Below are 70,312 nucleotides of genomic sequence, written 5' to 3'. Positions count from 1 at the left end.
ACCAAATTGTCTCAACATAAACCAACCAAACTAAAAAAATCTAAACAACCTAAAATGACCAAGTTAAACCAACCAAACTAAACTAGCATAAACCAAGCAGCCTAACAACCTAAACCGACCAGCATTAAACAGCTGAAATGAAACAACAGGAATGAAACAACCTAAGCCAACCTAAGCCAACCTAAACCAGCCTAAGCTGATCAGCATAAAAAACCTAAACCAACCAACTTTAAATGTCCCAGGGCACCCCTGGGATTTTGGGGTGCACCTGGGGTGTTCTTAGGGTGCTCATGGGTGCTCAGGGAGGGTTGGGGTGCCCTTGGGGTTTTGGGGTGCTCATGGGACCCTTGCGGTGCCCATGGGGTTGTTGGGGTGTTGCAGGTGTTCTTGGGCACCCAGGAGAAATTTTGGGGTGCCCCTGGGTTCCCCATGGGTGCACTTGGGTGCCCCATCTCCCCGCAAAAATAGGCCCAAAATTGGGTGCTACCCCTTGCAAAATGAGCCCGAAAATTGTTTTTTTCCCCAAACAAAATTGGGTGTTACCCCCAAACAATGGGTGCACAAACTAAAAAATGCCCCCCAAAATGGGTGTTTTCCCCCCCAAAAAATAGGCCTAAAATTGTTTTTTTTTCCCAAAAAACTGTGTGTTTCCTCAAAAAAAAAGGTATTAAAAATTGTTTTTCCCTCAAATTGAGTACTTTGCCTTAAAAAATGGGCCCAAAAATGTTTTTTCCCCAAAAAATGGACCTCAAATACTGTTTTTTTCCCAAAAAAATGTGTATTCCCTCCAAAAAAATGGTCTTTTTCCCTCAAAAATGGGTGCTACCCCACAAAAAAAGGGACTAAAACTGGGTGTTTCGTTCCAAAAATGTGTCCAAAAAATGGTGTTTCCCTGCAAAATGTGGGCCAAAAAATTGTTTTTTCCCACCAAAATTGAGTGTTTTCCTCCAAAATAATGTGTGCACCCCACAAAAATGGGTCCAAAAATGGGTGTTTCTCCCCAAATATGGCCCCAAAATTGAGGTTTTCCCCCCAAAATTGCACTTTTCTCTCTCAAAAAAAATGTGTTTCCCCCCAAAAAATGAGTCCTGCCCCACAAAACTGGGTCAAAAAATCAGTGTTTCCCCCAAAAAGGTTGTAAGGGTTTTTGCGAGGTTTGCCAAGTTTGGGCAAAGTTACCAATTTTCTTGTCAAGATTTGGGGGCAAAATTGCAAAGGTTTGGGGCAAGATTTGCAATTTTGGGGGGGCAATTAGTATTTTGAGGCAAGATTTGCACTTTTTTTGTCAAATTACAAATTTATTTGCAAGATTTTGGAAGATTTGCGATTTCTTTTTGGCAAAATTACAAAGTTTTGGGGCATTATTGTGCAAGATCATGACAGGTTCTCCTGCCCCTCTAGTCTGCCCTGGTGAGGCCACATCTGGAATATTGTGTCCAGTTCTGGGCCCCTCAGCTCCAGCAGGACAGGGAACTGCTGCAGAGAGTCCAGCGCAGCCACGAAGATGCTGAAGGGAGTGGAGCATCTCCCATGTGAGGAAAGGCTGAGGAGCTGGGGCTCTGGAGCTGGAGAAGAGGAGACTGAGGGGTGACTCGTTCATGGGGACCAATATGGAAAGGGGGAGTGTCAGGAGGACGGAGTGTGTGTCTGTGTGATGCTGGTGTGTCTGTGCTGAGCTGAAAACTCAATGTTCTTGGCGTTAAAACTACACTCGCCAAAAGGTATTATATCAAAAATATTTTAAAATATGTATATAATATTTATATATTTAATATTTCTATAATAAGTATACAAACTTTCTTCCACTAATTTTCATTTGGAGTTAATATATTTTGATAATTGATCTTTAAATAATATTTGATTAATATTTGAGCATTATATTTAATATTTATACATTAACTATATAGACTTTTTACGACAAATTTTGTCTGGAGCTAATATATTTTAACATTAGATCATTAGATCATATTTGATTAGTATTTGATCTTAATATCATATTTGAGCTTTCTATAATATTTAATGTGTATGCAATAAGAATATAAACTTTTTCCCACAATTTTTTTCTGGATAATATATTTTCTAATTTGATCTTTATATCCTGTTTAGTCTTTATATAATATTTATTATTTCTATCAAAGTACATAAACTTCTGCACTATTTTTTGTCTGGAGTCAATATATTTTAATTTTTTATCTTTATAGCATATTTGATTAATATTTGAGCTTTATATAATATTTAATATTTATATAACAATATAGAAACTTTATCCCACTAGTTTTTGTCTGGAGTTAAACTATTTTATTATTTGATCTTTATATCAGATTTAATCTTTATATCACATTTGCTATTTATGTAATAAGTATATAAATTTCCCCCATGATTTTTTGTCTGGAGTGAATATATTTTGATATTTGATCTCTGTATCATATTTAATCTTTCCATAATCTTATATAAACTTTTTCACACTTTTTTTCTGGATTTAATGTATTTTCTTATTTGATATTTGTATCATATTTAATCTTTATATATTTGCTATTTCTATAATAAATATATAAATGCTTTCCACTGATGATTTTGTCTGGGGTTAGTCTGTTTCAGTCTCTTATTGTTCATCCCCTCCTGGCAGCCGTGGTTTGTTATCCCCCCTCACCCCACTGCTCTCGCTGTCGCTCTCCCCATCCCTTGCACCATTTTACCTGTTGGACTCTTCCAGCTCCCACAGCTCCTCTTCGCTGCCCCCATCTGAGCTGCGTTCCCTTCAGCTGCCCCTTCAGCCCCCCCTTCCCCCAGCCCCGTTTTACTCTTCACCCCCAGCTCCACTTTTGGGCAGGTCGGGGTCAATTCCTGCCAGTGGGGCTGAGGAAGCTGCTGTGTCCTCAGGGGCTGGAAGGGCTGCCCGAGTCAACCCGTCTCTCCAACACGACCCATCGACCCCTGGAGGGGCAGCAGCTCATCCCCAGCCGTCCCGGGCCCGTCACAGCTGCAGGAGCTCGGGGAGAGCTGCAGGCAAACGGCAGCGAGGCAAAAGCCGCCCCAGTGCCTCAGGCACACACATCAACCTGCCCTTGCTGTGGAACAGGTTCTGCTCTTTAAGCTTTCCGTTTCAGGATTTCTCTTGTAACTGGGCCACTTAGACACAGATTTTACAACTACTTCTTCATGCAATCCTTCTCTCTTGGGTCACTGATTTCTGCAGCAATTTAACACAAAAGAAAACGGTTGCGAGTGTTTCCATCTTTTCGTCGTTGTCTCTCGGCATTTTTTCCTCCTGGCCTCACAACCGGTACCTGGTTGAGTTTTTTCAAGCCCTTGCACACAACAAACGTGTTTGGAGTTCTCGTCACAGCAAACTCCCTTTGAGCACAGCCCCTCCTGCCCTCGGAGGAGCTGCCAGTTCACAAGTCACTTCAGCCCTGGGGCAGAGTCCTGAACCTGCCCAAAGTCACAGCGTGAGTCCCTGAGCCCCTGGAGACATCCCAGGCCAGGCTGGACGGGGCTCTGAGCAACCTGAGCTGGTGCAGATGTCCCTGCTCAGGGCAGGGGGGCACTGGGGGAGCTGGGAAGGGCCCTTCAACCCAAACTGTTCTGTGATTCTGTGATCTAAAATAAATATATACGCACATAGATATATGGTTGCCACCACCAACATGGGTATATTTGGTTTAGGGTGATTTGCTCCTTAGATATAGGTTGCTGAGTTTGTTCGAGGCTGGTTATTTTAGGTCGGTTCTTTTTGGGAGGTGGTTCAGGTAGGTTGGTGCATGTACATGTTTTTAGATAGGCTGGTCTAGGGAGGTTTGGGTTACACTGTTTCAGTTGGTTTAAGTGTTTCTGTTTAGGTTGCTTTAGGTTGGTTGGTGTAGGTTGGTTTAGTTGTTTTTAGGTTGTTTTATGTAATGTTTTTAGGTTTTCTTTTTTAAGATGGATTGGGTCGGTTTAGGTTTCTGGTTTAGTTTGGTTTAGGGTTGTTTAGGTGGTTTGTTATAGGAAGGTTGGCTTTAGGTTCTTTGGTTTGGGCAGGGTTTTTTGTTTGACGTTGGTTGTTTTGTTTTAGGCAGGTTGTGCGGGGCACGAGGGCCCTTCGTGGAGCAGGAGCAGCAGCCGGCAGCCAAAACAGCCCAAAGCAGCCCTGGCAAGGGGCCGTGCTTGGTGCTGCTGAGGAAGCCAAAACCCCCAGAGACACTTGCTGGCCCACATGGGGGACAAAAGCCTTCCTGCCCCAGCTGCAGGGCCCGAGAGGCCATCTCGGTGGTGCTGGAGCAGCAGGCAGGAACCGAGCCCAGAGGGACCAGAGGAGCCCTGACAAGCGGTCCTGCTCAGTGCTGCAGAGGAAGGAAAAAAGCCCCCAGGGACCAGCGCCAATCTGCCCTGGGGGAAAATTCCTTCCTGATCCCAGCGCTGGCCATCGGCTATTGACTGTTCGCTGAGCATGTGAGCAAGACCTGGCTCCTCGTCCTACCAGCTGGTCATGCCTCCCAGGAGATTCCCAAGCTCTATTCTCCCTTGACCTGGAGCCATCTCAGGGGCTTCCAAGAGTGCCCATGGCCTGATCAACCTTCTGGGCAAGACTCCTTCCCAGGCCTGTGAGGACCCCGGGGGCACCAGAGCACTGGGACCCCTTGCAACATCTCTGCATCCTATTGCTTATGGCTGCTGCCACGGGCTCTGCAGTGGATGAAGACAGCGAGCTCTGCAGCGCTCCTCAAGAAGTCATTGCCCTGGTCCTGCCTCTGCTGTCCAGCTGAAAAGGGCTTCCATCCGTGAGATGAGCCTCGCAACAGAGAAGTTCCAGCAGCCTGCTCCAGCCTCTGCCCTTGGTCCTTTGGCCCCACCAAGTGATGCCACTGGCTCCTCCAGGGCTTCTCTGGGATGTCCTGGGGCTGCCCCAGGCCAGCTCTGGCTGTGGGCATGGGAGGACGCTGCAGTTTCTCCTGTCCCGGGGCCTTGTGACTGCTGTGATGCCGGGTGGTGGCCCTGTGACGTGGGGGTGACAGGGCCCCCAGGTGCAGCCCCCCCACCTCCCTGCTCCCCAGCACCCTTTGGAGGAGCCCCTGGGGTGCTGTCCCCACGGGTCCCTGGGCCTCCTGGGCACTGTCCCTGCCCTTGGTGGCCAGGCGCTGGGCACAGCTGCTGAGTGTCCCTGACGCCTCCTTTGCCATTCGCATTATTGGTAAGTTCTTTGTAGATTGTTTCACATTGGTTGGTTTAGTTTGGTTGGTTCACATTGGCTCTTTCAGGTTGGTTGGTTCCAACTGCTTTGGTTTAGGTTGGTTGAGGTTATTTGTTTGAGGTTGGCTTAGGTCAATTGGTTTAGGTTGTCTGAGGCTGGTTGGTTGCTTGAGGTCCATTGTTTAGAGTCAGTTGGTTTTGGATGCTTTTTTTATGCTTTTTTAGGTTGTTTGTAAGTAGTTTGTTTCTAGCTTCTTTGGTTCTGGCTTCTTTGTATCTTCTTAGTTTGTAGCTGCTTTGTTTCTACTTTCTTTTGAGTCAGCTTTTGTGTTTCTACCTTCTTTATTTCTACACTGTTTGAATGTTCATTTCAGTTGTTTGTTTTAGCTCAGTATATATTAGTTGTTTTCAGGTGGGTTTTTCTTTAGGCTGGTTGTTTGAGGGGTGAATTTTCAGTTGTTTGTTTCATGCTGAATTTGTTTATAGGTGATTTCTATGTTGTTTGTAGGGTGTGTGTTTGTAGGTCATCTAAGGTTGGTTGGTTTCTGTTGTTGAAGGTTGGTGATGTTTGGTCTAGGTTACTTTTCTTAGGCTGGTTGGTTTAGGTGATACAGGGAATTAACTAACACTTAAAGAACTAACACTTAAAGAGCTAAGGAGCTAACACTTAGAGAGCTAACCCTTAACCCACATCACAATTGCCTAGCCTTGCTTAGCTTTGTGTAACCTATCGTATGAGAAACGGGAGGTTGCTGACGACTTCACAGGCCTTGCAAAGATAAAAAACCTTGGGTGCATCCTTGGTGCATCTTTGGGTGAACTAGATAACAGAAGTTTGGGCACAGGACAGGAGATACGCCAGTTCTAACCAACTCATCAGTTTGAGTCCCAGACAGCTCAGCACACCAAGCCAGAGGTGAACGTGTACAGCAAAGAAGATCCCGGTTCACGAAGAAGACCCCGGTTCACGAAGAAGACCCGGGTTCACGACCACTGCGCAAGCGCAACCAGGAGGGGCCGGAGGTGGAGACTATGGAAATGATTTCCTGGAACTCATTGTAATAAGAACCGCCTTCTCGGGGACAGGTTATGAATATGTATAGGCATTCCTAGAACTTTCATGAATATGTAACACTTTACAGCATTTATCCAAGCTCACAGCTACTGGAAATTTACACAGGTCTTAGGCGGAATTATTCCCCCATGTGTCCAGCATTCTAAATAAACATATCTCTTCACAACCTCGCAGGTTGTAAGGTCATTTCCGTGCCTCATAGGTTTGTTGGGTTAGCTCGGTTTAGGTTCCTTAGTTTAGGTTGCTGGCTTTAGGCTGTTTTATGTCATTTTGTGAAGGTTGATTTGTGTTGTTTTGTGTAGGCTGTTTTTTCTTTTTTTTTCTTAGGTTGTTTGGTCTATGCTGTTTAAGGAAGGTTCTTTCGGTTTGGTTAGTTAGCATGTTAGTTTGGTTTAGGTTTTTGGTTTAGATAGGTTCAGGTTGTTCAGGTTGTTTCAGATTGTTTTTCTGAAGGTTTTTTGACTGTGGTTGTTATGAAGTCATTAGCACTTAAAAGAATGAATCCTGGTAGCAATTCCTAACCCAAGGATATGTAAATAGGTGGAAGAGTTTCTGGTCAGTCTAGTCTTTTAAGAAAGAGAAGAACGATTTGAAGAACCCTTGGTCAGGAGTTCTTGCAGCTTATACCTTCTGGCACGTGCAGTTAGTTGAGTCTTCTTTAACATCTATCTTGAGACTGATGTGTACAGCGTCCTTTAGCAGAACTTTGCTCATTATACACTCATTATTATACTAAACATGACACCCCCAGGAGGGAAGAGCCAGGCCCAGCCTGAGACCCCTCCTCAGGGAGCCTGCCTAGTGCTAAAATGGTTGTGTCACCGATATGCAAATGTGTCGCCAATTGGCTCTTTAGGACTGGCCTGAGGGTGTGAATGTAGTGATGAGATTTTGTCTATAATGGCTGTTCCTCTTCCTGCTGGCGTGCCGGCTTTGTTCCAGCATGCAGACGTGCACGACTCTGCAATGAAGGACATCTCGTCTTTGTGTGTAAAACTGGGCTCAGTCGCACCCCGGGAAAGACCCCTGGGTTTGGGACAACACGGGGCCTTCCCCGCTGCCCCAGGGCCGGGCCCGGCACCGCCGGGGGGAAACGCGTTCGGCCGCGGCCGAGGGACGGTCCCCGCGCCCGCCCGGCCCCGCGGGAGGTGCCCGGGGCGGGGGAGGCGGAGGCGGGACCCGCCGGACCCGCCACCAACCGCACCGCGCCGGGTCGCCCCGTCCGGGCGGACTGCGCGGGACCCCCCGCTCACCCGTTTGCCTTTCCCGGTTTCACGGCCTCTTGAGCGCTCTCTTCGAAGTCCTTCTCAGCTTTCCCTTGCGGTCCGTGTTGGCGATCGGTCCCGTGCCGGTATTCAGCCCTTGCTGGAGTTTACCGCCCGCTCTGGGCTGCGTTCCCAAGCAACCCGACGGCGGACGGGGGGACGGGGAGGGAAGGACGAGGGGGCGACGCGGATGAGCCGGTGCCACCCGCATCGAGCCGCCCGAGACTTTCATGCTCCGCCCGGCTTCACGGCCTCCGGCCCCCGGGCTCGCCGACGGAGGGGCCGCGGAAGTGCGGACGCGGGGTACCTGGCCCTGGGGCGACGGAAACGACCCGCGGGCCTCCCGGAGGCGCCTCTCCCACTGCCGCCCTCGGAAGAGCCTCCGCCCGCGGGCCCGCGCCCGAACACCCGCCGCCACCAGCCGGGGTTTCCCTCAGCAGCCCGGCACCGAACCCGCGAGCAGAGCCGGGCCGGCCGCGGTCCCTCGGGGGCAGCTGCGGGGGGAGCGGAGCCGCCGCCGCGCACCAGCCCCGAACGCCCGGAGCCCTTTCCGTGCGCGGCTGCTCTGCCGAGCGAGCTGCTCCGCGACAGCAAAGAGGTGCCGGGTGGGTCCCTCGGGGGAGCCGCCCCCCCGTGTCCGGAGGCCTCTGCTCTCGCCGCTCGCACCTGCCGCCCCGTCGCGGCTGCTCACGGCTTCCTCCTCCGGGCTGAGCGGCCTCGGCCGGCGGGGGTCGGTCCCACCGCTGCCGCCAGCGCTGCCCGAGGACGCTTCTTTGCCTCGGGATCGCGCCGTCCTCGTCCGCCCTCCCCGTCGGTGACAGCGGACCGCCGTGGGGGCGGGCGCAGTGCGGGGAGAGGCGGGTGGTGGCGGCGGGGACGCGGCGGTCCCGGCACCGGACAGCGCGTCCGGCCGAGAGAAGCGGCGGAGGCGGCGACCTCGGGCGGGGCGGGGGGGACGCGGCGCTGCCGGGGCCGCCCGCGGGGTCCCCTCGCGGTGCCCGGGGGCAGCGACGGTGGCGGGAGCGGGGCGGAGCGGCCAGCACTTGTTTTTTACTGCCCTGCGTTTTCGAGATTGAAGCGAATCTGATCCGAGGGCCGCCCTGTCCCGCTTCTCCTGGCCGGGGGGTGGGTGATTTATTTTCACTCCCTGCTTTAGTTTAAAACCTCTTTTCAAGATGACATGCCTAATGCCTTACAAAGATTGGAACCTTCTCTATGGGTTTTGTCTAAATAGCATCTACTTGGAGCCTAAATGCAGAGCAGCTGCTAAGACTTGAGTAACAATGAAATTTTGTTTAGGTCTTGAGAATGAGTCGACCAAAGAAACATGCGAGATGCCACAAGGATGAGAAGCTCTCTCATCAGCTCAAAATGTGACTGGAGTTTGATAACAGCAGTCTTACAGCTACTTGGAGGATATCCGGGATATTTCTTGAAACATCACCAAGACTGGTCAGCAGAATGATGTCCTGAGATGACTCAATACTGAGTATGGACAATGGGAGTCAGGGGCTTTCACCCCCAAACCACCACCAGAGACCAGAGACTTAGCGCCTGCACAGAAATAACAACGGGACACAGGGAAGTTACAGTGCGTGCTTCAGCACGATGTTGTGAATACACGTTAGGGAGGTGAAGCTTTGTATGAGATGAGTTTTGGTTCCTTCTGACATCTAAGAATCCCCGGCAAATTCCTTTTGGGTGTGCTGGTTTAATCCAGCATCCAGACTTGCTCAACTCTGTGAGAAAACAATATCTCATCTGTGAGCGCTATTTGGTGGTTTTTGCACTCCGGTAATGGACTCGCAGCTTTAGCGACAACATTTCTGAGATTTCAGAGTGTAAATGTTCCGTCTCGTGCAAGAGTTCCTTTATTCTCGTTGGTTTCGACAGGAAGAAAGGGAGAACAATTTTCTGTCGGGGTTTGTTTTTCCATCCCAAACGCCCTCACGCGCACACACGTCTGTGCCGCGACCTGGTGGCCGCCCCGGCCCCCCTGCCCCGGCCCCCCCGCCGGCTCCGCCGCCCGGGGGTTGTTCCCCCGGCTGGTGGGGACCGTGTGGAGGCGGCGGCCCCAGCGCCACCCGCCCGGCTCCTGGTACGAGTTCGCGGCCCCAGAGGCTTTGGGCCCAGGCGGCCTCGCTGGGTCTGGGTGCTCGACGGCTCCTGGGATTGCAGTGCAGGGGGGCGTTTGGGGTTTGGGGTGGTTTTTGGTACTTTGAGGGGTGGGAGTGCGGGCTCGAGGCAGTGAGCAAAAGAGATAAAAAAGGTAAATGAAAAGAAGGACAAAGAATACGAATAAATGAATCGAGAGCTAAAGACACCGTAGTAAGAAAGAAAGGGGGCGCAGGTGGGGCGGGTGTTTCACGGAACTCTCGGGGGGCCATGCTCAGGATGACTGTTAATCTGTGGCTCTGTGTTAATTGTTGGCAGAACGATGAGCACATACACCAACCCACGGATAAGGCATATGAGGAATCATTTCAGAACCTGTAATTAGGATACAAATGGATAATTGGCAGCAGAGTCATACAGATTAATTTTCACTGGCATTAATTAACATCTACGGGGTAAAGGTTTTGCATTCAGATAATTAATTTAGCAGAAGTTCAGCGAGGTGGCTGGTCAAATAACCTGAGGTCAGCACTAGAAGCCTAATTGTGCTCAACGGCCAGTCTGGCGCACCGATTCACAAATAGTATAATATCTACTATAGGTCTGGGCACATTAACATTGATTTCGCACAATTAGAGCAGGCCAGTCATGATCATTGAATCTTCATGCTGCACAGATCCACAAATAGCATAATATATACTATAGGTGTGGTCACAATCAATGAGAAATTCTCACGACTAGATCTACAGATAATGAGGTTTATTAAAGCAACAGGTGCAAGTTCTTTGAGATGCTGTTAAATACACTGTCTGCAAAAACACACTTGAGATGCAAAAATACGCTTTAGTTGAAATCAGATGTTAGTTGCAAGAAATAAGTATTGGTACCATACATATATATATAAATTCTGAGATGACTATAAAATGCTGTTAATGTGATTCCAAAATACAAGCTCGAAGTCCAAACTTGGTATAACTAAGTGCACAAATCTTACCCAAGAGCATCCTCCTGAGGGCAGGGAAGATGGGCTCGGCCTATCCGATCCCAGGCTCAGCCTATCAACTGCTCCCACAAGTTCTTTATGCTGTTCCCTTAACTTCTCTGTGATGGTGCCTTCCCCCACCCTTCCTCTATTCTTAGGGAATTTTATACTATTTGCTACGTTTAGGTGGAGCTTGAGTGACTCAAGACATACATACCTTTGTTATGGATTGGTTTAGAAATCCTCGCTTCCATTGTTAAGGTAAAAACCTCCCTGCACATGCTTCAAGGTGGGTTGGGGGTGGGTACGCTTGGAGATGGAGATGTGTGTTGGGATTATAATGAGATTATAATGAGCAACCTTTATCCATCGGACAAATTTCTGGTTCAGTAACTAGCATTTTCAGACAGAAATTAACAGTTATCCTTTTTAATGGACAGCAGCTGTACCTCATCTGCAAACCTGACAGCAGCTCCACCATCTGGTGACAGCACCCGTGCGTTGTTACAACAGGCCCAGCCACGACACCTTCACCTCACTCCGACCCCCATGTCTTTTATCTGATCCCACACTGAGCTTCCTCAGGCGCCACCAATGGAGAACGCAGGCCGGGGCTGTGGGGTGGAATCACAGAGAACAGATTTCTTCAACCCTGCACAGCTGCCTTTGATGCTGAAGGTGTGGATGTAGCTTTGTTCTCAGTAAGTGTATCCTTGGTATTTAGTTCCAATAACTCGCCCTCTCAGTAATTCTTCCACAGAAGGTCACATTAATAAACACTTACTTACCTGAGAACAAGCTCCAGGTGGGGAACAGAACCATCCTATTGAACGTGTGCATGATGAACAGTAATTAACTAAGACTTCCCTCTCGACTGAGAACAAAGAATTAGAGTAGTAAACAACGGTGACGATAAACGAAAACAATCAACAACGTGGGAAGATGGATTAATTGGATAAGAATAACATCAGTGCAGGGAATTGTGAAATGCTACGGAATGAAATAATCGAACCTCACCGAGCGAAAGTTAATATCAGATCTAACAATCCAAAGGCAATTAATTACTGACGATGCCGGCACCGGTTCGGTCACCGCAAGCGCCGCGGGGGGTCACGGTGCGCTCGGCAGCCGGGTGCCTGCCCAGGGGTGCCCGGGCCAGCTCAGGCCGCAGCCCGGCCCCGCTCCCCAGGGCTGTGCTGGGCCCTCGCGGGGGCCCCGGCCCACGGACACGGCGGCGCCGGGGCCGGTCCCGGGTTCCTCAGGGCGGCCGAACCGGCGCTGCCGCCGGGCTCAAAGCAGCGCCCGCGGCCCGCCCCGCGGCCCAGCGCCGGCCAATGAGCGCCGGCAGCGGCGCAGGCCCTCGGCGGGGATTGGTCAGCGCCGCTGCAGGGCTCGGCCTGTCAGGGAGCGGCCGGAATCGGCCCCTCAGCCCCGGGCCGGGAAGCGGCGGCCCATGGAGAGCACGGGGAGGGGGCGGCGTGGGCCGGAGCGGCTCCGCTCCCCGCGCCGGGCCCGGGCCGTGCGGCCCGCCGGTCCCCGGGCCCCGCTCCCCGGTGCCCCACCCCGCGCTGCCCCCCCCGGGCCAGGGTGCGTGTCCGTGTCCCGGCCTGGCCCCCCGGGCAGCGCCCCCCGGCAGTGGCTTCGTGCAGCACCGGGCGCCCCCGGCCGACACGAGCGACTCGGCCCCGCCCTCGCCGCAGCCTCGAGTGGGCGCCGGAGCAGGACGGGGGCGTTGGGGGGCGGCCCCCAGAGCCCCCCCAGCCGGGCCCTGCGGCCCTTCCCGGCCCAGCCCGAGGGCCCCGGGCCGGGGCAGCCGGGGCCAAGGCCGGCGGGGCAGCGGGCAGGGCCGCAGCCGGGCAGAGGCCCCGGGAGGGGACAGCGCCGGGGACACGGGTGTCCGCACAGCGGCCGCAGCCGGTGCCGCTGCCGTGGGGCACGCACACAAACCAGCCCAGGCAGGTGGCGCCTGCACGGGGACTGCCGTGTCCTCTTCCAGCCTGATCGGAGGCACAAACATCTTTTAGAAACCCCTAAGCACAGCGTAACAAGGGATATATAATATATTCTATTGTAATATATATAATATAACAGAAACCTCAGAGAGCTCTACAGAGACCGGGCACGAGGCAAAGCGGGGTGTCCTTGGCTTGCAAGCTGGGAAAGCGGAATGTTCCACTAGATGAAGAAAGAGCTGCGGGACTTTTGCTGAGTAGCAGCACAAAATAACAAAATGCACGCTCAAGAAATTAAGTCAAGAAGCCGACACCGGGAGCACCAGAGACCACAGATGGACTGCCGGCAAAGGGCGGGGTTATGGAAATAGTTTATGTATCATGCATTGACTAAGTGGTAGAAACAAACGAACATGCAATAGGTATATGTAATAAATACCAAGAAGTGTGAATCACACATGCTCAAAGCGGCAAAAGGGGGGGCTTTGTCCCCCCCGCCACAGCGATAGTGCTGTTAGAGCTGTCACACTGCATGAAGGAGACTGAGGGAATCTAAAGGCATCGCCAGTGGATCCATAGTTCTAATGAAGCTGGGAAATTAAACCACAATTTTTTTTAATAGACTTATCCTGTAGTAACGAGTTGTAAGAGACTTCTTAGTAAATTTACCGTGCTAGTTTTCGAGGTCATGGGAGAGAAAGAAAGGAAGGCCGTTTTTTGAAACCAGTGGAATGCCAAATTTGGAACAAAGTTTTAATAACTGAATTCTCGTATTTGCCAGAAAGCCCTATACCTCTCTTAGGTCAATATTTGTTAAGTAAATTGTAAGCTCAAGTAACGTTTTCTGAGAGTTCTGTTTAGTTGCATGTCCTCCAAGAAGCTGCTTGGATGGTGCAGATGTGCTTGCTACAAGTGAGAAATCACCAAGGAAATTTCGAATGCTGTATTTCCGTTAGTATTGGCAGCCAATGTTTCAGTAAAGCCAACACTACACTGATAGAACTGAAATAGGACTTCGAGCCGGTAAGGAAAAGCAATATCCAATAAACATGAAAGCAAAAATGGAGTGAGAGAGTTTGATTAACAAGTTTATGACAACCTTACAGGCTGACTGCATTCGATTGGACTTGAATATTTGTCTATTTATAGCTACAACATAGAAACAACCTGTGACTATTGTGGGACAATATGATGAGAAAGCAAACAGATTGATATATTTGGAATGGATTCCCCCCCGCACTCTTTCTGTAAAACTATTACTCAGCCTCTATAATTGATTATTGCTCTGATCAAAAAAGGCAGAGAGCGGATTCAGGTTTTAAGAGGCCATGACCCATCTGTCATATATGTACCATTTGTGAAATCTGATTTTGATTTTTTTTATTCGCAATCTATGTCCTTGGAAATTGCACAAGCTGATTTTTTTAACAGCACAGCTTTTGGCATGCCTAAATGTAAATTGCTACAGAATCTGCATGTCTTTGACATCTGGCCACAGACCATAATTGTATTTGGTCCGATCCCACATGCTCACACAGTTTTGTTGATGGTTCAGGGAAGTCTCATAAAGCTGTAGTGGTCTGGCGTGAAGATAACGATTGGCATCATTCCATTAAAATTATTGATGGTTCAACTCAATTAGTAGAACTTGGCACAGCTTTAGATTCCTTAGAGCTTTTTAAGGAGGAACATCTGAATCTGATTTGTGATTCTGAATACGTAGCCAAGGTCCTCCAGTGCATCCCTGTGGGGGACTACAGTGGGTCCGTGGATTCCCTGATGGAGGGCATGGGAACAGGGATCAGCCTTGAAGATATTAAGGCCTACCCGTGAGAAAGATGGGAGTAAAGGAGTATCCGGAGATATTAAGGTGTACCCGTGAGAGAGAAAGGATGTACCCGTGAGAGGGAAGGGAGTAGAAGAGTAACACTGATGATAGCAAAATTAGCCAATGAGATGTTACTGCTGTAACTTGTAACCAATAGTGAAGAGACACATGAATTGGTAAAACTGTATAAAAATGCACTTGTGGCAATAAATGGCATCTACTACTTTCATCCTGGAAGAACTTGGTCTATGTCATTTGTCTGTCTCAACCGCGTCACATCCCTTCTGCTTTCCTTAAAGAAATGTTGCAACAGCAGCTCTTTGAAATGTTTATATCATTGCAAACTATACTACAGCTTCGCAGACACCCGCTGTTTGTTACTCATATACGCTCTCACACAACTTTAGCAGGTCCCATAACAGAAGGAAATGCAGTTGCGGACTCTTACACTGTAGCTACAGTCTGCTTGCAGTCTGCCAGGGCTCCGCATGCTTTTTTCCATCAAAATGCTGCTGCTTTAAAAAAGGATGTTTGATCAGCCACTCTAACAAGCGAAGGACATGGTTCGCTCTTGCCTGGAATGTCAAGGCCTTATTATAAATTCACCCTCCCTTGGAGTTGACCCTCACGGGCTCACAGCTGATGCCATTTGACAGACTGAGGTTACGTCTCATCTTTTGACCATTTGAAACATGTACCCGTTTCTATAGATACGTTTTCAGGTATGCTTTGTGCATCTGCTCACACTAGTGAGAAAAGCAAGGGTGCTCAGTGCCACTGGACCCGCTGCTTTGCTGTGCTGGGTGTGCCACAACAGATTAAACTGATAACGGTCCTGGCTACGCTGCCAAATCCATGCAAGATTCTTTACAGCAACAGGTGTTTCACATGTCACAGGTATTCCACATTCTCCCACTGGACAGGCTATTGTTGAACAGGCGCATTCTACTCTGAAACATCTGTTATTAAAACACCTTTACATTTATGCACCCAGCTAAACGCCCATGTGTCTGCAAACGCAGACATGAAGGCATATGCGGGTACAAACATGCGTACGTCTACAAGGACGACCCTCGTATTTATGCGTGTGAAGGCACGCACATCTGTGTGCACAACCGCAAACTGACAGGTGTGGGCTGGCGGCGGCTTTTTCTTAACCGGCGGCAGCACCGAGCGCGGTGCGATCGCCCCACGGGGCAGCACCAGCGCGGAGCGGCCGCGGCAGCTGCAGTACCGGGCTCGGGCCACCAGGTGGCAGCAGCGAGAGCAACGAGGGAGACCCACCGCGCATGCGCAGTTCCAGCGCGGCTGTACCGCGTTTTCCGCGCGGGGCAGCGCAGAGCGCGTTCACACGGGGCCGGTTTTGAGATGCGGTGACGAATTGTTCTCACCATGGGGCAGCACAAACGATGTTTACAGAGCGCCACTGCGCACGGGCCGGTTTCCAGCTGTAGTACTGAATTGTAGGCAGCAGACGGCAACAGACACCATGGCAAATGGGAGCCAGCGCGCATCGCCCCCTGCGAGCTGCAGTACGAACTTTTTGCAACAGGTGGCAGAACAAGCCTTGTTCGAAGGGTGCCACTGAGCATGCGCAGACCGTGAGCGGCTGCACTGCAGTTCGCTGACCAGGCGGCAGCAGAGAACGTGCTCCCTTGGCATGACTTGAGCAGCTGCAGGGTCCCTGGAGCTGCAGGCACCGTGGCTCTGTGAACCCTAAATCTAAACGTAACTGTATACCCTATTGGCAGCCTGGTCCTTGGGCTCAAATGCCCACATGCGTGGGTGGCTGAGATCAGAAAGTTGTCCCTGGAGCTGTAGGATTTGTGGCTCTTAGAACCCTAACACTAGCCCTTATTGCACCCAGCGACTGGGGCTCAGCACACAGAATCACAGAATAGTTAGTGCTGGAAGGGACCTCTGGAGATCATCCAGTCCAGCCCACCTGCTAAAGCAGGGTCACCAGAGCACATCACACAGGGTCGGGCCAGGCAGGTTTTGAGTGTCTCCAGAGAAGGAGACTTCACAACCTCTCTGGCAGCCTGTTCCAGGCTCTGGCACCTCAAATTAAAAAAGTTTCTCCTCACATTTAGATGGAACCTCCTGTGCTTCAATCTGTGCCCATTGCCCCATATCCTATCATTGTGCACCACTGAAAATAGTCTCGTCCCATCCTTTCGACATCCACCTTTCAGATATCTGTAAGCATTCCCCTCTCAGCCTTCTCTTCTCTGGGCTGAACAGACCCAGCTCGCCTCATAAGAAAGATGCTCCAGGCCCCTAATCACCTATGTAGCCCACTCTGGAACTCCCTACAGTTATTCCTTGTCCTTGTTAAACTGGGGAGCCCAGAACTGGATGCAGTGCGCCAGATGCGGCTCACCAGGGCAGAGTAGAGGGGAAGGACAACGTCCCTCGACTTGCTGGTCACACTTTTCCTAATGCACCCCAGGATACCGTGGTCCTTCTTGGCCACAAGGGCACACTGTTGACTCATGGTCAACCTGTTGTTGACCCACACTCCCAGGCCCTTCTCTGCAGAGCTGCTTTCCAGAAGGCCCACCCCTAACCTGTACTGGCGCCTGGGGTTGTTCCTCACCAGGGGCAGAACGCTACACTTGCCCTTGTTGAACTTCATTAGGTTCTTCTCTGCCCAGTCCTCCAGCCTGCCCAGGTCTCGCTGGATGGCAGCACAGCCTCTGGTGTGTCAGCCCTTCCTCCCAGTTTGGTAGCATCAGCAAACTTGCTGGGGGTGCACTCAGCCTCTTCATCCAGGTCATTGATGAACAGGTTGAACGGGACTGGACCTAATACTGATGCCCGGGGAACCCCACTAACGCATGGGTCCTCACGTGTGTGGGCTGCCCACATGAGAAAAGTGTGGCATTCCATCTAAAGCCACAGTCTCCCTGGAGCTGTAGGATTTGTGGCTCTTGGAACTCTAAACCTAACACTACCCCTGTGCCTAATTGAACCCAGAGATGGGTCACAGGTCTGCACATGCATGGGTAGCCCAGATGAGAAAGGTGCGCTGGGAGCAATGTTGGTGCAGTTCTGTGTTCTCCTTGGCAAGCCTTTTGTAGCCCCAGTGTCCCTGGAGCTGTAGGATTTGTGGATCTTGGAACCCTAACCGTACCTCTACCCCTAATTGCACCCAGAGACTGGGACTCAGGTCCCCATATGCGTGGGTGGCCCAGATGAGAAAAGTGTGCAAGGAGCAACATTGGTGGCAGTACTGTGCTCTCCTTGGCATGCCTTTTGCAGATGCAGTTTCCCTGGAGCTGCAGGATTTCTGGCTCTCAAAGCTCTTCAACTAACTCTAACCCTACCCCTCATTGTAGCCAGCAACTGGGGCTCTGGTCCCCATGGGCGTGGGTTGCCCAGATGAGAAAGGTGTGCAGTGAGTAATGCTGGTGCAGTGCTGTGCTCTCCTTGGCATGCCTTTTGCAGCCCCAGTGTCACTGGAGCTGTGGATTTGTGGGTCTCAGAACCCTAACCCTACCCCTAACTGCACACAGCGACTACAGCTCATGTCACCATGGGTCACGGAGTTTATAAAGGTGTGCAGGGAGAAATGCTGGTGCAGTGCCATGCGCTCCTCGGCATACCTCTTGTAGCCCCAGTGTCCCTGGAGCTACGTGCTTTGTGCCATTCAGAACGCTAACTCTACCCCTAACGGCACCCAGTGGCTGGGGTTCAGGTCACCACATGCGTGGGTGATGCAGATGAGAAAGATGTGCAGGGAGCAATTTTGGTGCAGTGCAATGCTCTCCTTTTGCACTCCTATCTTGTTCTTGCTGTCAGGCTCTTGGGGATGGGAGTTTCAGCTGCAGAGTCACACACTGATCTTGTGTGTCCTTTCCTGCCGGTGTGTCCACGGGAACAGGTGTCCCAGCTTTCCTGTGACCTGGGGGGCTGTGGGTAATGAAGTCTGTGCAGCCGGGGAATGAGCTGAATCTCCCTAAATCAAATGCCATCATTAGGACACTTGGGTATCTCCTTGAGGTTTCCTTCCAAACTCTGAGCTTCCGTCCAGGATGCAGACCTGTCCTATGTCATCTTCGTGTTATCTGAAAGCCCCATGGAGAAGTGCAAAGATGCTACAACAGAGAAATCCTTTTGGCTTTGTGAAATGAGCCGTGTGTGTCCTGGGCTGCAAGTGTGGTGCAGAGACCTTAGGAAAGGCGAGACATGTTGTGGTCTGATGTGCATCCCTCCGCAATCAGCAGTGCCTGGTGGCTTTTCGGGGTAACATGGGAGTGTCATCAGCCTCCACCTCAGAAAGGTGCCAGCCCAGGGCAGCTGGAGCAAGACGGAGGGACAGACCAGCTGCCCTCACTCTGCACCGGCCCACAGGCCCCCTCTGGTCTCGCAGGACTCGCTCTGTTCTCCCTGAGTGCAGCAGAAATGCTGAGGGTTCCTGACATCCGAGAACTAAGCCACAGGGTGGGAGGGGAGAAGCAGTTGTAAAAACCCAAACCTCATTCTGCAGTCCTGGTTCCTTATCACTGGCAGTGCAGATGCTGACAGGCCCTTCTGCACCAGGAGCGGTTCCATCTGACACAGCTGGACCCCAGGACTGGCCCCTGTCCCCGTTCCCATGGCCCCTGCTGCAGAGCCGGGCCGACTCCTCGGCAGCCAGCGGGCACAGGGCTGTGGCTGTGTGAATGAGGAGTCATGCCCTCTGTGTGTTTGGACAAAAACAAAGCCCCCCCAGGGATTATTTTTTTTTTTCCCTGAGTTCCTTCCTCCAAGGCCCTTTTGGAGCTGCAGGGGCAGCTCCTGCGTGCACGGGTGGAGGGGAAAACAGTCCCAGCAAGGCAGCAGTGCCAGGGACCACCAGTGCTTTGTCTTCTGGAGCTGTTCTCTTTCCACTTCCACACTCTGCTTCTGTATTTGTGCAAGGCCTGAGTGCTCCGGCAGCCTGGTCACCATCCTGCTGTGTGGCAGAGCTGTGAGCGCAGGCAGGGACAGGCAATGGGCACTGCTGTGACAGAGCTGGACTCAGAACAGCCTTTCCAGAAAGAAAGCTGATCTTGTCAGGGCAGGGCCTGAAGGTTTAGGTCTGTCCCCATGTGCCAAAGCTGGTGGGGAAGAAGACTGGCCTGGCTGAACAGAGAGCTTCAGCTGCAACCCAGGAAACAAAGGGCAATATATAACGTGTGGAAGAAGGGGCAGGCAACTCAGGACTACAAGGATGCCATGAAGCTGCACAGGGAAAAAATTAGAAGGGCCAAAGCACAACTAGAGCTGAGCCTGGCTACTGCTGTAGTAGGGAACAAAAAATGTTTCTATAAATACATCAGCAACGAAAGGAGGGCAAGAATCTCCACCCTCTGATGGATGCGGGGGGAAACACAGTGACAGAGGACAAGGGAATGGCTGAGGTACTAAACGCCTTCTTGGCCTCAGTCTTCAACAGTAAGACCAGTTGTGCTCCAGGTACACAGCCCCCGAGACAGAAGACAGGGACAGCGAGCAAAATGAAGCCCCCACAATACAAGGGGAAATGTTTGGTGACCTGCTCCACCATTTGGACACACACAAGTCTATGGGGCCAGATGGGATCCATCCAGGATACTGAGGGAGCTGGGGTAGGTGCTCACTAAGCTCACCATCATTCATCCTTACCTTTATTACTTTTACAGCTACTGGAGAGTGTCCAGAGGAGGACCACAAAGTTAATGAAGGGTTTAGAGGGGAAGCCGTATGAAGAGCAGCTAAAGTCACCTGGTTTGTTCAGCTGGAGCAGAGACTCAGGGGAGACCTCATCACAGTCCACAGCTTCGTCACCAGGGGAGGAGCGGCAGGGCTGAGCTCTTCTCTCTGTGACAGGGACAGACCCCAGGGAATGGCAGGAAGATGTGCCAGGGGAGGGGCAGTTGGACACGAGGAAAAGGTTCTTCACCCAGAGGTGCTGGACACTGGAACAGGCTCCCCAGGGAGGTGTCACGGCCCCAACCTGACAGTGCTCAAGAAGAGACTGGACAACGTCCTCAGACACACGGGGTGACCTGTGGGGTGTCCTGTGCAGGGACAGGAGTTGGACTCCATTATCTTTGTGGGTCTCTTCCAACTCAAGATATTCTATGATTCTGTGGTTCTATGATCATGTGCTATCTGCTCTGGTGAACTTGCTTTAACAGAGGGATGGGAGTAGATGATCTCCAGAGGTCCCGTCCTACCCCAAGCATCCTGTCATTCTGTTACCTCACACCCTCTAGCACTTTGGGGCCATGACACCCACCTCCAGGGTCATGTCCCCACTTCCCTCCCTTCCCAAACTCACTTCAAGGGTGAGAATCCACCTCCACTCCCCCAAAAAATGAGGTTTGGCCCCTTCTTTCTTCCCAATAGACACTAGAATGCTTCTGGTGACACTGGTTTGCACTGGGACAACCCTAAGGTAGATTTGGGAAGGGAGCAAGAGGCTGTTACTGCCGCTTCTGCAGCCCTTTTTAGGGGTTACACCCCCGGCAACTGCCTAGGATCCCCACCCTGCTGCCCATGGGGGACCCTCCTACCGCACACCAGGACCTATCAGCTAGGACTGGGGCCGCACCTGCCCACACCCCTGGGGTATTTTCACACCTCCAAGCTGCCAGGTAAGGTTAAAAAAAAAACCAACAACAAAGCTAATTTTAGCACTCAGGGACAGGGTGGGGTGTGACTTGTCTGGGGACTCAAGTGGTGACACATGAGCTTGGGGATGCTTCCACGTTCCCCACCCACCATGGGAACCGCAGCAACCCCAGGATGACACCCCCAAGCATATCTGCATGAGGTGGAGGTGATGCTCAGATGGGTGGTCCTGGACCCTCACATGTGTCCCCACATCCCCCCCTCCATGGGTGGTACCACCTTGGGGCCCCCTCAGTGTCTCCCCCACCAAAGCCACCACACCTGCTCTCCACCCCACCGCCCTTTGTCCCCTTTCCCATGAGGAGGGTTGGAAGGAGGCATGGATGAACCTCCGTGCTGATATTTTACCCCGGGGGTGGGGACAAGGACAAATTCTCCCACATGCATCACCCATCGGACTTGCACCCGTGGGGTGATCCGATGGCAGTTCCTAATTGCTCACTCAGCAATTAACTCATCTTGAAAGTTTCCCTTTCTGTTTTGAGGGTGTTTTTGGAGTGATTTGCATCCTGCCACCAGCTCTGTCCCTCAGCCAAGCCCACATCTCCCCAGCGGGGCACTGGACCACTTTGTGTGTCTCCAGCAGTCTGTGGAAACAGGCAAGTGACAATAAAATTAGTGTTTTATTCAACTATTAAAAGTGCTGTTGCAAACAGCCATGCAGGGAGGAAGAAGATAGTAGATTTCCTGGTGTCTGCCACCCCCAGAACCCCACCCATGCCCGTGTCCTCCCCCACTCGCTGCTGGCTCTTGGGTGGATCCACTCAGGTGTTGACAATGTGGGTCAGTAGCTGGATGTGGATCCGGGGAGGAAGGAGAGATGGCAGTGAGATAGAGGGGTTGTCCCCACTGCAGTGGGTGGGGGGACACAGCGTCAGGGTCCTGGAGATGTGGCACCCACCTCCTGCGAGGTGTTCACCTTCTCCAGGTTGACATTAGTCCTGGGGGTCTCCAAGGCTGTGGGGGTGGAAGGAGAGGTGGTGTGGACACCCAGAAGTTCCACTGGTGCCACAGCCCACCCATCCAGCTGCCATCCAGCTCCCCCTGCCCCGTTACTTTCCCACGTAGCTCCAGGGTTGCTGGCGGTGAAGCCCTGGTAGTCATGCCAGTTTTCATCTACATTGCAATATGGGTCTAAGTAGAAGGTCCACTTATTTCTCCATGGTGGGACAGGGATGGATGAGAACAGGTGTGGTCCCCATAATGATGCATTTGCCTGTACTTTTCCTTCGGCCTCTGAGCCCACACCATGAAGATGGTGAAGGTGGTGATGGTCATGACCAACCTGGCCACTGGCACTCCTACTGCCACCCTCATCTTGCTGAACTGTGAGCTGCAGGCACTGTCTTGGTACCAGAATGCCACCTGATCTGAGCACCTGGTGGGGACACACAGGAGGTGAAGGTGATGCTGGCTTCACCCCAGATCTAGAGGGGACACAAGGTCTGGGGAGTGGATGCACAGTGGGGTGCTTACCGCCATTCTGGTCCCAAGTGTGCCAATGTTCATGTACCATGGATGCAGAGGTAAGGGTGAGCAGATCATTTGTCACATCTGGTGATGCAGATGACACCAGTGATGGTGACATGTGGGGATTAGTAGGACTCGCAAACCTCCAGGGTGTAGCTGTCGCACAGGCCTAAGGGTGGAGACACATGGCTCAAGGTGTGCAGGGATGTGGCTTGCGGGGTTCTGGGGTGGGGACAAATGTCCCGTGGGGTCCCTTATTCTTCCAACCTCTTGCACCACATAGTTGATGACATTGGTAAACGTAGGTTTGAAACAGAAAGTATCTGGGATGGAGAGAGCAGCTGCTGGTGGGAACCCTTGAACTCAGGTCCCTCCCAGAAAGGACTTGCCCTGGTGCCAACTGACATGTGGGGACTCACCACCAGCATCACTCAGGTTTTTCCTTGACAGTTTTCATTGCAGCTGGTGTAGTTGTCAAAGCCGCTGGCAACGTTCTTGAAGATACTCTCCACCATCTTGTTGGCTGTGGTGCTGGTGGGCACCTTCAGGATGACCGTGTATTCCAGCACAATGCTGCCCTGGCTGCAAGGAGAAGGGGCACCAGTGACTCAGTCATCCCACACTGCAGGGAACCCAACTGGGACTATTTTGGGGTTCCCAGTGTGGCCACCATTACATGGGGCTGGACCATCCTGGAGGAGACCCAGGGACACGATATGGCTTGTAGGGCTGTGGATGCCCCATCCTTGGAGAGCATCACCTTTAATTGACCCTCCATGGGTGCCTTCACCCCAAATCACCCTGCCAGAGCAGATGGAGGGGGTCAGCACCCCATGAGGACACACCACCCAGCCCCAGGTGGGCACTCACATCAGTTTGTGGATGACCACATCTTGGTAGCCCTCTGTGTGCTTGTAAACCTCCCTCATCTGGAAGACAAAGAGAAACCACGGGGAGATCTGGGCATCAGCCCCAACTTGCCCTGATTGTCCCCCCAACATGTTCCCCAGCATGGGGGGCATCGCTGTGCCCTGACCCGCTCCGTGGAGTCCTTCTTGAAATCCTTGAAAGCTGCAAAGGACTTCTCTGCTAGGTCATCTATGAAATTCCTGTTTTCAACCTTCACCTTCACCTCCACCATCGCATTCACTGTCACTTCTTCAAGCAGAAGGAGACCCGTAAGTGACAGAGCCAGGTGTCCCCATCCCACTCACTGTGCCCTTGGTCATGGGACCAGGTCAATCCCTCCATGGTGACCCCATTCCCAGGTTGGTCCCTCTGAGGTGACCCAACCCCCTTCCCAGGTGAGTCCCTCAGTGTGGCCCCATTCCCACATTGGTCTCTCAATGGTGGCCCCGTTCCTGGATCTGTCCCTCTGTGGTGACCCCAACCCCATTCCAGGGTCAGTCTCTCCATGGTGGCCCCATTCTCAGGTTTGTCCCTCCATGGTGGCCCCATTCCCAGGCTGGTCCCTCTGTGGTGGCCCCATTCCCAGGCTGGTCCTTCTGAGGTGACCTCAGCCCAGATCCTGAGTTGGTGACCCCCAAAGCAGGCCCAGTGTAGTACAGCACACCATGGGATGGCTCCCTACCATCTTGGACCCTGATGATCTCCTTGGCAAACTGGCACTCAAGGCCCTGGAAATTTTCAGGGCATTGGCATCCACTGTTGACCCAGGTGCCACCATTTTGGCAAATAGCTGTCTCACAATAGGTGCTGTAGTACACGCCAGGACACCAGCACTTGATGCTGTCCCACATGGCCCCATTCTGGCATTGACGTGGAAGAGGTACCCCAGGACATGCATGCTGTAACACAGCCCAGAGAAACCCCAGAGGTGCAAGAGAATGCTTGGGGCATGGTGAGAGGTCAAGGAGTAGGGACATGGCCAGGTGGTGCCACCAAGAAGGAGGACTCACCTGGACTGGTGGTGGTTGCTGCAATGGTGGTGATTGTAGTAGTGGTGATGGTCATAGTAATTGAGGTGGGAGTCGTGGTCGTAGTAATAGGGACAGTGGTGGTGGTGGTCATAGTGGTAGGTACAGTGGTGGTGGTTGTAATGGTGGGGCTGGGGGTGCTGGTTATAGTGGTAGGGATGGTGTGGGGTATGGTCACAGTGGCAGGGGTGGTGGTGGTGGTGGTCACAGTGGTGGTGGTCACAGTGGTGGTGATCACAGAGACACGCTGTGTCAAGGAATGCCCAACACTCACTTCCAAGGTCCATGAGACTCCTCTGGGCATGTGCCAGCACCTCCAAGACCCTGTCCTATCCCCACCAGCCCTGGCCGTGGCTTGTCCCCACTGTGGAGTGAGACCGGGAACAGAAGCAGGGTGGGGACAGGGGAATGGGGACATAGGATGGGGACACACGATGAGGACATGGGATGAGGACATGGGACGAGGATATGGGACATGGGATGGGGATGTGGGATACAGGATTAGGATGTGGAACATGGGATGGGGACATGGGACATGATGTGGGGATGTGGGACAAGGGATTAGGACACGGGATGAAGATTTTGGACTTGGGATGGGGATGTGGGACATGGGACGAGGACATGGGACATGGGATGGAGACGTGGGACATGGGATGAGGATATGGGACAGACCTGGGAGGTAGCACCAGGCCAGGGACATCAGATGACACCCATATGTCCCCTGCCACAACCAGTCTCCTACAGAGTGCTTGGGGACCCGACCAATCCCGTGTAGCCCCTGTCTGCTCCGCATCCTGATGCCACCACAGAGGGGACACAGAGAAGGGACATTTTGGCCACATTTGGGGCCATGGTGGCTGAGGGTCATGGTGGTGACAATCTATGGGGTGCTGGTGTGCTCACAATATCCTCACCCAGGGTTGGGAGCAGTTCCTGGTAGGAAGCCATCCATTGCCCAGATGTCATTGAGGTCACCTGGGGGTGTCACCAAGCAAGGAACACAGACAGACAATTCCTTGAGCAGGTGTCACACTCCCCATGTCAGGCGATGTGGCCCAGCAGGTGACAAAGGGTCCCATATGGGGACACTGGGGTGGGAAGGGATGAGCTCAGGTGGTCCCTAAGTGTGAGGGGACACTGGGACACCCTCATGGGGTGGCAGTGCTGTGTGGGGAGGCTGCAATGTCATAGGGTAACGCTGCTGTGGGGTGGCCCTGCCATGGGTGACAGTGTCATGGGGTGACAGGGCCGGGGGCTGTGCAAGATTTTGGGGTGGATCCATGCAGTTTTGGGGACAATCCATGTGAGCTTGGGTCTGTGTGAGGTTTTCGGGTGAATCTGTCCTGGTTTGGTGTCTGTGTGAGGTTTTGGGGTGAATCTCTTCAGGCTTGGGGCACAAGGACAGTTGGGGTGAAATCCATATGAATTTGGGGGTGAATCCATGTGAATTTGGGGGTCAATCCACAGAGATTTGGGAGTCATGTCACTTTTGGAGTGGATCCACGTGGTTTTGGGGTGGATTCATGTGGTTTTGGGGTACAGTGACACTTGGGGGTGGCTCCATGGGTTTCTGGGGTGCAGCACCCATTTTGCAGTGAATCCGTGCAGGATTGGGGGCTGAGCTGGATGTTCCCCCCACTCAAGACCCCTCCGGGCCCCACAGGAAGGTGCTGAGACCCAAATGAGTCACCCCCGCCTGAGTCACTCCCCCCCTGGGGCTGGGGGGTTTGGGGAGCGGGGGCAGATGCCGGGGGGGTCGTGCTGGGGTCCACAATAAGGACTCGTTTTTGGGGTGCAGTGGGACACGCACGTGCATGGCTGGGGGGGGGGTGAGTGCACCCCTGTGTCTCACACTTGTGTCCGTGCCCGTGACGGGATGTGTGGCCCCCCAACCCCGGCGTCCCACTGTCTGCTCCAGCCCCGCCCGTGAATAATCCCCTTCCCGACGCCTTGTTTGGGTGGAAAAGCAGTAAATTTGGGTTTCTGAGGAAATTCCTCTCCCCTTACTCCTTTCCCTGCTCCCCCCGCCCCCGCTGACACAATGGCCAATTTTGGGCAAAATAACGCCGGAAAAAGGTTATTTTCCAGTATATTTCTGGGCTGCAGGTTTGGGGTGGCACAACTCATGGTCCGCGACCCGCCCCCCCAGTTCCCCTCAACCCCTTTACGAGCCCCTGGGGAATCCCCATAAGGGTGGGTACCAGCGGGTCTATGCGGGATCTATGGGGCACTGGGAGCATGGGTGGGCGTTGGGCCCGATCCTGGCGCCGTTTCAGCCCGGGTTATTTTTACCCCGTGGTGGTTTGGCCACCGTCCCCGCCCCCTCGCCCCCTCCATCCGGAACCGTCTCTCGGAAGGACCCAGGCGTCCGGGCAGCGCACCCAGTGTCCCGCCCCGCCCTCCTCTCTGGCCAAGAGAACCCAGGCGTCCGGACACCCGCCGCCGCCGCCGCCGCGGGTTCGGGCTCACTCAGCGCCCTGGGAAGGGACCCAGGCGTCCGGGCAGCCCCCGCCCCCGCCCGTGTCGGCTCCACGCGCCTGAGCCTCACTCAGCCCTGGGAAAAGAACCCAGGCGTCCGGGCACCGCGGGGTTTCCCAGCCCCCACGCGGTGTCACCGCAGCCACCGCGTCACCCCGCAGGAAGGGGCTCTGGCGTCGCCCTGGGGAGAAACCCGGGTTCGAGGAGGCGGTGACACCCTGATCGGATGCCTGGGTCCTCTGAGATCTGTGACACCCCGTCAGGTCACCCGCCCCCCCATAACGCCACCAAAGGGCCACCCGTGGGGATGGGGGGATGTGGGGGACGTGGGGGACACTAGATGCCACTGAGGACATGGGACACATGTGGAGACACAGAGGGGACGCAGGAGACGTGAGGGGGACACACTGGGGACATGGGGGAGCACAGGAGACAAAGGAGGCCACTGGGGACATGAGGGAGGCACTGGGAACACGGCACACAGGGAGGGGCATAGGGACACGAGTTGGTGACACACACACCCCCTCCCCTGGCCCCTCCCTCTGCCCTTTAAAGCCGCTGCCAGGGCCGGATGCCGCCCAGAGCCAGGAGCAGCAGCACTGAGTGGGACTGGGGACACTGGGACGCAGGTACAATAGGGACACTGGGACGCAGGTACAATAGGGACACTGGGACGCAGGTACAATACCGGGACCGACACTGGGAGACTGGGAATGACACTGGGACCAAGACCGAGACATTGGGACTGAAACTGGGGACCAAGGCTAAAACCAGGATACTGGAACCGACACTGGGACCAACACCAGGACCAATATCGGGATACTGGTACCGACACCAGGGTTGATACTGGGGGAGCGGAACCAACACTGGGCCTGAGACTGGGACACTGGGATTGAGACCAACAGGTAAAGGAGCAATAGGACTAGGACTGGAACCAGCACCGGGATTGGGACTGGGGCCAGCACTGGAACTGGTATTGGAATGAGCACTAGAACTGGGATCAGGATGAGCACCAGGATTGGGAGCAGCATTGGGACTGGAATCAGTACTGGGGTCACCATTGGGGTCACGTTGGTGAACTCAGTGACCTCCAGATACCTGGGTCCACTGGGAGGGACTTGGGTCATCAAGGTCACACCAGTGACCCCCAGACGCTTGGATCCCTCCAGGATGCGGGTGGTCCCGGCGGCTCTGGTGGCCCTGGCCTGGGTGGCCCTGGTGGGTGCCAGGATACCAGCGACAGGACGGGTGGCCCAGCTGGTGGCTGATTTCGGGCTGAGGCTCTTCCGGGAGGCAGTGGGACACCGAGGGGACACCAACGTCATCTTCGCCCCTCACGGGGCCACCACTGTTCTGCTGGCCCTTCAGCTGGCCACCGGCAGGCATGGCCGTCACCAGCTTGAGGGTGCCATGGGCTTCAGTATCAATGGTGAGGGTTCTCAGGGTCCTTGTCCCCATGGTGGGGTCCCCACCGCCATGTAGGACACTTTGGGGTCCTTGTGCCCATTGTGGGGACCCCATCCCCACACCAGCTCACCCATGGGTGTCCCAATCCCGATCCTGGATCTCCCACAGGTGTCCCCACACTAGGTCACCTGTGGGTGTCCCCATGCCAGGTCGCCCATGGGTGCCCCCATCCCCACATTTTGACGCAGTTTCCCTGAACCCACAGATCCAGGGGTGGTGGCAGAGCTCTGGGTGCTGCGCCGGGCACTGAGGGGACCCGGACATCTCCTGGCTGTGGCCGAGGGGCTTTTTGTGGGGCAGGGGCTGACGCTGACTCCTGGCTTCGTCCCCCTCTTCACCCGCACCCTTGGCCCCCGGCGCCTGGCCAGGGTCGACTTCCAACAGGGAGAGGGGGCCCGTGCCCTCCTCAACGCCTGGGTGCAGGAGCGGACGCAGGGTGAGACCCTGGGGGGCTCGGGGTGGGGGTGCCTGGACGCCTGGGTTCCTTGGGAATGGGGGTGCTGGGTGCTTGGACGCCTGGGTCCCCCTCCACCACAGAAGGGGACTCCAGGAGCACCCTTGTCCCCTCAGGGCGGATCCGGGGGCTGCTGCCCCCTGGTGCGGTCGGTGCCAGCACCCGCCTGGTCCTGGCTAGCGCCCTCTACTTCAGGGGGGCCTGGAGGAGCCCCTTCCCCACCCTCGCCACCCGCCCCCGCCCCTTCCACAGACCAGATGGCACCACAGTGACTGTCCCCATGATGGAGAAGACGGCCAAGTTCAACTACGGTGAGACCCCTGGCCCTGAGACGCCTGGGTCCCCTGTGTCACCCCAGCCTCCCCATGTCACCTTGAGGTCCCTTATGTCACCCTGCTTGAACCCCCCACCCCATCTCCCGGATGCCTGGATCCCCCCATGTCACGCTGGTTCCCCTGTGTCACCCTGCTTGACCCCCACACCCCATCTCCCAGATGCCTGGGTCCCATCATGTCACCCTGGGTCCCCAGTGTCACCTTATTGACCCTCCTGCCCCCCCATCTCCTGGACACCTGGGTCCCCTCTGATGCCACCGTGTCTCCGCAGGGGACTTCGAGACGCCGGGAGGGGTCCCCTATGAGGTGGTGGAGGTCCCCTACGCTGGGGGGGAGGTGGCCATGCTTCTGGTGGCCCTGACCTGGCAGGATGTCCCCATTGTCACCCTCACCCGCCTCCTTGATGCCCAACTTGTCACCACCTGGGTCACCAACATGACCCCTGTGACTCGTGTCCTCATCCTGCCCCGGTGAGTCTGGATGCTGGGGTCCCCTTTGGTGTGGGGAGGGGGAATTCTTGGGTCCCTGGGTGGGGGAGATGGGTGAGTCCCTTATGGATGTGGGGGGGACCTCTGGATTCCTGCATCCCCCTAGGGATATAGGGGGGCCCCCCAGATCCCTGGATGCCCTTGAGCAGGGGTGATGGATGGGTCCCCTTGGAGATGTGGGGTGGGTGGCTCCAAAAGCCTGGGTCCCCTATGGATGTGGGGAGGGTCCCCCAGATGCCTGGGTCCCCTGCGAACTCCACTGCCCCTCAGCTTCTCCCTAGAGACCAGCTGGGACCTCAAGGCACCACTAAAGTCCTTGGGGGTCCATGCTCCCTTTGACCCCAACGCTGCTGATTTCACCCCACTCTCAGGTAAAAGTTGAGGGTCCCTGGGTGGGTGGTGGGGGGAGCCAGGCGTCCAAGGACCCCCCTCACTCACCTCTCACCCCTGGATCAGCTGAGGAGCCCCTCGTCCTGGGCCAAGTCCTGCAGAAGGTGAGGATGGAGGTGACAGAGAATGGCACCGAGGTGACATCGGCCACTGGTGAGTGACATGGGGGGCCAAGATGCCTGGGTCCCTGCAATGGGGAGGGCCAGACACCTGGGTCCCTTTGGGAGGGGAGTGCCTGGACACCTGGGTCCCTTGGGGCTGGGGGTGCCTGGAGGGAGGGGTCTCACTGCTCACGCCCTCCCCTCCAGCTGCCATCATATATTCCCGCATGGCGCCCCTGGAAATCCTCCTGGATCGGCCCTTCCTCTTCCTCGTGCGCCACAACCCCACTGGTATGGAGGGACATGGGGAGGGTGGGAGTTGAGGGGCTGGGGGGAGGTGCCTGGGACACATGGATGTGGGGCTGGGGGAGTTTCGTGTCCCCTAGATCTGGGTTTGGGGGTCCATCCCCTTGGATGTGGGTCTTGGGAGGCTTCACACCCATGGATGTGCGTCTTGGGGGGCTTCATGTCCCATGGATCTGGGTTGAGGAGCTTCATACCTTATCGATGTGGGTCTTGGGGGACTCCATGCCCCATGTCTGGGAGGCTCTGTCCCCCCTTGCTTTGGGTCTGGGCGGCTCCCTGACCCCTCTCTCCCCCACAGGCACCATCCTCTTCGTGGGGCAGGTGACAGAGCCTTGAGTGCCCCAAGGCAGGGTCAGCTCCACGGCGATGTCACCCCCATAGTGGGACCAGCCCCACGGCAGGGTCAACCCTACAGTGGGGTCAGCCCCACGGCATGATGGGCCCCCCCATGGGGGGATGTGGGGTTGGGAGAGCTGTAATTTATTGGGGAGAGTATTACATTGCGGGGAGCCAATCCCCACGTCCCGGTGTTGGGGCCCACCATGACATCCCAGTACTGGGGTCAACCACCACATCCTGATATTGGGGTCAACTCCCCATCAGGACGTTGGGGGTCAACCATCATGTCCCAGTGTCGGGGTCAATCATCACATCCTGGTGTTGAGGTCAACAACCTGTCACGGTGTTGGGGTCAGCCCTCCATCATGTCATGGAGTTGGGGTCAACCACCACATCCCCATGTTGGAGTCCACCATCACATTCTGATTTTGGGGTCAGCCCCTCATCACAGTGTTGGGGTCAACACCCCTGTCCCAACACGGTGGTCCCAATGTTGGGGTCAGGTTTGGGCATTCAGGGTGTTCGGGGTGTTTGGTTTGGGTCAAAATAAAGAGATTCTGGTAACAATGTGGGCTGAGGTGGGGTGGGGGACCCCAAATTGTGCCTGTCATCCCCAAATCTGTCCCCAAGGATCACTAACTGCCCCAGTCACCCTCAAAACTACGCCCAGGGACCCCAGATTACCCCCATGACAACCCCAAATCTGCTCCCCCCACCGTGGTGACGGACACTCACCATCATCGCCATGGAAACAGCCCCCCGTCGGTTGTCCTGTTGCCATGGTGACCGGAGTTCCCCTGCCCCCCCTCGCCACCCTGTTGCTATGGTGACAGGAAGACACGCCCCCACCCCACCCCCCACCCCGTCACCAGGGAGGGAACCCCCGGCCTCCCCGCCCCCCACTGCCAAGGGACCCCCCCCCACCCCCCGTTGCCATGGAAACACCCCCCCCCCCCCCCCGCGACCGCGTCCCGCGCGTCCCGCCCGCTGCCCTCTCCCGTTGCCCGGGCAACAGCCCCGCCCTGACCCCGCCCCCCGGCAGCCCCGCCCTCCGGGAAGCTGCGGCGCATGCGCAGTGAGGCCGGTGCTGGACCAGCGCGAGTCTGACCCCACTGGCCCGAGGGCCTGCCCTGGGCTGGGCCCCACCGGCCTCCGTTTGTGAGGGAAAGGCTGAGGGTGTTGTGTGCCTAGGCTTTAGGAAAGCCTTTGACACTGTATCCCACGGCATTCTCCTGGAGAAACTGGCAGCTCGTGGCTTGGATGGGCGTATTCCTCCCTGGGTAAAGAACCGGCTGGAGGGCCGGGCCCAGAGAGCTGTGAATGGAGCTGGAGCCAGTTGGGGGCCGGTCATGAGTGCTGTTTGCCAGGGCCCAGTTCTGGGGCCAGTTCTGTTTAACATCTTGATCAATTATGTGGATCAGGGATCGAGTGCACCCTCAGTAAGTTCAGAGATGCCACCAGGTTGGGTGGAGTGTGGATCTGCTGGGGGGCAGGAGGCTCTGCAGGGGGATCTGGCCCGGCTGGATCGATGGACCGAGGCCAGTTGTCTGAGGTTCAACGAGGGCAAGTGCCGGGTCCTGCGCTTGGGTCACAACCCCATGAAAGTTACAGGCTTGAAGAAGAGCAACTGGAAGGCTGCCCGGCAAAAAAGGACCTGGGGGTGTTGGTGACAGCAGCTGAACATGAGCTAACAGTGTGCCCAGGTGGCCAAGAGGCCACCAGCATCCTGGCTGGTACCAGCACTGGTGTGGCCAGCAGGCCCAGGGCAGCGACCGTCCCTGTGCTGGGCACTGGGGAGGCCAAACCTCCAATCCTGGGGTCAGTTTTGGGCCCCTCACGCCAAGAAAGACATTGAGGGTCAGAAGGGTCAGATTGGATATTAGGAAAAATCTATTCCCAGAAAGGGTTGTCAGGCATTGAAACAGGCCGCCCAGGGAAGTGGTTGAGTCTCTTGAGGTGTTTAAAAGATGTGTAGATTATGTCCTTAGGGTCATGGTTTAGTGCCAGTTTTGGGTTAATGGTTGGACTCGATGATCTTGAGGGTCTCTTCCAACCAAAATGATTCTATGATTCTTAGCCACTCAGAGAAGTCAGGAGTTTCCGCCTGCCCATTGAACTAGGCTGCCCTGCACGTGACCAGGAGCTCTACTGAGTTCCAGGAAAGCAGGAAGGCCCAGGAAGGCCATGGCCAAAGAGGTTCAAGCCCTGGCAGGATGTCCACTATGAAGGGAACACTGGTCCCATAGTTGGGATGCTCTCTATGCAGCACAGGGTACTTCTGAGATGTCACCTCTGAGCTACTGTGGCTACCGTGTCCTCACTGCAGCTCCCCACAGCAGAGCCCAAATTGCCGTAGGTTCCTGCTGAGCAGGTGCGTAAGGCATGGAGGCTTGGCCATGCTGTTGGCCTCTTTTGGATCTTTTGGAGCTAGCAGCAACTTTGCATGCTGATTCCCAAATGTGCTTTTCCTCTCTGCTATGCTCCTGCCAGGCTCACTCTACTGACGGGGATGCCGTGGGTCTGTGGCCAGTGGGCTGGGTACCCCACAGGGTGCAGGGGTCTCTCAAAGTGCTGGGACATGTCACTGTCTCAGCCTCAGTGTCCCCCTGCATCCAAAGTGAGCTGTGCTGCAAAATGTCCTGCAGGCTGGGACTGTGCAAGGAGCAGTGGTGGTTGATGGGGTTTTGGGAACAGTCAGGTCCCAAGCAGACGAGGTGTGCTTTGAAAGTGGGTAAGGGAAAAGGCCCTTGAAAAGCTGAGGCTGTGTGACCAAGAATGGTAAGGATGGAAATATCCCCAGAGGTAGTGTATCAGATCCTGAGGTTTCGGACAGGTCTCATTTCATAAAGGAAGAGTTTATCTGGGACTTGTCTGAGTGCATGTACCCCAGAAGCCTGTGTGCAGCTGACGAGGCAGCAGTGGTACAAAGGGCAAAAGGAAGGAGCGAGGCAACTTCTTCACTCAGAAGGGAAAGCAGACCTGTGCACTCCTATGGGGAGGGCAGGATCTCCAGGCACGCAATTCTTTAGCCTGGACAGTTTTTAGTCTTTGCTTCTTCTCTGTCTGAGTGAGGAGGAGACTGACCCACGACATCTCACTTTTTGGAGGGGAAGCAGCCTTCTGAGGGGAAAGAATTGGGCCTTCCATGGAGATGGGTCCAGCAACGCCTGTGTTCTTACTGACTTGCGTGGGCTTTCTGACTGTGGTGGTGAGGATGCAGCAGGCACTTGGGCCGTGCAAGAGGCAGACGGCTGCAGGCATGAGGCACATCACAGCCAGGTGAGAGACTTAGAGCCTGATCCCTACCAGCTGAGCAAAGGCCTTCCACAAACATGGCCCTTCTGGACATTGGCTGAGTCTGCAGCCGTCTGCCTCTGCACATGACGATGTTCACCCCTTCTGTCTGGCCCTCTGCACTGGATCCAGGGACAAGACAGACTTGGAGACACCCTCTGGGGTAAAGAAAAACCAGCAGGCTGTACCCAGGTAGGCCGCAGCATCAAGGTGCTGACAGCTCTGGTTAAGACACACACAGTAGTGGTGAGCTGAGGTCCCAGCCAGCACATCAGTGTCACCACGAAGGTCCCAGAAGACCTGCTGGACTCTCCCAGTGACTCTTGGGCTATGGTCCATTTTTGTCTGCAATGGATTAAAACCCACACGTCTCAGGACATGAGCATCATACCAAAGCTGAAAGGCTTGTTCTCCCAAAGAAGAGATTAAGAGGCTAAAGATTATTCCTTTATTTGTTATTTCCAACACATCAAGCCAAGACTTCTGGCTGACCTGAGTCTGTCAGCCAACACACGGCCACAGAGTCCTTTGTCAAGCGCGTGTGCTGTCACTGCTGCTGCAGGAACTCATTTTGTCATCTGCATGCTGCCAGGAGTCCCGTAGCTCCGGAGGCACGCTGGTGGTCAGGGCTGTCTGCACTGTGGTGTTCTCAGGTGTGAAATGGCCTCTCTCAGTTGCCTGGCTCTTTCTTCCAGCTGCTTGCTAACAAGAGCCAGCTTAGCAGCCTTCTGCTTGAGCCTCTCCACTTCCTCCTGCACTTGAGGACAGCTTGCCTTCCTCAGCAGACAGTTCCCTTGAAGGACACTGCATCGCCGCTCGAGGTCCTTCAGGATGCTCTGGAGGTGGGTGTTCTGCTCCAGCAGCCTGACGTAAGTGCTCCCAGGCAGCCAGTCCTGCTGCTGCTCTACGGCCGCAACACCCGCCTGTGCCACCGAGCGCCCACGGCCGGTCCTTCCTTGCAGCGGGGAGTCCAAGCGGCGCAGCGCCAAGTCTTGCCCCGCAGTCTCTGGCAAAACCTCCACAGTGTGGAAGACCAGAGCAGTGATCGTCCCCTGTATTGGGCACTGGTAAGACCGAGTCTTGAATTCTGGGGTCAGTTTGGGGCCCCTCACGCCAAGAAAGCACTTGAAGTGCTGGAGTGAGTTGAGAGAAGGGAACAGAGCTGGTGAGGGGCTGGAGCACAAGTGTGATGGGAGCAGCTGAGGGACCTAGGGGGTTCACCTGGAGAACAGGAGCTGAGGGGAGACCTTCTGATCTCTGAACTGCCTGAAAGGAGCTTGGAGCCAGGGGGGTCGGGCTCTGCTCCCCAGGAACAAGCGCCAGGACCAGAGGAAACAGCCTCAAGTTGCGCCAGGGGAGGCTGAGGTTGGATCTTGGGAACAATTTCTTCCCCAAAGGGCTGTCGGGCATTGGAACAGGCTGCCCAGGGCAGTGGTGGAGTCACCATCCCTGGAGGGGTTGGACAGACGGAGATGAGGTTCTCAGGGACATGGGCAGTGCCAGGGGTGGGGTAATGGTTGGACTTGATGATCTTGAGGGTCTTTTCCAACCAAAATTATCCTATGATGCTCTAAAACGAACATTGCAAGCATGCCTGTCATCATTTTTTTTAATCTTTCTTTGGATTTTCTTAGTGGGAGAACACATTTCTGCATGTATGTTCTCTTGAGGGCTGGAGGGAATATAATTAAAACTGATTCTGAGATTTTATTCCAATATCTTTCATATTTCAGTAACTAGACTTGCCGAAAACCAGAGGGGGATGTACTGTTCACATTTTGTCCTTCAAGAATTCAGGGAGATACTTTGCATTTTTTGGTGCTGCTTCTTGATTTTTGGACTTGATTATCCTACTATTTTAAAATTGCATGCTACCTGAGGATTTCCTATCAAAAGGCAAGTAAGAATAAATGGTCAGTATGAAATCATAAGATCTAAATCTATACAGTTAAAACAGAAAACATTACTGTGCGCACATTTTCCTATGGGGATAGAAGAAAAGCTATAGAAATAATGTACTGCAATAGCCATTTGAAATGCTGAGAAACACTCCAGTGACACCTAAATATATTCCCTGTTTTCATTGTAATACTCCAGCTCTGAATGGAGCAAGCAGAATATGGAGATCCAATAATACCACACTAGACCATGCTGAATTCTCAATAAAATCTACTAAACTCATTAAAATATCCACTTCCCATACAGCATTTTTGTCAGTATGTAAGATACAGGAGCATACAAACCACATCAACTGTGTCTCACCTCAGCTGAAAAACATTTGACAAAGTGAGTGCAAGATTGCAGTGGCCAAGCAATATTATCACAGACAAGGGCAAGACCTCAATTGTAAGAAAATCAAGAGCTCGGTGTAATACATAGGAAGCTGCAAATACAGTGTTCTTCTGTTACAGTAGCTGCAAGATTTTATTAATTTCTTTTTTTTTTTTTAATCCATTGCTGGGTTGGGGTTGTTTGTTTGTTTGGGGTTTTTTTGTTTTGTTTTCCCTGAATTTGAGTTGTATTAAACCACTTGGCCTACCTGGTGTTGAACTGTGCTTGTATTCTAGCTTGTGCTGTGGATTCTTCCTGCAAAGAAGAAAACAGTAAAAGCCCAATTCACCACTGTGTTCCACAGTTAAGAAGCTCTGAACTCCCTGGTATTTTATGTTTGGTTTTTTTTTTTTTAAATAAAATTCTGTGACCAGTGCCTCAGCGCAGTCTCTCAGCTTATAGAATGTGAAAAAAAAAAAAAGGTTAAAAAAGAGTTCCTATTCATTCAGCATTAAAAAAATACAGATGGCTGATCAAAAGAGATGAGAGAGTTTCCAAAGTTGTGAGATGCATTTGTTGAGCATGATAAGAACCCATCCAATTATTTACTCTCATTAACAATGAATCCAGAACATAGCTCCTGGTGCATTAAGCACGATGCATGCACAGTGCATCACAGGTCAGACACACCCAGATGAAGCTTCCCTGTTCTGCAACATAAAGCTACAAATTAAATAGTTTTGAAAATCAAATAATTTGGAAAGAACTGCTTGTCTCAAAGAATCACAGGGAGAGGCCCCAGAAAGATTCTTCAGAGAGATCACTCATTTCTGCAGTATGCTGCTGCAATCTAGCAAATTCAATTTACAAGCATGTAGGACTTCTATAAAAACATAGCATCAAAGCAATGAAAGAAAATATGAAGTCCATGTACTCTTGGATTTGCAATACATGTTCCTCTCGTGATCCAGGTCATTAACACACCTATTAATCCTCCCCCCGTTATCCAGTGCTGCTCTACTGCTTTAATGTAGTCCAACTTGCATTGTGCTAATAGGCCTTGTTAGTATATCAGAGGCTTTTCTCAGAGCCGCATGTTAAAATAGTCTCAACCTGATGTATTCTTGTGCAGAAAATTTAAGAAATTTCTAACTTTGGAAGAAAACCCGTTCAGTTGCTCTGATTAGGTTTTATCAAGCTCTTCTGCTGTGCCACTTCTTGGAGCTGAGCTCACGGCTTGGCCACAGCAACAGCTGCTCTGCTACCGCCCACAGGGCAGCGTGGAAGGGACATCGGGGCCACAGGGCAGGGGGAGTCAACTAATATCCTGACAAAAACCTCCTCTTGTAAGGAAATGGTGTGATGACGAGCAAAGCCAGGGGCGTCCACCTGTATTGCTCGGTGGGTATCCATCAGCTGCTGGTAAGCCTTGTGCTGAAATGGCCACAGATGAGTCTTATGAGACTTTATTAGAGGGGAAAAAAATGATTCCTGAAGGAGAGACTTGTACAGCTCTTGGAGGCAAACTCTGTGGTGTTGCCAAAGGGGGATTTTTTTGTGCTCTTGTGAAGTTGTTCCATCTCCGCACCCTCACGTGAGCACACAGCTACTCTGCATCGATGCCCAGCTGGGGTGAAGGCTCCTTAGAAACGCGGGATTTCTGCCGAGATCGCTACGCAGTCTGACTGCCCCGGCAGCTGCTCTCTCACATGGCAGCAGCAGGTCAATAAGGTAAGCACTTCCCTGGAAGTCTTTAAAAGACGTATAGATTCTTAGGGACATGGTTTGATGCCAGAGTTAGGTTAATGGTTGGATTTGAGGATTTTGAAGGTCTCTTCCAACCAAAACAATTCTATGGTTCTATATTGCCTAGTGAAAGGCAGCTGTTGGTGTTCCACTCAGCCACTGTGTAAAGCAGCACTGCATAGGTTGTTTAGTGCCTCCACGTCACAGAGGAGTGATTTAGGGTTCTGCTCACTGCAGAACAATGTTTAGATTTCTCAAAGAAAAATGTGACTCAAAAAGAGTTCGGTGGCGGGTTCACTCTATTATTTACTGCATGGGGGAAATATGCCAAGCCGAATGCTGCTGGCCTTCTCTCCAGAAGCCTGTACCCGTTCACAAAGCAAACGCTCAGGCGTCTTCCCTCCCTGATAACCGTTCACTCCGGAGTCTGTATTTTAGAATTCCAGAGGCAAACTTTCAGGTGAGGCCTAATAACTGTATGCAAAGCGGACTTTCAGGAAACAAAATTCTCAGAAATAAAAAACAAAAAAAGGAATAGAATAGCAGGAGGGCTGGCTCAAGCTGGGTACCTGCGCAGAGGTCCAACCTAAGCAGAGGAAACCATTGACTTTTATCTCTTTACGGACCATTCACACCATGATTCAGTCCAACAGCAATGTTTCACTTTGGGGTCTCCTTGCTTCTCATTGGATCTTTTTCACTGATCTCACATGTGCCTTTGTTTAGTTCAGCTGTAGACAGTGTTTATAGCCCATGGCCTTCCAGGTACTGTTTGTCTGAATAAATCCTTTTCTTCTCAGCAAAGTGCAAAACAGGCCCCGTTCTGCAGATGTCTGTAATGTCTCCATGTTAGCCTTGTATTGTTATTTTTTTCCCCAGTCAGTTCCATTCTTTCCAGCAAAGTGTGAACTAGACCTTATCTTGAAAGTGTTCGGTGTAGTTTGCAGTTGCTTTCGGTAAATATGAGCAGAATTTTACAGCTTAAGATTTTAGCAAAGATTATTTACAAAGTTTTCTTTTACAGCAAAGATTTTAGCTGACTAAGTAACATGAAGCAGAAAGTATATTAAAAATCACACAACCTTATACTTCTAGATGATTCATTATATCTAGTATGCATTTACTTAAGCTAAATGATTGATATGAAACATAAATTGGGCTCATCCACTGATGTGTGAGTAGTAAAACCATCGCCATACAGCTGGGTATTTAGCAGAGCAAGCTCAAAGCGGCCTCACCCGGGGTGTCATATTTATAAAATAAAGTGGTTCGCTCGTAGTCAAATTGCAGACAGTGGGAAAGGTCTGCACGAGACTCCCTGCGCCCACAACCCATCGGCGTTCAGTGCGCTGTTCTGCTTCCCTGTGGGTCTCCTGAAAGGAGCTCTTGGCCTGGCTGCAGCCCAGGCCTTTCCCTGCTCTGGAGTCTGAACCAAACTGCTGCTGCTCTGGCTGGGGAGGGTGGAGGGAGTGCATCCAGCACACTCCAGTTCCTCCAAAACCTTCTCAGCTCTCACAGGCATCAAAGCAAACATAGTGAAAGACAGTGGCTTTGTTGGGGGTAACTCTATTCTCCACCGAGTTTGATGGGTTTGGGTAACTGCCTTCAGACAAAGCCGTGCCAAGAGCCCATAACTTAAATAACCTCACTTGCTGCTTCCAGAAGGTGTTGGCCTTGACCACTTGCATCTCAGGTAGACACCGGTTCTGCATCAGGGTCACACACCCCATTGCTGGGCTTATGCTGCAGTGTGCTCAGCTGGTGTTCACTGTTCCAGGGGCGGCCAAGAGTCAATCTACAGGGAAATAAAAAGCAGGAAACTATCACTGGCTGATTGACGGAAGGGGACCATGACTGTATTTTTAAGTCTGAATTTTCTACTGAAATCTGGCATCTCTGGCTGGTTTGGATCCTGCCACCTCTGGCTTTGGAGTCCAGCATGGTCTGGAGCACAGTTGGCTTTGTTCCAGCCAAGGGACCACTACAGTTTTTTAATTAATCAAGAGATGTGTGAACTGTAGCAGGCAAGAAAGAATTTCACTTTTCCTGCTGTTGGAGTGTTGGCTCTTGGGCCCACCCAAAGACTGGACTATACCTGACTGCTATATAGCGTGTCCCACCTGGGAGCCTGGGGCTGGGCTTGGTTGGTGGTGAGTGATTTAACAAGTGAAAGGAAACAATTCACTGGTGCAGCATCACTAAAATGACCAAAAACCAACAGAAGAGGGAGAAAAGTCACCTAGTCCCGCTCCTTGTGTTGCCAAACCTAATGGGTTTCTCCAGCCTGCTTTAAAACCAGCCAAACCCTCCTCGACCTTGCCTGTCAGAAAGACCTTCTGGGCTTCCATCTGACCCTCCATGGCCACACTACAAGCCAAGGCCATGAGTTCCACATTAACCACGCGAGGTGGAAAACGTGTTCCTGCCACCCTCTTCCTGGCATGCAGACTGTCACCGTACTGTCCCCGTACTTCCTTCAGGCCAAGCAGCCCCCAGTGCTGCGAGCCGGGGCGGCTGTGGGGCCGCCGGCTCCCTCCTAATGCTTCCCCCGGGCCGTGGGCGCTGAATCACTCACGGGGCGTTTGGGCTACAGGTTTTCCTCCCACATGGTGCAGGTGCAGACACTGTGACCGCCCCACAGCGATGCTCCTCTGCCCATCAGCCCTTCCCGGAGCGGCGGCGCGGTTTTCTGCTGGCACCGGAGGAGCGAGAGCGGCGCTGCCGTAATTCCTCCCACCGATGGTCCCTCAGGGCCTCACCTCACGGCGACACAGGCGGTTAGTGGCTCAGCAGTCCCGCGGGGACACGTTGAAATTTACCCGCGGGCGTACGAACAGACCCCGGAGCCCCCGGACCCTCCTCCGGCGGCGCCGCAGGCGGCACTGAGCCCCGCGGCCCCGGCCCGCCCGCTGCCAGCAGAACCGCCCCCGGGGAGGAGCCGGGGCGGGGCGGGCCGGGCCCGGGGCGGGGCGGGCCGGGCCCGGGGCGGGGCGGGCCGGGCCCGGGGCGGGGCGGGCCGGGCCCGGGGCGGGGCGGGCCGGGCCCGGGGCGGGGCGGGCCGGGCCCGGGGCGGGGCGGGCCGGGCCCGGGGCGGGGCGGGCCGGGCCCGGGGCGGGGCGGGCCGGGCCCGGGGCGGGGCGGGTGCCCCCGGCTGGGCGGGGAACGCGGGCTCGGCCGGTCCGCAGCCCGGAGCCGGGCGGCCGCGGTGTGGGCTGCGCTGCCGCCTGCGTGCGGCCCGGCGGGTCAGGTCTGGGTCGGAAGGGACCCCGAAGGGGCGCTCGGTGCCGCCCCCGCTGTGAGCGGGGACACCCGCCCCGCGGCCCCTGCGCTGCCCTCCCCGCCAAGGGGCGAGCGGGTGCGGGGCTGCCGGGGGCGCTCCTGCAAACACCCGCCGGGCTGTTCGTCCCCTGGAGGCGGCTGCGCCTCCGGAAAGGTCTGACCGAGCACAGCGCGGGGCGGCGAGCCGCGGAAACTCGGGCCTGGAGAGCGGCTGTTCTGCTCCTGAAGGGACAACCCCCGCTTGCGGTTTGTGTCTGGAAATAAAGGTCTGGCTCTGGCTGCATCCCTCGGGTCATCCCCTCCCTTGGCTCACAGGCCGCCTGTGCAGAAACGAGCAGCCCCGGTTCAAGTCCTGGTTGTAAAGTTACTGTTAGATGTATTTTATTTATGTACTAACAGCTGTACATCTAATTGACTAATTGAATTCTGATTGAATAATCAATTCTGAAGTATTTTTCACCCAGATATATCTTCAATGCTCCGGTTTGGGGAGTTTTTGTGGTGGGGTTTTTTTTTGTGCTGAAAAATTGCTTTAAAATGGTTTTAAATAGGTGTCTTGCTAGCTTGTGTTCTGCTGGCATGTGTATGTGTAACACCACCACCCCCTCCCAAAAAAATCCAGATCCACCTCACCCTGAAACTGAAGTCTAGTTCTGGACCCCTTGAATCCCTTTGAATGACGAGTCATTTTCTTGTGGGCAAAGTGGATCCAGACATGTATCTTGTGTACTGAACTGGCCAGTACACACATTTCTTGTAAATCTCAGCTACCCAGGTCACATTCTCTGTCAGTGTTGGAATAAGAATTTCATGTAAGATGGATTGATATCTGCGTGCTGGTGGGATTTTATTTGGGAGATCACAGATGACCTTCAGCTTTGAGGATCAAATTTAACCACAATTCTAAAACAGAAAATGAGAACTAGAAATATATATATATATATTTTTTTTTTTTTTCCCCCCATTGACCAGCTTCAAGGTTTCTAAGTGAATTGGCCTCTGTGTTCCTTGTGCCTCTCTTGTCACAGCAAAGTCAGGACTACCCACACGTATAAGTTTAGGCATGTGTCAGAGACTTTGCAGGACTGGAGGCAGGTTGATGAATAGCAAGGAGAGATTTTCCTTCTAAAAGAATAAACTTGTGGCTTTTATTCATTTATTCATGTTCCTGTCTGTCTTTCAATCCTGGAAGGTGTCCCACATCTCTTAATCCTGGACCAAGTGCTTTCCTGGAGAGGACGGCACGGCAGGCTGGCCCTCTGTCCCTGGGAGTGACCCTCAGAGCTGGTCTGGTTTTCTCGAGCAACTGCATTCTGCAGAATTTAAGCCCTTCCATGATTTAATGTTGGTTCTGCAGAGCTTGTAATCAGGGGGGTGCCCGGGGCTGCGCTGGTGGGGTGTGCGGTGTTGAGAGCTCGGCTGTGCCTGTGCTGCCCGCCGCAGCCATGGCTCCTCCGTTCACACACGAATGAAATCTGAGCACAGTCCCCGTTAATAGCTGTTCTCGAGCCATAAGAAAGTGGATGCTGAGACTGAGCTACTTAATCTGAAACTGCTTTTTCTTCCAGGGAAAATGCTGCATGAGATTAAAAGCCTTGTCATCGAGGAACCAAAGTACTGTCTGGATGTTACCTCTACTTAGAGAAATTTTCACGGGAGTGAGGGGGAAAAAGACAATGTCTCTCAAGAAAACTAATTGCCTCTCAAGAGAAAATCTGAAGAAGATACTAATATTGTAACTAGAAGGCAGAAAACAGAACAAGTGAGAAAGACTGTGTCTGAGGAATGTCAGGCAGAAGCTGGAGAGAGGTGTGTGGTACCAGAAAGAGTGACCAGTCTGAAAGCAAGACTTAGAAGACCCTTCCAAAAGCAGTGGAGAGAAATCTGTTGCAAATGAGCAGGTTGGCTTCGGTTTCAGAGTTTCTTGTTGCAGTGGAGCAATTGCCGAAATACTTCCTTCAAAGGTATGCCGAAGTATCTGTGTTTTAAAATAATTTAGCAAAGGCAAAGGGAGATGTGTAGTTTGTTAGTAATTTCAATCATGAGTTGTGTGTTTTAGAAAAACAAATCGATTGAAGCTTTTTCTGTATTTTCTTAAAACCCCCCTTAACCTGCATTTACCTTAAACAAGTGGCAATACAAGGGCTGTTGTTAATTTCTGGGCACTGTTACCCTGAGTATTTTGGATGTGAGTGTTCATATCCCACTGAAAGAGGAAAAAATAACATTAGAAACCCTCAACCTGATACAATAGCTTTAAGTCATTTAAACCAGATGCAAAAGATGTTTCCATGATCCTATTTTTTAAGAACAAAAATACATGCTTTAGACAATTATGATTAATTGGAAGAAAACACACTACCTAATCTGAACACTACTTTAAAGAGGATTTAATATTTAAGCAAGCTGGGAAGGGGTTTTGTTGGCCAGAAATCCATCAGCACTTGAGTCTTTAAGGGAACCCATTTTTGTAACACTGAATGGATATTTTTAATTATAACACCATTTCCTCTAAGCAGGAGAAGATTATTCACTGTATGCTAGCACTCAGCTATTCACACCCACACAGACGTAGGCAATTACTGGTTGGCCTGTGGCCTCTGAAGACATGTATCTCCTTTTGTTCAGAGATTCTCCAGCTTCAGCAAGCGCCCAGATGTCACAGCAGAAATGTAGGGTCCTGAAAAGAAGTCAGGAAGTTACAAAGGATGAGTGGGCAAGTAAGAGGCGAAAGCCTGAATCCCATCTGTCCTAAATGAACTGCTCAGCTCCAGGCTGATGGCACAGGCCAGCTGCAGTTCAGGGTCTCGGGCACAAATCTTCTGCAGTAAGGTATTTATCCCTCGCAGGGAAATGAATGAGAGGAGGTCTCTGTTACTTAGTTCAGTAAAGGGAAAAGAAACTTCTCTTGAGATCTGTTTGCCTTTTCTGGAGGATGGACTTGAGCAGAAAGGCGAAGAGCGCACTAATAGGCTGAGGGGATGAGGGAATCGGTTCCACTTTGTTTAACTCAGTAACTGTTTTGTTGGGGGTTTGAAGCCTTGTTCCCAGCGGGCATGCTGTAATTCCTTCCCCTCTCTCTCTCTGGCCTGTTAATTGTGCCGATGTTGCTCCAGATTTACAGAAGGTGGAACATCCACCATTAAGGGGAGGTTCTCGCCTTAGGATGCCCGCAGCCTCTAGCTTGGCCTTGCCCTTGGTCCGTGAGAGCCACGGCTCCGACCGCAAACCTGAGTGAGCAGGGGATGCGGATATAGGACTTTTGCAGGGAGCACCCGAGCCGCTGGGCTGCTGGACAGGGTGAGACCCACGTCAGCCAATTCCTCTTTTAGCTCCAAGTGCTTTTTGATGGAGATGCAGGTCTCCTGGGAACTGTGGGAATGTGCTCCTGTGTCTGGAAAAGATGCCCGAGTTCCTGGCGTAAGAAGGGCACTGGGATTTAGAGGTCAGAGTTGAGGCAGGTATGGAAGATGGCAGTAGCTGTGATCTAGTAGAAAAATGTCTTTTTGTATATTCAAGCAGATTTTTTTTCTCCTCTGCTAATCCAGTGTGGAATATGAGTCAAAACCTGCTTGTCATCCTAGGACTGCAGGATTGTTTGGTTAGTTACCTCCCAGATATTTCTCATTCCAGTGTTTTTCTGTTCCCTGTTGAAAACATGTCAAGCTGATTCAAAATGTTTAATGCAAATTATAATGAAAACCATATGTCTTATGTTAAGGGTGACTGTGCAAAAGCTTTCAGCTGAGTCAAGGTTAGCACGTGATTGCACACATGTGCGTGTGTGCTGTGCACGCGGCCGGCACAGGTCACTGCGCTGCACCAGGCAGCATCCCTCCTCCTTCTGCATTAGAACCAGATTTAGGAGATGCGTTGAAAGGGCCTCTGAAAGCCCTTTGTTAAATGTCTGCCACCAGTGTGATGGGAGGGCTGGGGTGTTTTCCTAGTTCATTATGGAGTTTGCTCCTTTTCTATGTATTGCGGTGTTATCCCTGCCAGAGGTGATGTTTTCCAACTCCTAAAAGTACTTCTGACCAGCCTATCCATTTCCTTTCAAGCAGGCTGAAGAGTACTGCCAGGTATATGAAAAATCTCCTGAGGTGACACTACGTGCTTCCTTATAGAAGGTACTAGTCCACAGGTGGATTTACACATACATTTTATAAAATTGTCATGTGCAAATTGAGTATCATGTTATACAACTGTCTGTATTTTTTGAACATCCAGTCTCAGTGTTTCTAATGAGCCTGGTGTAGCAAAGTAGCATCCTTCAGACTCTGATTGAAAACCTTTTTGTTTGAAGAGGAAGATAAGTTGCCCAGACTGTTCCCTTCTGCTCCAGGAACATATGTTCCTCCTAACAAAGGTAATTTCAGGCTGAGAAGATAAAAGTGGTAGGAGCCATTTTTAAGGTATTGTTAGAACAGTTCAAACTGCATATACAAGCACAAAAAATAATTAGGTCAGCCTGCTTTCTGTATGAAGAATCTCCTTTAAGATATAAAAAGCAGGAAAAGAAAAACAAACAACTTGCAATGCTCTTTGTCTGTTCCAACATCCGTTTGTGTCTGCTCTACAAATGAATTAAAAACAATTAAGAAAAACACAAACTGAGATGATAGTGATATGCAGGATCTACATGATGGCTCTCAGACAATCTCAGTAATTAGTCCGTAGTGATTGTGTGTTTAGAGACACAGCATACACCAGTCATGCTTCATATTTATTTTGAGATCTGCAGTGCTTATAGTTTGCATTACTGCAATTCAGATTACTGCCAAAACTATAGTATTTAGATGAGATCGGACAACTGCTGAACATGATAAATTTTGATTATTTGATAACAAACCTTCTTCCAAAGAAGAGTAAGCAAGTTAGATGAGCAAAAATGAAGATAGTAGGTTGGTGCAAAAGTAATCGTGGCTTTTGCATTGTTGAAATTTGCCATTTGATATTGGAGTACATTCTTAAATAAATGTGGTTATGTTATGCATCATTTTAATGTGCTTTTCTCGCTTTATAGTTTTTTGCTACTGACTTATTACTTGCTCTTTATTTTATCTTTATTTTAGACTATGGAAATTATGTTAGAAAAAAAGCAAATTCAAGTTCAAAATGGGTCGTAAAGCAGCAGAGTCAACTTGCAACATCAACAATGCATTTGGCCCAGAAACTGCTAACGAACATACAGTGCAGTGGTGGTGGTTCAAGAAGTTTCGCAAAGGAGATGGGAGCCTTGAAGGTGAGGAGCGTAGTGACCGACCATCGGAAGTTGACAACAACCAGTTGAGAGCAATCATCGAAGCTGATCCTCTTACAACTACACGAGAAGTTGCTTGTATCAGGAATAGTGTGGCCAGCAGGACTGGAGGAGTGATCGTGCCACTGTACTCGGTGCTGGTGAGGCCCCATCTTGAATACTGTGTTCAGTTTTGGGCCCCTCATCATAAGAAGGACGTTGAAATACTAGAGAGAGTTCAGAGGGGGTGATGAAGCTGGGGAAGGGGCTGGAGCACAAGTGTGATGGGAGTGGCTGAGGGACCTGGGGGGTTCACCTGGAGAACAGGAGCTGAGGGGAGACCTTCTGATCTCTGAACTGCCTGAAAGGAGCTTGGAGCCAGGGTGGGTCGGGCTCTGCTCCCCAGGAACAAGCGCCAGGACCAGAGGAAACAGCCTCAAGTTGTGCCACGGGAGGTTTAGATTGGATATTAGGAACAATTTCTTCCTGGAAAGGGTTGTCAGCATTGGAACAGGCTGCCCAGGGCAGTGGTGGAGTCACCGTCCCTGGAGGGGTTTAAAAGGTGTTTAGACGAGGTTCCAAGGGACATGGTTTAGTGCTGGAGTTGGGTTGTGGTTGGACTCGACGATCCTGAGGGTCTCTTCCAACTGAAATGTTTCTATGATTCTAACTCAACGTTGACCATTCTATGGTTTTCACCATTTGAAGAAAATGGGAAATGTGAAAAAACTCCATAAGTAGGTGCCTCATGAGCTGACCGAAAATTTTTAAAAAACGTCCTTTTGAAGTGTCCTCTTATTCTATGCGACAACAAACCATTTCTCAATCAGATTGTGATGTGCGACGAAAAGTGGATTGTATACGACAACCAGCAACAACCAGCTCAGTGGCTGGACCAAGAAGAACCTCTAATGCACTTCCCAAAGTCAAACTTGCACCAAAAAAATGTCGTGGTCACTGTTTGGTTGCCTGCTACAGACAATTCTAAGAAGAGCTTTTGTTTCACAGTTCTGTGGTATTTATATTTTTATGTTCAAGCCTTCTCTTTTGATGGCTGGATTTGCCTTTTTCCATATTTTTTTAAAACCAAGCCTTTCATTAAAGTTTAGAAGACCAACTTCCATGAGAGGATGCAGGCAGCAGCATAGTAGTGCAGGAAGGCAAACCAAGGGAGCAAGTGAGGAACACACCTCAAGAAGCTGGCGGGCCTTGCGGATAGCGATTGCTTTCAAGCACACAGTTGACAGTCATATTATTCAATAATGAGTGGGAAAAGAAAGGTAGATATGTATGAGGGAAACAGAAAGGAAGAAAGAAAAGGCTGAGCTTTGTTTACTTGAATACCAGTGGTGTTTGAACTATGTCTAAGCAAAAGAATAGCTGACAACAACAGCCGAAGCACCCACTATGCCAAAGGCAGAAAAGAGCAGTGGCTCAAACAAAGTCTGTTTTTACTGCATGCTGTGATCAGGCTGCTTGCTGGGAAGCATGAAAATAGTCTAAGAGCAAACCTCCATGGACAGGGATTTGTGCGCAGGCCTGGCCGGGGAAGGCTGAAACGTGGTTCTTTTGGCACTAGGCCAGGCTGCAGTCCTCTCGTTACCTAATGGCATCAGAGGTTCAGGGAATGCGGATGATCTGATCGCGTCACTGGGAACCGTGCTATCCACAGAGAAACATGAAACTAGCTGAGGTTTCCACGTAATTTAGACTGAGAGCCCCATAGTCAGTGAAAGGATGTTCAGTGGCTGATGACTTCAGGCCTTTCTTCCCAGCCACTCACAGTTATCTGTCTGTTTTAGTGTTTAAGCAACTTTGTGTGTAAAATAAGGCACATAATGTGTTCCATGATGAAGATAATCTCATGTGCTTTAAGTGTTTTGTTCCCCTCCAGCTATGGACCTTATGGTTGGAATAATGAATCCTTATCCTACAAGTCCAGAGCCAGCCCACCTGCTTCCCGTGAAAAGGACCCTTTGTCAACGCTGTGCAAAAACCAGCTGAGTCCTGCTAACATCCATTAGAACTCCAGGGCTTCTTCAGCCAGCAGCAGCAACTCAGGGTCATGCAAAGGAAGCAACAGCAGCCCAGTGATGAGGCGAGTCTTTATTTCAGCATCCTGGTGTTCAGCACACTGACTCACCTTCTCTGTACTCTAGTGTGGCATCAGCTGTCTGGGTTGCTGAGCAGGTCATCTTGCCTTCTCAGCATAGGTGTGACTCCTTGTATTGGTGGCTCGACAGTCAACAGGGTGCTCCATCTTGTGTAAGAGCTTTATTTTTTCAGCACTGTGAACTTCAAGGTTACTTTTAGTCAGAGCCCTTTGTAGTTGGTTTTCCCTCCAAGGCAGGCTCCTTCATGTGCTTTCATACCATCAAGTCTCATGTGGATTTACCGGTTCTTTTGTAAAAGGGACCTTTCGCTTTGGAGAGAGTTGAGTGGGATAGTAGAGTCCACCGGGTTGAAAGCAAGCCAAGGCTGGAAACGCCAGGTGCCCTGTAAGGCCCATCCTTCAGAACCACCAAAGGAGTGGATGAAGAAGAGAGCCATGAAATGGGAGCAGTTCCTATGATTCCAGTGGCTGTTTTACCTGGATAGAGGGAAACTTACTGCTATTATCTTGGATGGTGGGGAATCCCTGAAATGCAGTATCCCACTAGACAAGATGCATGAGGTGTTCAAATCAGAATGGGAATCACCAGGAACATTCAAGGGCCTGAGTGCCTTCAGAACCATTGGACAAGCAAACAACTCATCATTTGAGGCCATGATCACAGTGAAAGAAATCTCTAAAAACATCAAAGAGATAAGCAAAAAAGCAGTGCAAGGACCAGACGGACTAAGTTTGAGGGATCTTATTAAAATAGATCAGCATTACACCCAGTTGATGGAATTATTCAATCTATGGATGGTATCTGGTATAATACCGGATGTTGTGAAAGAATGTTGGACTGTGTTAATATCTAAATAGGCCCTGCTGGAATGCCAAAATGACATCAACAATTGGTGGCTAATGCCAAAATGACATCAACAATTGGCGGCCAATTACCATCGGATCAACCACCTTGAGCTTGTTCTCAAGATTTTTAACAGTGAGAATGACCAAGGCATGTCCCATCAGCTCGTGACAGAGAAGTTTTATGAGATCATCAGGATATGCTGAAAATTTGAAATCATTACAACTCTTAATGCAAAGGGTAAGAAGAGAGAAGCAACCCTTGAGGGTGTTCCTCATTGATCTAGCTAAAGCCTTAGACACCATGAGCCATTCTCATATTATGGCCCTTAAACAGTGTGGACCAACATATTGTTGCCCTGATTAAAAACACGTACCATGACAGCACTACTTGACTTGACTTGACTTGACTTGACTTGACTTGACTTGACTTGACTTGACTTGACTTGACTTGTATTGACAGTCGAATCCCACTGGAATTCGGATTGGTGTAAAAAACTGCAGTCCAGCGTCTCCAATATTATTTATCATTAGACCCTCTGCTATGGAAACTGGAGGAGCAAGGAGAAGGATTCCTACACTGTGCGAGAAATATATCAGTCACGGCCTTTGCATATGAGTAGGTATTGTTCATGGGAAGGAATGGAAAAAAAATTGAAATTTTAGGTCTTTTGTGATCTAACTTGCCTCAAAGTACAGGGAGAAAAGTGCCACAGTTTTTACATCCAGCCAACTAAAGATTAATATAAAATCAATGACTGTGATTTTTGGACAATTAATGACACCCTTTTGAATATGATTGAACCTGATGATTCAGAAAAGTACTTAGGGTTACATGTGCATCCGTGGTCAGGAATATCAAAACCAGAACTTTTGGAAAAAGTGAAAGGATGGATTTAAAAAATTGAAAAGTCAGCATTTAAGTCTCTTGTGAAATGTGACATCTTGAATGGATATGCAATTCTGTGACTGAACCAATTAGCTGATCAAGCCGAGGTAAAAATTACTTACCTAGAAAACCTTGACTTGACAATTTGAATGGCTGTCAAGGAATGGTTACATCTACCACCAAGTACCGGTGACCGCATCCTGTATTCCAGCACTAGGAATGGTGGACTGGATATAACTAGACTCTGGGGATTGATCCCTAGTGTGTAAGCCCAAAGACTGCATAGAATTGCAGTGTCTTCAGATGAAAAAATAAGAACTATTGTGAAGCATGAAGGTACTGAGAAAGAATTTGAAAAATATTGGGTTGCAGCGAAAGGATATAAAATTCCATCTATATGGGACCCAAGAGTAGTTCTCATTATATCAGAGGAACTGGGCAGTGAAGAACCACTTTCGTAATGGGAGATACCCACTCTGAAAATCATTTTTCCAAGGCCTGGTAACTGGAGAAAACAAGAATTTGTCAATTGGACCAAGCTTCCCTCCCAGGGCCATGGGATTATGAATTTTGAGAGGGATAAAATCAGTAATAAATGGATTGAATTTTACAGAGGCATTCCCCACAGAAAGCTCATTAGTGCATTACAATTAAGGGCAAATGTCCACCCAATGAGAGAATTTTTGGCAAAGGGTAGACAAGGAACTGAACTGAAATCATGCCAGCATTGCCAGGCACAAATTGAGACTTGTGCACATGTAATTGGATTTTGTCCTGCAGCTAAGGATGCTAGAATTAAAAACCATAATGAACAATGTGAAATTCTGATTGGCGAGGTTAAAAAGAAAGAATGGGTAGTATTTCAAGAAGTAAATAATGCCTGGTTTGACATACAATGAGCAACTGTTTCTTGTCGGGATGTGGAGAGACCCAATTCAGTTTATAAACCTTTTTAATCATTTAAAGAGTACGCTTCTTGGACAGAATTGCCCCAAAATCATCGCTCTTCCATATCTTTTCTCCTTTTTTTCTGACGTAATGGGGAGGTGGCATAGGGGAATAGTTTCTTTTTTTATCCAAAGATGGCCAAGGAACAGGTCCCAGGTTGATGCAAAGGCACAAAGGAAGCCAGAATTTTTATGTGGTGTTGTGCTGGTTTAGCTGAAAATGGGTTAATTTTCTTCATGCAGTTAGAAACCTTTCTTTTTCATAGCTAGCACAGTCATTATTTGGATTTAGTCTGAGAACAAGAGATAACATCCAACACAGAGCTAATGTTCTGAATTGCTCTGGTCTGAGAGCCAAGGACACTCTGAGCTCTGCCCACAGGCCTGAGGCAGCGAGGAAGGGGATGGATGGACAGAGCTGGACGGACACCCAGACTGAGCAATAGGAGTATTCCAGCCCATTAGCGTCATGGTCATTATTTAAGGAGTCAGGGCCTTCCAGTTTGCTCTCTGGCTCTTCCGCTGTCTCTCGCTCTTGCTTGCTCTGGGGCGCAGCCGGGGGAGTTTCGGTTGGGACATTTAGTTTGACTTTTTGCTGTTTTGCAGAGGCCTCTCAGCCTTGCTGCCTTTCTCTTTTTTTCTCCTCTCTTTGGGATCAGCTGTTTCGGGGCCAGGGTGCTGCCTTCCTGGGACTGGCTGCTTAGTGTGGACAGAGTTCATGGGGAATTGCCTTGAATATCTTTTATATTTACTAGTAGTGTATTAGTATTTTGTTATTTTATTAAACTGTGTTTATCTCAATCCAAGTTTCTCCCTTCCCTGTTGATTCTCTCCCTTCTTTGGGGAGAGTGGGGGGGGGAGGCGGTGAGTGAGCAGCTGTCGTGGTTGTATTGCCAGCTGGGGTTAAACCACGACAGGTGTGCACTGACACAGCACCGTTACCTGCATTTCCAGTCTCTGGAGTCCCAACTGTGCTGCAGAGCCTGGAGTTCTGTGTTACCTTCATCTGCCCTGCATGACAGCATGTACAATGCAACTACCACAGTCAAAAAGTTGGTTTTGATTCTCTTCGCAGCCTGAAGCACCACATGGGTCAGGAGACAAGCCAGGATACCCAGTGAGGACTCACACTTTTCTGCACTTAAAGTTCAGGTGTTCCGGGGAATCTCAGGTGACATGGCATGCCAATTCCTGGGTGCAAGGAGCTGGTCCAGTGCCTTATCTCCATTTCTGTAATGGTGGCTTTGATGCCTGGCTGATGTGCAGACTGTACATGGATGCTGACAACTATTGAGCAACCTGCTCTGAAAGAATTAACAAGATGGGCTGCTCTTTTTGGAAGTGTGTTAGGATAGCAAAAAAGAAGGACGTGGTTTGGGGCGAATTAAAAGGGATGCAAAAGTTGTTGTCAGGGCTATTTGAGGGTACTTGTAAAGCAGCCCTGCACCTTATGTGAATTAATTCTGTGTTCAGGGAGAACCTGTAGCTTTTTCTAATTTGAAAACGTGAAGGGGAAGGAAAGACAGCACCATTCAGGCTGGAAGGAACCTTGGGAAGTGTCTTGACCAACCTCCTGCTCAAAGCAGGGTCAGTCCAGATTACTCAGGGCTTTATTCAAACACATCTTGGGCACTTTCTGGGACAGAGTGGGTGCACACTCCATGGGAAACAACTTGCAGTTCTTTACTATCCTCATGATGACCACCAATGCTCTCCCCACGTCCAGCAATCCTGTCTTTTCATCACAGAAAGGAAAGAGGATGGACAAGTGCAATCTACCGTGGGTAAACCCAGTCACCTTCTCTTTCAGAGAAATGGGGTCTAAGTGGACATGTTCTGGAGCTGAGCCTTTAGTCCTGCTGCTCATCCATTGGCCATTTTTGAAAAGTGCATGCAATATGTGAGTGCTGCCAGTGGTCAGGGAGTCCCCCAGTCTCCATGACCTTTCATAGAGGATGACGAGTGGCCTCACTGACATCGTCCTGCTGTCTCAGCTCCCTGGGATGCTGCCTCTCCTGTCTCAGAGACTGGTAAGGATTGCATTAGTTCAAGTGACCTCTGACTTGATCCCCATCCACTACTGGTTATTCTCCTCCAGATTCCTGCCTCCAGTCACAGAGGCTTGGGAGGCCTTCCTGGTAAAAACAGAGGACAAGAACACACAGAGGATATCACCTCTATCCCTTAATAAATTCAACAGTGGCCAGACAGTATCTTTGTTTCTCGTTTAATTCTTCCTGAAGTAGTAACAGCTCATTATGGTGCCCCTGAATTGTTTTACAGGTTTAGACTGGGTTTCAATGCAGACTGTTGCTGTGCTTGGAGGATGCTGTCCTCGAAGACCAGATTAATTAATTTGTGCCACCATGCCTTATCTGTTTATTCCACCCATGTCACAGCTCTGTCTCCAACACTAATGGCTTCAGCTCACCCCGTCAGGTCCCTGGCTGAGGACATTGCCTCACATTTGGGCTGAACCACCCCAGCTGTGGCACCAGCCCAGCTCTGACCTGCCACAAGGAAACCTGGTACCAAGTGTCCAAGAGCCCATGTGTGCAAAGGCTTTGCTTCAGCATAGAGACATGACATGGTCAAAAGATTGCTGTCTTTCTAGCCCTAGGACTCCAAACCCTAATGCCTAAATTCATTCAACTGAAGATATCCCCTCCAGCTTAGAGAAACCAGCTCCTTTGCTGTAACCTTCCTGGTGTCCTGTCTAATGATGGGACAAGAAAATATGATTCTTATGACCAAATGTGTTTCTAATAGGAAAAATGCCACTGCTGGAAAGAATTGTCTCTGCAGAGGTGAGAGAAGGAACATCACTGATTACTTCAGCCCATTTCACAGGACCTTCCCCTGGAGCCCCAGGGACAACTCAAGGGACCCCGGAGGGGACATTAAAATGTCTTGGGCCACTCCTGTGCTGCTGAGCTGGGCTGCGCTCCTGGCACAGAGGGAGCTCATGGCAAGCGGCAGCGCTGCAGAGAGACAGCTCTGCCCAGGAGCAGCTCCTCTGCAAAGCGCAGCAGGGCTGGGGGCTCTGCCTGCAGCACCGAGGGGAGAGGAGCTGGGCAGAGAGAGGGAAACGCAGTCTGGGGTGGTGAGACAGCTGAGAGCTCACTGGAGGAGAAAGCTTCACAGTCCTTAACACAATAAGTCTCTGGCTGAACAGCAGTGCAGATGAGCATCCTGCAATTGTCTTACAGAGCTGAAACATCCCATGGTTGGTGTAGAAGAGAATGATGTGCTCCTCAGCAGGGATTCCTTGCATGGACAGGGCACGACAGCTGCCTTCTCCCAGCTGCAGGGATGTAATGCCAGGTGTGCAGACAGGGGTGCCCAGGGCTGTCCTGCAGAGCAGGGTCCCTGCACCCCAGGGGCCGTGCACTGCAGCAGGGACTCTGCTGCTGGCCAGGGTCAGCGCTCAGCCTGCCCAGGGAGCTCCCCATGGTGTTGTGAGAGAAGCTGTGGGTGGAAGGAGTGGCCCCAGGCAGGGCAGGACAGGGTCTTTCTGCTGTTGAGAGGAAACTGCTTGGGTGTGGACTGCTCACAGTTCCAGCTCACTCCTAGGACATTTGCACAGGGTCATTCTGAAGGATATTGAGGCAGCATTTATCTAACAGGGGAGAATTTTATGCTTTGAGTTTTACCATTCTTGGTTGGGTGGGTGGGCACTGGGAGTTGGGAATTTATTCCTCTGCTTTGGAGAAGGCACTGAGACCCCAGTTCTCCTTAGGACTTGTCTGAGCTGCTCCTGAGCCCCTGCACACACAGAGATGCCCCTGGGCAGTGCCCGGTGCCAGGAGGCGTCTGCCGGGCAGAGCTGAGCACACAGCGGGTGAGTTTGGCTCTATGAGCAGTGACAGGGAGGAGACCCAGGGACAGAGAAACAGCTCCCAGCAGAGACAGCTCCAGGCAGCAGACACATGGGCAGGGGGTGAGAGGGAAGTACTACCATGAAGATGTGGGAGGGGGGATTCAGGAACCCCCCTGCAGCCCCATGCAGTGCACACACATTAGTCTCCTCTCCTTCCCAGCAGAGCCCCTGCCCCAAGGCCATGGGGTCCAGGCCATGAGTCACCACCTCAGCAGCTGGACCTCCTGGAATGTGGTACACAAAAAAAGGTGTTGAAAGCACTTGCCCTACAGTGACATCATGTGAGTGGCAGCAGCACAGCCAGGTAAGGAGAAGGTTTCGCAGCATGCCCATCTGCCTTTCTATCCTTGCTTTATTTTTTTGGAGCACTGCAGTGTTCTTCCCTGTTTCTCCACCTGTCCACGGTGCTCTTAGTCTCTGGGGTTGGGGTGGGGATGTGAGTAAATTTTTGTTCTGATACTGACTCCAGGGGTCCTGCCCCAGAGGTATCTTCATGGGAACTAGATGCCCAAGCTGCATTTTAAGCTGTGATGAACCATGTCATTCAGTTGGTAGTAATGGAGAATGAGCTGACACATCCTTCATTCAGGGAGGGGGTTTTCTATGAGAAATGGCGTGTTTTTTTCCTCAAAGAAGTCTCACCAAAACTGTCATTGTTTTCTCCTCCTGTGACAGGTCCTCATGCGCAGAGGCAGCAAATGTCCAAGAGCAGCTCCATCAGGCAGTTCCTCCTCCTGGCGTTCACAGACACACGGGAGCTGCAGCTCTTGCACTTCTGGCTCTTCCTGGGCATCTCCCTGGCTGCCCTCCTGGGCAACGACCTCATCATCACCACCATAGCCTGTGACCAGCACCTCCACACCCCCATGTACTTCTTCCTCCTCAACCTCTCCCTCCTCGACCTGGGCTCCATCTCCATCACTGTCCCCAAATCCATGGTCAGTTCCCTTTCGGACACCAGGACAATTTCCTACTCAGGATGTTCTGCCCGTGTTTGGTTTTTTTTTCCTGTTCATTTTTGATGTCAGTAGAATTTTTCGTTTTCACAGTCATGTCCTATGACCACTACATTGCTATCTGCAAACCCCTGCACTACGGGACCCTCCTGGGCAGCAGAGCTTGTGTCCACATGGCAGCAGCTGCCTGGGCCAGTGGGTTTCTCACTGCTCTGCTGCACACGACAAATACATTTTCACTACCACTCTGCAAGGGCAATGCTCTGGACCAGTTCTCCTGTGAAATCCTCCAGATCTTCAAGCTCTCCTGCTCACACTCCTACCTCAGGGAATTTGAGCTCGTCATGTTTAATGCTTTTGTATTTTGGTGGTGTTTTGTTTTTATTGTGCTGTCCTATGTGCAGATCTTCAGGGCTGTGCTGAGGATCCCCTCTGAGCAGGGACAGCACAAAGCCTTTTCCATGTGCCTCCCTCACCTGGCCGTGGTCTCCCTGTTTATTGGCACTGGCACGTTTGCCTATGTGAAGCCTCCCTCCATCTCTTCCCCATCACTGGACTGGGTGGTGGCAGTTCTGTACTCCGTGGTGCCTCCAGCGGTGATCCCCCCTCATCTACAGCATGAGGAACCAGGAGCTGAAGGAGTGCATTAGGAAGGTTATTGAAGAGATGGCTCTCAATAGTGGTAAATTTTGCATCACTCTTTGCAGGCTTGTCCTTTTTTTGCTGTTTTATAATTTTTGTTATCATTATCTGCATTGTTACAAATTTTTATTAGTTTCCTACATAAATGTTTTAATCCCTCTTACTTCTCTCAAGGAATGAACCTGCTCTGTCTAATCTGGATCTGATATAAAAGTATGCCTCTCACTGGGATAGATCTGACACTCTCATAGCATCTCTGAAATAAAATGGGATCACCCCAGTGCACTGACTGATGTTTGGACTCTTCTTCCAAAGCTGATGTCAACAACAAGCCCCAGGAATTTCACCCCCAAAGGGCCTACTTTTCCTTTGGATTGGAAGAGAAAAGCTCATGGTCCCATTGGTAGTTGTTAGAGACCAAGGGGGTTGGATTTTGGACTCACCCATTGGTGTGTGGTGACCATGGAGATGGTGAACAGTCAGTGAGGTACGTACCCAGGGCTTTCTCAGATATGACAGTGCAGAAGAAATTCTCCAGGAAGGTAATCTGGGGCTTCCTGGAGAGCCTTGGTGTTCTATGGGGACAACATGTGCCTTGGAGGAAAGCAGTGACTGAAGCCCCACTAAGTGAGAGATCACCCAAGTTGGAGTCACACAAACAAAAAGTTCTAGATACCAGTATGTGCAAGGAAAAATAGATGGATATCCCCAACCATACTCAGACCAACAGAGAACAGCACCTTTGCAGCCACCACACCAACAACAGAATACAGACAACCATGGACAACACAACTGTCCCCATCCAGTTCCTGTCTCAGGCTGATCTGGTGTGAAGGTCAAGAATGTTCTGTTGATCCTCTGCAGCACTTATCCATGGGCACACACACTCACAGTCCCACCAGTGTGGGCCTGAGTTTGGGTCTGCCCAGGTGTCCTACCCAGTCTTGGAGATGTTACTCGTTTGGCAACTTCAGCGTTGTGTCTCTCCACATCCTGGTGTCCTCCTCCTCCAGCCAGCCCCAATTGGAGCTGGCCAGCAAAGCATGGATGTACATTCACACACACATACACACACACTAATCAGCTCACACAGCTAATAGCCACGAGGAGTTTAATAAGAAGGCAGGATACACCATGGTGATCAGGCAGAGGGTTTGAACAGATCAGCACCGAGCAGCTCCTTCCTCACTGCAGTGGGCCCCTTGCATCCCTCTCCTCTCCCCATGCACAGGCTTCTTCCTCCCAGTCCACCTGGATCCCTCCCTTTCCGTGCCCCAGTCCCCTCCCTAATTAACAACTGCCACAAATTACTTTTTCCCCAATGGTCTCAGGTTTGTTTCATTTGTACCATCATTTGGTAGTTGGGATGCCATGGCCAAGATCATCTGGGCCTTAAATGACATCACTGATGGGTTACCCTGGCACTGCTGGCCTTGCAAGGCTTGATGACCCAGAAGCTCCCAAGTACCCTTCCAGTTCTCCAAGCAGTTTGGCCTCTTCTCATGCCTCTGCTCGTCAGCCGCTTGTGACACCCAGCTGGGACATGTGGTCACACTGGTACTTCTAGTCCCTTCTCACAAGGTTCTCTGATACATGCCAGTTTCTCTTGACATGTCCCATATGTTACCATTTGATGTAGAGGTGTCTTCACTCTAGGGCAGGGCCTGACCAGGGGCTCACTCATCTGACTGCAGGCTTCACAGCTGGTGTTCTTGGTGACCTCATGATGCCAGCCTGCTCATGACCAATCACACTGCCGTCATGAGGTGACCTCCAAGCAACAGCCAGACTACGTTGGTTTTACCCACATCTCCACTCCTTGAGCTATCATCTGTGCAATGCTGGGATTTGTGATACGCTTGGTGATGTCACAGCACCTCCCTGCTGCAATTCATAGAATCACAGAATCATTTTCATTGTAACAGACCCTCAAGATCATCAAGTCCAACCATTAACCCAAAACTGGCACTAAACCATGTCCCTAAGAACATCATCTACACGTCTTTTAAACCCTCCAGGGATGGTAACAACCACTGCCCTGGGCAGCCTGTTCCAGTGGCTGACAACCCTTTCCATGAAGAAATTTTTTCCTAATATCCAATCTAAATCTCCCCTGGCAAAACTTGAGGCCGTTTCCTTTCGTCCTATCACTTGCTACTTGGGAGAAGAGACCAACACCCTCCATGCTCCAACCTCCTTCCAGGTAGTTGTAGCGAGCGAGAAGGTCTCCGCTCAGCCTCCTTTTCTCAAGGCTGAACAGCCTCAGTTCCCTCAGCCACTCCCCATCAGACTTGAGATCCAGACTCTTCACCAGCTTTGCTGCCCTTCTCTGAACTCTCTCCAGCACCTCAAGGTCTTTCTTGTCATGAGGGGCCCAAAACTGACCTCAGGATTGGAGGTGTGGCCTCCCCAGTGCCCAGTACAGGGGTATGATCCCTTCCTTAGTACCGCTGGCAACACTAGTGCTGATACAAGCCAGGACGCTGGTGGCCTTCTTGGCCACCTGGGCACAATACCGATTTATGTTCAGCCTCTGTTGGCCAGCACCCAACTGGATTTGACTCCGTTCACCACAACTCTTTGGGCCTGGCTATCCATCCAGTTCTTTACCCAGCAAAGAGTAGACCGATCCAAGCCATGAGCTGCCAGTTTCTCCAGGAGAATGCTGTAGGAAACAGTGTCAAAGGCTTTCCTAAAGTCGAGGTACACAACATCCACAGCCTTACCCTCATCCACTAAGCAGGTCACCTTGTCATAGAAGGAGATCAGACTGGTGAAGCAGAACCTGCCTTTCATAAACCCATGCTGACTGAGCCTGATCCCTTGGTTGTCTTGTATGTGCTGCGTGATGGCACTCAGGATGATCTGTTCCATAACCTTCTCCGGCACCGAGGTCATAATGATAGGCCTGTAATTCCCTGGATCCTCCTTCTGGCCCTTCTTGTAGATTGGTATCACATTTGCCAACTTGCAGTGAACTGGGACCACCCTGGTGAGGCAGGACTGCTGATGAATGATGGAAAGTGTCTTGGTGAACACCACCACTGGCTCCCTCAGTACCCTTGGGTGAGTCCCATCTGGCCACATAGACTTGTGCATTTCTAAATTGTGTAGGAGGCTGCCCCATTTTCCATGGGATTATTTGGGCTTCATTCTGCTCCCTGTCCCTCTCTTCCAGTTCAGGAGGGTCAGTACCTGGAGCACAACTGGTCTTACTATTAAAGACTGAGGCAACGAAGTCATTTAGTACCTCAGCCTTTCCTTTGTCCTCTGTCACTATTTTTCCTCCGCCACATCCACCAGAGGGTGGAGATTCTCCCTAGCCCTCCATTTGCTGCTAATGTATTTACATAAATATTTTTTGTTCCCTTCTTCAGCAGTAGCCAGGCCCAGTTCTACTTGGGCTTTGGCCCTTCTAATTTTCTCACTGTGTAACTTCATGGCATCCTTGTAGTCCTCCTGAATTGCCTGCCCCTTCTTCCATAGGTTATAAACTCTCCTTTTATTCCCGAGTTCCAGCCAAAGTTCTCTATTCAGCCAGGCCGGTCTTCCTCCCTGCCAGCTCGTCTTTTGGCACATGGGAACAGCCTGCTCCTGCACCTCTAAGATTTCCTTCCTGAAGAACAGGTCAGAGTCTGCCCTGCAGAAGTCCAAGGTAGCTGTTCTGCTGACCGCCCTCCTTCTCCAAGAATAGAAAACTGTATCATGATGGCTATGCCCAAGGTGACCTCCAAACAACACATTACCCACGAATTCTTCTCTATTCACAAACAACAGGTCCAGTGGGGCGCCTTCCTGCTAATCTTTCCTGTGATGATACAGTGCTGGCCACAACACGGAGTTCACCACAGATGTGATGAGGTGCTTTCTTCACATTTTTACATTTTCTGGCATCTTACAATTCACATCCTTTCCTCCGTTCTGAAAATCTCTTTCAGCAAAAAGGTGTTTACACCTCCTCATCTTATCTGATCGTTGTTTGATGTTACAACTGTCAATGGAACTTTAACGTGGCGTATTGCTTACCAGATGCTAACAGAATCGGAAAGCCAAACAAAATATGCTCTCTTTTCTAAATGGTCTTAATATTTTGAATCAGTCCCCTCATATACAGTCTAGGAGACAGAGAGCTTGGAAGGTGGTTCAGAAATGCCTTCTTTAAACAAGTGGGTCTCATTGGGATCCAAATAAAAGTTGGCTGATTTGAACAGCATCTAAGCTGCTCCTTACTTGTGCCTTTAGAGATTTCCAGAGATTTCTAAGTTGAGCAACAGAGAGGACAAATGCTACTTGATGATGTCTGCAGTCACGGATAACAGAGTGGCAGAATGGTTGAGGTTGGAAGGGACCTCTGGAGGTCGTCTGGTCCAGCCCCCTGCTCAGGCTGGGACTCCCAGAGCTGGTTGCCCAGGGCCATGTCCAGATGGCTTTTGTGTATCTCCAAAGGTGACGACTCCACAACTCCCTGGGCAACGTCTGCCAGGGCTCGGTCACCCAGGCAGTAAAAAACTGTTTCCTGATGCTCTGGGGGAATCTCCTGTGTTTCAGTTTGTGCCCATTGCCTCTGGTCCTGTCACTGGGCACCTCTGGAAAGAGCCTGGCTCCATCCTCTTGGCACCTTCCCTTCAGGGATTGATGCACATTGATGAGATCCCCCGTGAGCCTTCTCTTCTCCGGGCTGAGCAGCCCCAGCTCTCTCAGCCTGTCCCCATTGGACAGACACTCCAGGCCCTTCATCATCGTCGTGACGGTCTGGTGAACTCTCTCTAGCATGTCCATGTCTCTCTTGCACAGGGAAGCCCAGAACTAGACACGGTTCTTCAGGAGTGGCCTCACCAGTGCTGAGGACAGGGGAACGATGACCTCCCTCGATCTGCTGGCAGCAGTCTCACTGTTTACAGAAGCTCTCATTCACCCCTGACTTCCCTGGAAAATAATTCTTATGTGTTTGTGGCTCCATCTACTTTTTTATATATATCAATGTTTATTTCTTTTTTTATTTCCTGAGCTATGACAAAAGGAAAAAATTAGATATCCCAGGCCTCGGGGTTGTTTCCCTTGTTAAAATACATTGGGACGAGCAAACTTTAATCTCAAGGTTAACTTACAGTGTAATGAAGTGAGAAAACATTGTAGATAGCAGATGATGAGAGGACACAATAAACCTGCTGCATTGACTATACCGCATGTGCTTTAACATTGCAAAAAAAAAAAAAAAAAAAGAGTCTTCAGCCCACAGAGGAAAAGATTACTAGTAAAAACTATTTTAAAGCCCTGCTCTCACTGTATAATTAATCAAATCCCATCTTCTTAATAGACACTATTAAACTTCCTGGGAAGTTTTTAGTTGATGAAGGGTCAACCTTTGATATATTCCTTAGCTGCTTAGATTCACCTAACAAAAGGCAAGCCATTCTTGTTGACCATTTGTCAACCTTAAGCGTGGGTTTTTTCCGTCTCTACTTCTACCAAACAGGATATAAAATATGGTGGCTCATCTTTGCCAGAGGAAGCACAAAGAGGAGCTGCCTTGTGGGCAAAAGACAGAGAGGCAGTGGGAGCACTTTACAAACCAGTGCCCATGAAGCCTGAGAGCACCACTTTAAGGAAAGGCTGAGTTAAGAAGCAGGAGAGAGAGCATTTGGAGACAGAGGTTGGGGCAAAGCCCAGGCAGCACAAAACCCTAGAAGAAGTAGTGACAAAACAGCAGGAAAGGTAGGAGGCCCAGGAGACCCAGGAGTTGGAGAGTGATGGTGACCAGGCTGCCCGCATGCTCCGCTTCCAAAATGAACCTGCTGCTGCAGAGGTGAGTCTTCCTGAAGTACGTCCTGGGGTGGTTCCAGCATCCCCCTTCCCCTGCAGTCCCCCGAAAGCTGCCATGACCCGGCAGGGCCGTGGGGACCCAGTACGGGCTGGGCGTTCCTTTGCCCCCAACCCCATCTCCCCATGCAGGGTAGCGGCTGGGGCAGGAGAAGGTTTAACGACTGTGGTTTTCTGTCTCTTAGTGATCCAAACACTCTTCCAGTGGAAGAAAGGCGATCCTCTCTGCAGCACGTCAAGATATGGTAAAGTGGGCGTCTGAAGTCACTGGTATCATATGGAAGAAATCCCGTTTCTGCCTACTGAGCAGGAGGGGAAGCAGGTGGTTAACTCCGGGGCAGGTGTTTGCATGGCACCCATCTACATAAGGCTTCAGATCGCCTCTCTGTCTGGTGTAAGTGCTCTTCCAAAGAAAAACAACCATCTGCTCAGAGCAAACAGGTACTTACAGCAGCACAGCAGCCTCAGCTGGGCTGACTCTTGCCGTCCCCCTTGGGAGGGTGTTCCTCCCCTTCCCCCATGCTCCTCCTGCAGACCCTGAGCCATTTCTCATGGCTGCCAGTGTCCAGCCCAGCCATGGCAGGGGCGGTGTGCCCAGCCGGGGTCCAGGCAGGCGGCCGGACCCACGGCTCCGTGGTCTCTCAGCCCAGCAGGCCAGAGATCCTCTCGCCCGGGCCCCCCGCTGTCCCCATCACCCCCAAGTCCCCCATTGCGCCTGCCGCCTATGCCCCATCACCCTGTGCTTTCCTCGGCTCCCTCCCAGGTCTCTGGTTGGCGCAGGGGCTCCTGGCACGGTGGTGACATGGGGGGAAAGCCCAGAGGGGTGGCAGGGCTGGATCTGTCCCCTGTGCCTGCGCTGGCTGGGTGTCCCGAGGGGCCATGCTGTGGTGGGAGGGGGCGGTGAGGACCCTGTGGGTGGTGGGAAGGGGTGGCAAGGCCCCAGGGCCTGTGGGGAGACACCCCCGCTGTCATCCACACACCAAGACCCTGACCTGGGGCCCCTGGGCCTGAACAGTGGGCTTGGGTTCAGCTGGGCCTGGGGCTAAAGCCTACCCCATCAGCCCACCACGGCCACCATGTCATGGCCACCAGCTCCCCGCGGGCACTGGCGTCTGGGCCAGCACCACCGCTCCTGAGCCAGGAGCCCCAGGAGGTGACGGGGCCCCAGGGTGATGGAATTTGGCAGTGGACTTTGAGGTGCGGGGAGGAAAACTGGCAGCTCTTACACACCAGGAGGCGCTGTTTTCAATTCAAATAACCAAAATTCTCGTGATGTTCAAAGCCGGTTTGGTCCAAAGGACTCAAAAAGCCTCCGAAAGCAGTTGCATGTTCACAGGAGACAGCATTAGATGACCCATGATTGTTTCCGTGTCCAGTTCCGGTGTTTGAGAAGGCCCATAAGCAAAGCCCCAGTTTTCCATTAAAGATGGATTTCAGTCACAGCCTCCAGCTTCTCACGGGCAGAACCGTTGAGGGCTAAGAGGGAAACGAAGCCCCATCCAGAAGGCAGCCAGTGTTACCAAGTGTGAGCCACTGTGCCTGCTCAGGGCCAGGACACACCTCACAAGGCCACGCGGCCCCACCCCCCTTTGTGCGCTGGGGCCAGGACCGGGGGCTGAGGCCACACTCGCGCACCCCCGGCCGGCTGCAGACGCTGTGTCCGCTCTGCACAGTCAAGGGCGGCGGCAGCTGCTGGGAGGGAGCGACGTGCAGCCTCGGTGGCTGTTGGTGGCAGCGTGCGGCTGTTGGTGGCAGCGTGTGGCTGGCATCGCCGCAGCCATGAGCCAGCAGGGTGTGGGCCGGGGGCCCGGGGTGCGCAGCCGCCCCTCGCCCTGCCGGGGCCTGGCGCAGAAGGACAAGCGCGAGCGGCAGCTGGAGAGGGTGCGGGCTGAGCTGCAGGCCGAGCGACTCCGCGCCCAAGAGCTGCGCTGCCGCTTCACCGCTGCAACGCGTGAGCTGAAGGAGGCGGCAGAGCGGGACCGGCGGCTCCTGGCCAAACGGCTGCACTCCGCATGGGAGCAGCGGCAGGCACGAGAGCTGCAGCGGCTGCGGGAGCTCATCCGGCGGCAGCGGGCGGTGGAGATCCGCCAGCTGCTGCGCTCCAAGGAGGCTGAGCTGCACGAGGCGCAGGGGATGCTGCAGCAGCAGCGCGGCAACGCCGTCCGTGAGGCACGGGACCTGCAGCGGCAGCTGGCCAGGGAGCTGGTGAGAGGAGCCTGGAGCAGCAGCCAGGCCCGCGCGGAGCTCCAGGACGTCCTCAGCAAGCTGCGCTGGGAGAGCGATGGCGAGCAGGCCGCCCGCATCCTCCGCCTGGAAGACCAGCTGCTGCAGCAGAGGAGACTCTTCCTAAAGTACATCTTGGAGCGGTTCGAGGGCGAGCAGCCCGCTTCCTGCACCGAGGCCAGGGCCTGGCACCGTCTGCACACCGGGGCCATCACGCCCTGCTCTTTGGAGAGCCTCATGGCATCTTACTCCCGCCATGGAGAAGGGCAGTGGAAAACTCACAAGAACTTCACAGAGGCTCGTCTCTGGGAGGAAGGGAACAGCGCACAGGTTTTGCAAGAGACTGTGGGGCAAGACTTGGCGCTGCGCCGCTTGGAGTCCCCGCTGCAAGGAAGGACCGGCCGCGGGCGCTCGGTGGCACAGGCGGGTGTTGCGGCCGTAGAGCAGCAGCAGGACTGGCTGCCTGGGAGCACTTACGTCAGGCTGCTGGAGCAGAACGCCCACCTCCAGAGCATCCTGAAGGACCTCGAGCGGCGATGCAGTGTCCTTCAAGGGAACTGTCTGCTGAGGAAGGCAAGCTGTCCTCAAGTGCAGAAGGAAGTGGAGAGGCTCAAGCAGAAGGCTGCTAAGCTGGCTCTTGTTAGCAAGCAGCTGGAAGAAAGAGCCAGGCAACTGAGAGAGGCCATTTCACACCTGGGAACACCACAGTGCAGACAGCCCTGACCACCAGCGTGCCTCCGGAGCTAAGGGAGTCCTGGCAGCATGCAGATGACAAAATGAGTTCCTGCAGCAGCAGTGACAGTACATGCACTTGACAAAGGACTCTGTGGCCGTGTGTTGGCTGACAGACTCAAGTCAGCCAGAAGTCTTGGCTCAATGTGTTGGAAACAACAAATAAAGGAATAATCTTTAGCCTCTTTATCTCTTGTTTGGGAGAACAAGTCTCTCGGCTTTGGTATGATGCTCATGCCCTGAGACGTGCGGTTGTCCATCTATTGCAGAGAGAAAGGGACCGTACCCAGCTACCCTCTCCCTGGCCCTGGTGGTGCATCAATCATGGTGAGCAGGGGAAAGAGCTTTCCGCTGTCCCCGCCTTTGACTCTTCCCCCTAACCACGTGTTAGTGAATAGTGTGAGGTCCCACGGGCCACCCCCAACCCCTCATAATTAGAATAGGATAGAATAGAATAGAATAGAATAGAATAGAATAGAATCATTTAGGCTGGAAAAGACCTTTATGATCATGGAGTCCAACTGTAAACCCAACACTGGCAAGTCTGCCACTGAACCATGTCCCGAAGTGCCACATCTACACGTCTTTTAAATAGCACCAGGGATGGTGGCTCAATCCCTTCCCTGGCTCACCTGTTCCAATGCTCAATAAGCCTTTGGGTAACAAGTGTTTCCTAATAACCAACCTCAACCTCCCCCTGCCACTCCAGGTCATTCCCTGTCCTCCTCTTGTTCCAGCTACAAAGACCAGGCCCACCCTTCTCAGGGCTGCCCTGTAGGTTCTTAACACCTGCTCAGCTAATTGATGGCTGAAGGGTTTTGGTCTTTGTTGGCGGTGTGGATTATCCCCAGCAGCCAGCTCAGCCCCACACACTTGCTCCCTCCCCGCCTCCCCGTGGAATGAGGGAGAAAACAGGGAGGGCAAAAGCTGCAAGGGGAGACAGGGGAAATGCAGAGAGAGGTTGGATGTTGGAAGCCACACAGTGAGGAACTCAAGACTTCAAGAGGAGAAAATCAACAGAAAAAGATGTAAAAATCCTAATGGAAAAAAAAACCAACAGGGAGCTGGAAGAGAGTGACTGAGCAAGACTTGGGATCAGCCCAGTGCGTGGAGCAGCGGAACCCCATCCTTCACCTCCTGGCTGAAGCCTGCCTGGCCAGCAAAGGCTCTGAAGTGTCTCCTCCAGGGAGCATGCTGACACCTCGCACCACGTCTCGCTACTCTGTCCTGGCTTTTGTGTTTCCTGAAAGCGTAAAGCGGTTTGGTCAAATGGCGCAGCTCCTGCTTGCGAGGCCCCTGCACGTGGCACCAGCTGCAACAACGGCACCCAGTGAAGGGCGGGTGGCATCAGGCGGCTGAAGTGGGTTTTTTCAAGAAGGCGAAAATGCCAATCAGTTTGTTCACACTGAGCCACATCTCGATGCTCGTGCACAGTTTGTGCTTGGATCCTGTTCAGCCCAAGCTCAGGGAGAGTTCAGTCATTCGAGTCTATCACCATTGCTTTGCTGGAATTCCTCCCAGTAACAGTACTAGACTGACTACTCCCATTTCTCTTCTGGATTTTCTGTATCAAATTGGTCTGTGATCTGACACTGTGCACTAACAAAGACAATAAATCCTCGGAAAAACCAGCAGCAGCAACAACAACAACAAAAACCCCACAGCACAGCCATGCCAGTCCCTCTGAACAACCCCAGTGCTGTCCATGGTGCAAGAAGAATTTGGAGCCTCTTCTTTCAGTTCACCTGCTAACAGCTTCCACGATTTTTGCTGACCCTTTGCTAAGAAATTCTTTAAATCCTTTCCTCATTGCATGTATACTGTAAAAAAAGATCTTCAGCCTACAGAGGAAAAGACTACTGTGGAAAATTATTTTAAAGCCCTGCTCTCGCTGTATAATTAATCAAATCTACATAAGCCTTCATATATTTATCTATTCCTTAGCTGCTTAGGTTCACCTAACAAAAGGCAAGGCATTGTTGATCATTTGCCAACCTTATGCATGGTGCCACGAGAAAGGCACAGCTGTTCAGTGTGCCAATGAAAGCAGGAATTACTTCTACATAGGCAAAGTCAGGTCCCCAGAAAATCAGGGCTTTTCAGAAAAAAACATCCCCCAGAGGTTTGACAAAGGGACCCAATCTCTCGTAGTGCTGTCAAGCCTGCCTGGGCTCCGCCAGCAGCACTGCCGCCCCCTGCGTGGAGTCCCCGCAGAGTGCGGGCAGGGTGAGGGTGCCCAACAGCCAGCAGTTTGGGGCTTCCTTCCCTCCTGCTGCACAGCCGCTCTCAGGCCCCTGGGACACGCTTTATGCCAAGCCAGGTGTCCGCAGAGGAGTTTTCGGAGATGTCCCCATCCCACCTCAGCTCCAGCCTGCCTTTCTAACCAGGAGCTGTCGAACAAAAGGCTCGGGAGCCCGAGCAGAGCTTTGGCAGAGTCCGGCTACCCGACCGCCCCCATGGCTTTCCTCTCCCCAGGCACGGCTCCTGCCTGGGCTGTCATTGTCCCCGTGGCACACGGTGGTTCCTGCACAGCTCTGGCTGCCCCTGACAGCGCTGGCCTGGGCGCCCCGCAGTGCCCTGGCTGGGAGAGACCCCGGATGCTTCCCCCTGCAGCTCGGGTCCCCTGGGTGCCCAGCTCCCTCCTCCTCCTCCTCCTCCTCTCCTCCCGCCCTCCTCCTCCCCGCTCCTGTCAGGGATGTGCAGCTGCGGCAGGGCTCAGCGCCAGGGACGCGGGGTGCAGGGGCACAAGGAGCAGGGCCGCAGCCGGGCCGGTACAGCAGAGCCTTGGAGAGGGCTGCCCTTGGAGCAGGGCTGAAGCTCCAGCCCTCTTCCCTGCAGGCCTTTCCCTGCCCCACCAGAGCTCACCCACTGCCGAGCGCAGCTTCCGCAGCCCCCAAGGAAAGACCCACGGTGTCAGATCCAGCGGTTTGCAGGTGGGGCTTTACTGATCAGAAGGAGGAGCTGGCGTTAACAGCCTGGCAGGCCGGCACTGGCGCCTGTCACGCCGGAGGAGGCTCTTGCTGGATGTCTCTCTCGGGAGCCTCAGCGCCCCAGACGGTCTCCTGGCACTGGCCGATGTGGAGTAGATCTGCTCTCCAGAGCTGAGGAGTTGAATACAAAGCTCTGTAGTCTCGTATGCACAGAGTGTGCAGAGCAACAAGTCTAGTCACGACACATGTGGTGGGATCTGCTTCTGTCTGGAGAGAGCAGGCCCATGCTCCCTGGGATGCAGTCCCACCCTGCTGCTCTCCATGCCACCCACCAGGGCTGTCAGCAAAACACCCTCTTTGCCCAGCTCTGGCCTGAAGCTGCTCCACACTCACTTTTTCAGAGGTGAACACTCCAAAAGGCAAAGACTCAACTGGGAATGCTCTTTTCCCAATTGTTTTTCACTCTCCGTGGTACCTGGGCCTCCCATTGCTCTGGCTCTTCTTTCCAGGCCTTCGGCGGTGCCCCTGCTGCCCTTCTGCTCGCACTTGTTGCGCAAGGAGCCCCAGAGCTTGCGTCCTTCCTCCTCCGTGCACGCGCGGGGCTGTGCCTGCAGGGCCACGGCAACGCAGCACCAGGCAGTGTTAGTGTCCCTGGCAGGGGCTGGGGGGATTTTAGCGCTCCCCCTCCCTCCTGCCCCTTCTTTTCAGCCTCTCCATCAGCCCTGCTTTGCTCGCAGTCCTGACTGCAGAGCCTTTCTGCAATGATGCCTGAGCCAAGGGAGCGTGGGGCTGAAAGCAACTCGGCTGCTTGCTATCCCAGAGCAGCCTGGCAGCACCGTTGCCATTGCAAACACCACCATATCAAGCCTTTGGGATGTACCGGTCCTGCCCTCCTCTTCCCTGGCCTGGCAGCTTGGGGTGCAGCTTGGGGTGCAGCTTCCCGCAGGTGTTGGCTGCTGCGTGCCTCTTTCCCCGACCGACGCCACTGCAGCACTGCCAGCTCGCTGCAGACACACAGCGGGAGGAGGTGGTGTGAGCACAGGAGAGCGCGCTCCAGCCGGGGCTCCCAGCTGGGCGCCAGCCGCGGCCGCCGAAGCGGCTCTGCCGAGAGGCCGGTGCCAGGAGAAGCGGCTCTCTCCCGCGGTGCTGTGGGGAGCAGGAGGAAGGGCACTGCGGGAGAGGAAGCACTGCCCGTGTCTGGAGACATTTACCACTTGAGCTTGTCCTGCAGATCCAGCTGCTCATCCCTCTCCCCCCTGCTCTTGCGGGCCACCTGCCCCAGGATGCAGGTCACCACCTCCCGCAGGGCCCGGTGTGTCCGTGGGGAAAGGCTCCTGCCACAGCAAGGACAAAGTCTCCCTGGCTCTGCAGCTGGGACCGTCCTGCCTCTTCCCGCACCCAGCCCCACACCTACGTGGCCCCGTTCTGCCCCACAGCCCCTTTGAGGCAGGAGGGCTTTCAAGCCCCTGCTTTGGCCCCGGCCGTCGGGTCTAACCCAGCCCGTTCCCATGGCTGGAGAAACCCCCGGGCGCCCTGTGCGGCCCCGCGGCTCAGGGGTTGGCTCCCTGTGCCCACCCCACTGGCTCACCCCCCACCGCCCCAGGGCTCGGCTGGAGCGGGCACACTCATACCGCTTAGGGGGGACAGTGTCGTCCTCAGGGACTGGGGGTGGCTCTTCTGCGGCCTCTCCCCAGTCCTCCATAATTGTCTTAATC

General features: G+C 52.2%; 1 protein-coding gene and 2 long non-coding RNA genes across 5 annotated transcripts; 2 read left to right on the top strand and 1 right to left on the bottom strand.

Annotated features, from left to right (window-relative positions):
• The first annotated feature begins 28,871 nt into the window (after positions 1–28,871).
• Positions 28,872–30,790, top strand: LOC135995876 (plasminogen activator inhibitor 1-like). The gene is made up of 6 exons (XM_065647481.1): positions 28,872–29,145; positions 29,441–29,639; positions 29,928–30,028; positions 30,114–30,200; positions 30,356–30,439; positions 30,753–30,790. Exons 1-6 carry the CDS (start codon positions 28,872–28,874, stop codon positions 30,788–30,790), a joined length of 783 nt encoding a protein of 260 aa, XP_065503553.1.
• A 4,651-nt stretch (positions 30,791–35,441) lies between these two features.
• LOC135995678 (uncharacterized) lies at positions 35,442–40,999 on the bottom strand. Of its 2 annotated transcripts, XR_010607148.1 has the most exons (4): positions 40,864–40,999; positions 39,754–39,899; positions 36,627–36,673; positions 35,442–35,973 (listed from the first exon to the last, which is right to left on the bottom strand). It is a non-coding gene; the product is annotated as an uncharacterized LOC135995678 (long non-coding RNA). The 2 variants fall into 2 exon arrangements; XR_010607147.1 differs by having other exon boundaries at positions 35,442–36,673.
• Positions 41,000–41,273: 274 nt separating this feature from the next.
• Positions 41,274–46,902, top strand: LOC135995822 (uncharacterized). Of its 2 annotated transcripts, XR_010607181.1 has the most exons (4): positions 41,274–41,649; positions 42,952–43,347; positions 45,445–45,510; positions 46,456–46,902. It is a non-coding gene; the product is annotated as an uncharacterized LOC135995822 (long non-coding RNA). The 2 variants fall into 2 exon arrangements; XR_010607182.1 differs by lacking the exon at positions 45,445–45,510.
• Positions 46,903–70,312: the final 23,410 nt, after the last annotated feature.

The sequence above is a fragment of the Caloenas nicobarica genome, chromosome 17 (genome assembly GCF_036013445.1).
Source record: "Caloenas nicobarica isolate bCalNic1 chromosome 17, bCalNic1.hap1, whole genome shotgun sequence".
NCBI lineage: Eukaryota > Metazoa > Chordata > Aves > Columbiformes > Columbidae > Caloenas > Caloenas nicobarica.
The sequence above is the reverse complement of the archived record's forward strand: the minus strand, read 5'-3'. Positions and strand labels throughout refer to the sequence as shown.

Coding starts and splice junctions, on each gene's coding strand:
- LOC135995876 (XM_065647481.1), top strand. CDS start 28,872: ATGGGGGTGCTGGGTGCTTGGACGCCTGGGTCCCCCTCCACCACAGAA. Junction 29,146..29,440: donor GACGGCCAAGTTCAACTACG/GTGAGACCCCTG, acceptor GTGTCTCCGCAG/GGGACTTCGAGACGCCGGGA. Junction 30,201..30,355: donor CGAGGTGACATCGGCCACTG/GTGAGTGACATG, acceptor CCTCCCCTCCAG/CTGCCATCATATATTCCCGC.